The 72,089-nt window shown below is 40.8% G+C and overlaps 2 protein-coding genes across 6 annotated transcripts in view; both read left to right on the top strand.

Moving 5' to 3' along the window:
* Positions 1 to 37,140: 37,140 nt before the first annotated feature.
* nr4a3 (nuclear receptor subfamily 4, group A, member 3) lies at positions 37,141 to 65,065 on the top strand. Of its 4 annotated transcripts, XM_088013632.1 has the most exons (9): positions 37,141 to 38,077; positions 40,839 to 41,009; positions 41,648 to 41,729; positions 45,650 to 46,485; positions 52,758 to 52,887; positions 54,161 to 54,324; positions 54,423 to 54,622; positions 59,385 to 59,563; positions 62,734 to 65,065. In XM_088013632.1, exons 3-9 carry the CDS (start codon positions 41,666 to 41,668, stop codon positions 62,994 to 62,996), a joined length of 1,836 nt encoding a protein of 611 aa, XP_087869758.1. In that variant the 5' UTR covers positions 37,141 to 38,077; positions 40,839 to 41,009; positions 41,648 to 41,665; the 3' UTR covers positions 62,997 to 65,065. The 4 variants fall into 4 exon arrangements, with proteins under 4 accessions (XP_087869758.1, XP_014851534.1, XP_014851532.2 ...); XM_014996048.2 differs by lacking the exons at positions 37,141 to 38,077; positions 41,648 to 41,729 and adding an exon at positions 39,971 to 40,143; XM_014996047.2 differs by lacking the exon at positions 37,141 to 38,077 and having other exon boundaries at positions 40,828 to 41,009.
* A 6,566-nt stretch (positions 65,066 to 71,631) lies between these two features.
* The window catches only part of stx17 (syntaxin 17), a 15,542-nt gene continuing 15,084 nt past the window's right edge, over positions 71,632 to 72,089 (top strand). For both annotated transcript variants that reach the window (XM_014996045.2, XM_088013559.1), the window contains exon 1: positions 71,632 to 71,811. The gene's annotated coding sequence lies outside the window, so the exon portion shown is untranslated. The remainder of the gene's footprint in view (positions 71,812 to 72,089) is intronic.

Here is a 72,089-nt window from a genome sequence, read left to right as displayed (position 1 = left end):
TCCTGGTCCTCAGGAAAGACTGACCTACATATTTCAGGAGTTTCTTTGACTCCACACTTTAATAAATGGGTGATTAACAGTCTTCTGCAGCACTTCATGTCATGCTGAGGAGGTCATCCAGGTGTGCTGGAGCAGAGAAATATCTGAAACGTGAAGGACAGCGGGTCCGAGGACCAGGGTTGAAAACCGCTGCCTTGAATGAAGAGGAATCCAAAATGTTTCTGTCACAACTTTAACGATTCCCAAAGTGAAATAAATTCAAACATTAAATTCAGAAATACTTCATTGATCTGAAAGGGAAACTAAATAAAGTGCTGTGAAGTAGTAGAACAATGTGCTTGTCATTTTCTGACAAATACTCAAGTTCCTTAAAACAAACTACTTTAGACATAAAAATGATTAGTATATCTTCCAAGTAATAGTGTGATTTAAATGTCAAGGTTTCTTTATGTACCGTTCTCCTGATCAGAAGAGTCAAGTTATAGCAGCTGGACTGTTAACTGCTGCTAACAATAAATAACAAAGGAGCTAAGACCGAAATACCGAATGCATTGAGGCACAAATCAGGGGGGAAACGAGGAACGAGGAGGAGAGAAAACATGATGAAAAAGAACAAAAATAGACAGATGGAGCTGTGAAGACAGAAACGGTGAAGTGGACAGTGGAGCTTCACTCTGGTCTGAGTGCTTCAATGAGGCTCGCTGCGCCGAGAGTCATTATTGTTCTATGACACAGATGAATAGTACATTAGCATAAAGGAGGGCCTGACATGACACATGACAGACACAACTAACTCCCCCTTCGCTCAATCACCTTTTCATGAGCTTCCTCTCACCAAAGCCTTTTCTTTCCTTTTTTTTTTTTTTTTTTGTCTGTTTGCATGAAGTATGCATGTGAGTGTGTGACTTTTGCATGGCAGCGCGGTTCGTCACACCAGGAGAGGATCGGCCATTGTGCTGCTACAGTGAGCAGTGGGTGAGTGTGTGTTTGTGTGCAGAGGAGAGGATAAAGGAGAACCTAACAGCGCTGCAGAGCGTCGCTGCACGGCCGCGCGTAAGAGCCTCTGAACGGACTTGTGGCCTCGTTTGGAGTGCGCCTCGTTCTGGGTTGTTGTTTAATGAAGAGCCTCTCATGAAAGACACACATACACACTCACTCGCCCACCACAAATCATATCAATGCTCTTCTAGCACTTTAAAAACGAGTGCTTGCTCCGAGCCTAATACGCAGCAGCCCAAGGTCATCCAACCTTGTTTTGTTTTTTTTGTTTTGTTTTGTTTTATTTTGTTTTGTTTTTTTAATTCCTCTCGATGATTTCCATTCGTCTGCGCTTGTCTTGGACCGTTCCTGGCTTGTCATTGTGGGGGCAGGGGGGGAAGAAATCTCCAACTCCAGCTGAGCTCTGGTATTTCTGTTCAATCTCTGCAACTCTGCTGACTGAGCGGAAGTCACCTCGTGGCTTCTTCCTCTTCTTTTGTTGACTCACTGCACGACTGGCATGTACGTCTGTGAAAATAGCAGGGGGAATCCTTTGTGCGTATGTGGTGTCCTCCTGATGCGGTGGCACAGTGCCATTTAAGCACCTCTGAGCTGGGAAGCACAGGGATTGCCCAGCCAATCCATCCGGTGATAATTGGATCAACGTGCATCTGAGGAGGCCTGAGCCAGGCAGCCACTAACTACTGTCCTAATTGGATTAGAGATTGTGGTAGTGTGTGCGTGTGTGTGTGTGTGAGGGAGGGAAGGAGAGGGTTTCCCTGGATTACAGTGACCCAGGTGTGAACAGTAAAGCTGCCGGAGTTGGACGTATTTGTGACGTCACTCTCGGAGACAGTCCTCTGCTCGTCATTGTGAGCTGATGACTGGTATTTTCCTTCTCGCACAGCAGCATGGAGCAGAGGATTCCATCAGCAACACACACACACGCACACACGCACACACACACACACGACATCACTGCATGCCTGGAGCAAAGACACAGGGAAGCAAGTGCTGCTGGTTTAATGCAGCTTACGCTGCAAAAACATAAGACAAAACTAACCTAAAAGGATTATTTGACTTATGACAAGATATTTTCCCAAGTTATAAGTGAAATAATCTGCCAGTTTAACCAGTAATTTTTCATCAAAATTCAAGGGTTATTGACTTAAATCAAGCTCCTGTATCCTGCTAAAAAGTTACTTGTAAGTTAGTTTTGTCTTAACTCTAGTGCACTAGAAATTAGACAAAAAATACTGGGTAAGATTTTGTGTTTTTGCAGTTTATGAACAGAGTAATACTCGATCCTGAACTCTGATTTTTTTCTGAAAGAACTCCTACTTTCAGAGTTACGACTTTGGGAGCCATCTTTGTTGTTGCTTTTACGCATTGGAATAGATGATCCGATTTATCTCCAACTGAAGAAAATGTATCATCAGGTTCGTTTTGTTACAGCACAGACTTGCAAACTACAAGCCAAAAGTACAACAAAGTATCTTCCATGGCTGTGGATACATTTTGGCAAACATATTTTATATTTTAATTGAGTGACGTTGCTAGATTAAGACTAAGCCGCAGCATCTTCAATCAGATCCAAACTTTGACTAGGTCACTCAGCAACTTTCATTTGCTTGCTTTGTGTTATTTTTAGTTATTCAGAGGTGAACTTCCTGGAGTCATTGTCCTGCTGCAGAACTTAAAGGTCATACACTGAAGGCCGGATTTTGTCTTTCAGGATTTTGAGAGCAAGATTTAAGGGTACATCACTATTCTACAGCAGGTTGTACCACGTTCATGTTTGACTTTATGTTAAATTTTGTGTAATTTAACATAAACTGCTGCTTTTTGAACTGCATTAGCCTGGTTTGTTTATTTGATAGGTCTGTCAGTAATGAGAACTTTCTGTGGGAACCAAACTGAACTAAAAAGGATTGTTAATCACACTTCATGTAAGATTTAACAGCAGGGTCAATTGTACTTTCCGCTAAGGCTTGCTTCGTTTGGATCGCATTATTTTTTTCAGGAAAATATAAATTTATTCAAGTTATCTACTTTAAGCAATTGTCTGTTGATCTGAAAACTTCAAGAGAAACAAGGGAAACAGAGTAAATTAATGAGAGCAAATATGTTTTTACAGTTTCATTCTGTTGCGCAGTTGTTGTTTGTCTTAGCAGCAAAGCCTACAGTTTATCGTGAGAACTACATTGGTTTTATGAATAAATAATTACAAACCGCAAACATTTTCTGTTGCCATCATGGTGGAACAAATATTTGATTCTCCGTTCAGGAAAAAGATTTTGCTGGTATAAATTTAAAACCCAAAGCCGTGTGGGTAAAAAGAAAAAGTAGCTCAACGTACAGAAATAGAAAAACATGCAAATAGACAACAATGCTATGAGCTAAAAAAACCCCTTTGAGTTATAAAAAGGTGTCATAAATTTAACACATGGAGTAAAAATACCCAAAAAAGATGCAAATAGTTGTTTGCTCAGCAACACACGTGAAAACAGAGACCGTGTTTGTGTGTCTCCAGGAACATAAACAGCCACGTTCCTGTTGTTTTCACATTTGACTTTTTCCAACAATTGTGTCCGGAAACACTTTTGCTTTTATCTGTGCCATCTTTCGGCTTTTGCATAAGTTGTGTATTTATATTCCACATGTTTTCAAACTCGTGAGCAGGTTTTCTCTGCAGGCCTGCGTAACTGAGAGTAATTTTATGAGCATGTTGAGGTTCTGCTTTTCATCGTCCTTCAGGTTATTGTCTGAAACTCACGCAGATCTCAAGATCTTCTCCAACCGAATCAAACGAGAAAAACTAGAACTAATTAAACATGCGTGAAGTGAAAAGCAGGACTTTAGAAAATTTAGAAGAACCCAGTAAATATTAAGTTCTTCTTATTAAGAAATAATCAGCTCTTCCTTTCTCACTGTGGCGATCAGTCTCACTTCAACAGTCAGGAGCACAGCAAAGAAAATGTCTGAGGTTTAAATGCTGCAAACCTCCTCAAAAACGCTGAGTAAGGATCATCTCCTTGTCTGCACCGGATGTGAAACACCTCAGTGCAATTTCATGTGTGAAGGAATGTGGGTGAGTCTTAATTTATTATAAATATGACCTGCTTTACAAAAAGTTTCAATCTTACAAAAAGTTTCAGAACTTGTTCATTCATTTATATTGTCGAAATGAATTTCTCCAAAAACCTACATCATGTGATGAAGCACAGCGATAATTGGTTTTATGCATTTAATCCACAAACTGTTTTTCTCATGTGCATCTGAAGCCCCTTAAAGCGCATTTTTATTCAGCTCACAGGAAACTTGACGTTTTCAGACATAAAAGTGTCCAGTGTGAAATTCTGCACTTATTCTGCACAATAAATTACAAGCATTTAATGGCAGAAATTTTTAAAACCCATAAAACTTTGCATAGAAGATGGTTTTAAAAGTGTCTCCTGCCCAAAGCGGTGCCAATATTTAAATACTAACGATTAATGTGTTTTATGGTTCTGTGTGTGCTCTGAGGTGAAAGAACACAAGACGTTGCTGTTAACATTAGGATTTTTTCTTAATTGCTTTTACATTTTTTTTAAAAGTAAAAGGCCTCTTTTCTGTCATCTGACTACGAAACAAAAAAGTCTGGATCTACAGTACTTTGTTCCTGCGTTTGCATGTGTGGGCGAGAGAGTGGGGAGGGGGGGTTAGAGCCGCTGAATGTGCTGATCCATAAGCCCCATCGACAGAAAAACTTCTGTTCCTCAACCGGAAAGAGCAGTGGAGGAGAAGCACTCAAACTGGATGTCCTCAGCGCGGTTCAAACACACAAATTCAGATTCCCGTAAACACACAAGCGCGCGGAGAGGCTGGACGAAGACATCAATACTGAAATTCAGCAAAAGAAAGGAGTGAACCCAGCGGGAAACAAAACTAGAGGGTTTATTTGAAAAGATTATGAAACTATAGTTTGTTTGATTTAATTATTAAATTTAGGAAATAAAGCAGTTTTAAATGGGTTTTGGGTAGGATCAGTTGTTCTGAAAGTGTGCGTGTTTATGTCGTTTAGAAAGCATGTTGCTCGTCACCACAGACCATAGATGTCAGTCTAATAAAACTATAAAACGGTGAGGATGATGCCAAAATATTTCAGCTGTTACCTTTTATTGGTCTCATTTGATGGGAGCTTCACCACCACTTCTAAAATACTCAGCCTGTAATATCTGAGAGGCCCCAGGTTTTCACACGTTAACCTCAGCCCGTCTCGACCACCGCCACAAACATCCCCAGGTAAGAGATGCACAACGCAAAACCTCTGCTCAGCCTTAAGCGAGTTACAGTGAAAACGTATTTATTTCCCTAACAGATTTCCTCTTTTTATCCTTTTTTGTCACAGAATTCAAACAAATTGTAATATCAGACAAATCTAATCTGACAATGTACAAAAATCAGAATTAAAATTATATCTTTTATCGGGAGAAAAAAAAAACAATTCAGATCAACCTCGGATCAACCAAAGTAATGCTGCCTTATTATTTGTGCCTTTCTTGAGCATCTTCAATAACTGACTGTTTCACATTGCTTCACTCTGCTTCAACTCAGTCACATTTAGGCGACTTTGAGCACGAACCTTCCTGTTCAAAGTCACATCACAATGTCTTAATCAGATCCTTCAGAATATTCTGCTAGAGAGAAAAACTCACTGTTGCTCTGGTTGAGTCAAGTTTCCAGATTCTGAATTACTTCCTTCACCATGTTTGACTGTTGATATTCTACTTTTGTTTCACCATCTGCAGCATATTTTAGTCTTAAGGATCACCAAGCCATTTTTTGCAAACTTCAGATTCAGTTCTTGTCCTCTCTTCCATTCAGTCATGAGCACTGACCTTCACTGAACCCTGCAGTGCTTTGTTGATTTCTCAGGATTTCTTTAGATTAGAGATTTACATGTTGCTTTTTCAGATCTCTTTGCCTCCTTCGTGTTGTATTTAAGTTATTTCTTGGTTATAATAACATGGATATGGAAACTGAACCAAAACTGTGTAAATTTAAATTCACAATTCAATAAGGAGGCCAGTTATAATTTCACATAAGGCAAGGTTAGTTTGGAACAAACCACTGAAAAAGTAAATTAGCTTTTTAAAAGTGCATTTTGTTTTTAGACTGGCCGTATACAAGATTTGTGACAAAATCTTTTTTTTTGTTTGTTTGTTTTAACCCAAAAAAAAATTAAATATTGCATTTTGGGTTTGCCATCAAAAATGGCCTCATGTCTTTGCTGGAAAATATTTTGTACTGTAGTAATTTTTATTCTCACTTTCAAGTTAGAGATAAATGCATCTCTTTTTGGGGGGTACAAATCAAGAAAGCAAAATTTGCTTAAAAGAAAATCTCATAAAAATACAAAAACCGAGAAAGAGTCCTGAAGGAGGGTTGATGTTTAGGAAAGGTTTAACTTTTCCAGCTCAAAACTATCTTTAATAAACAAAATGTTTAAACTTAAAAAAAAAAAAAAATAATTCGTTAAAATTTGTAAAAGTAAAACAAAGTTTGTTCTCTAATGTCTTCTTAGTTATTTAGATGGAGATATCAGTTCCCTTCTCACAAAAAGCATTGCACTGACAGCTGCGACACCTCTTCAGTCACACTCTGAAATATAAATTTGTCCTTTATGGCGTGGGCTGTGCTGACATCATTTGGAAAAAGAAAAAAAAAACAGAACGAAGATTGCCTCTCTCTTGGAAACAGGATGTTTTTATCAGTTATCACTAAAAAGGAAGCCCACAGAGACCCCTCAACACTCTGGCCCACATGCGCATACGCAGGCACAACTAAAAAACACACACTCTCTCAACCTCAAAACCGTTGCCATTGAGAGGAGAGGCTCAGCCAATCAGCGGACGGAGAGTAAACGAAGAGGAAGTTGGTGTGGTCACACTGTATGTGTTCATCATCAGAGCTGACAGAAATAGCTTTGTCAGAGAGTAAACACGGCCCATTCATAAAAAAAAAAGAGCAGCAAACGCCCACTCTCCTGCAGCGTAACATGAAGAGAAGCAATAGATGAGGAGCGATAGCAGAAGGAGAGCAGACATGTGCAAAGACACACAGGGACAAACACAAAGACGGACGGAAACATGAAAACAGACAAAAGGAAAGTGAGTAAAATAAAAGAAATAAAAAAGCATCTTGAAACATGAGGTTGATTTAGAAAGAAAGCCTGATAATGACATCACATCCTCGTCACTGCTGGTTCCACTTCCTTGGTTTGGAAAACACCAGAGACTTGCGTCACGTGGTGAGGCATCTCTTTCCAACTCTCACTCTTTCTCTGTAACTCGCACACACATTGACACACACACGCACGCACGCGCGCACACACACACGCATCTATGCCTGAGCAGAGTACGACAGGACGGACGTACAGTAAGCCTCATCGCTGCACTTAATGAAGCCATGTGCGTTAACTAGAGTCGCCAGCTGTTTCCCAGCCCACACGTTGTACCATTACATTAAGCCGCTTTCCACACACACACACAGATACAGATACACACATACACCTAGAACATGCTTGCCACATCAAGCCAGATAAGGAAATTGTTCAACCTTGTGTGTGTGCATGTATGATGTATCAGAAAAAGGAAGTGATGCAAACTGCAGACTATTCTTAGCAAACAGCAGAAGTGCCTCACTTCTCTTTCCAGGATTAGTACACTGACAACATTCACACACATGCACACCAGAGGAGCCAGTGAAAGTGCACACTTCCTTGCCACAAGCGCCCACGCCGTCTTCCAGTTGTGGATGTGATGCAACGCGCAAACGAAGCTCAAGACGACTCTTTGCGGATCTCGAAAAAACGCGGCGAGGGCTGCAGCCGACGAGCTTCCACTGGTTTCCACTCTTGTGGTGGAACGACAAATTTTGGTTCCGGTAGACAAGCGAGTGTGACAACATCATCGCTCTGACTTTATCTGCACACGCACGCTCCCACACCAACTTTCAAAAAAAAAAAAAAAACACACACACACACACCAGCTCCCGCCTCAATCAGCCCATCTGACTGCGGTGTGAAATGCCCAGCAGGACTGCACAGGTGATAATAACGCTTTGTCATTGCAAAACTGATGTCATATGATTGTCATGGCACTAAAGAGGTGAGTGGGTGTCCTTTTTCACTTCCATTTACATCACATGGTAGCAGGACGAAACCGGTAAGTGAGACTCAAGTGGGTGGTGTCGCTACCTTGATCAGTGGACCACAAACCCGCTGACTCTGTGACCAGAGGGTTCAGAGGAAAAAGTGGCGAGATTTGCCGTGGATCCCAGGCCTGTAGTTCTGACCTCGGTTCCCACAGGACTGTGTGAGTATCGACAGAGCTGGCCTCTTTCTTGTGAAACAAGGTGAAACACCATGCAGGTGTTGCACCCCAGTGAGTTGTCCTGCTTCGTTTTCACAGAAAACTGACTGAAATCACCACAAACCACCACTGAACAATTAAAGCTCCATGCCATATTATGAATGTGCATTTGAAAGAAGCCATGAGAAATTTCAAATTCATTTGCTCATTTCTCACCGTTGATCTATTAGCTGGAAGCCCTGCTGTGCCTCAGTCACAGCTCTTCCTTTTTTATGTTTTGTCACATTGTAACCACACACTGCATTGGGTTTTATGTGGATTTTATGTAGCAGACCAACACAAAGCAGTAGTTAGTTGTGTGAGGAAAGGGTTATGAGCATTTGTGTTCAGGCCAATAAGTTTTTTATTTTTTTTTGCTGTTATTGCAGCCGAAAGCCTCCGGGGGTAAATCTATCACAGCTTTGTACATCAAGATAATTAAAGTTTTTAAGCATTTTCTTGGCTCTGCTAAGTTGCACACAGTCAAATTGAGTAATTGAGCATTTGTGGAAATCAGTTTTGTGGATTCTCAATTGGATTTAGGTCTAGGCTTTGACTGGGCCATTCTACACTTGAGTACTTTCAGTGTGTGTTCAGAGTTGTTTTCCTGCTGGGAGTAAACATCCTCCACAGTTTTTATCTGGATTTCTTCCAGCGTTGTCGTCTGTTTAGCTGCATTCATCTTCCTATCAACTCTGACTAGCTTCCACAGTCCTGCTGTAGAAAACCATCCCCAAAGCATTATGCTGCCACCTCCATGTTTCACCACAGGAATTGTGTGTTCAGGATGATGAAATATAGCAAAACACTGCAAATACTGCATTGCATGTCAAATGATGCCAAATCTGCGCAGAACAACTTTATTATCCTTTGCTGTGGATTTGATTTAGGAGCATCTGAGTTAAGGGGGACTGAATATCAGCGTACACTGAATGCGGCGTTTCATGAAGAGCTCACATCTGTGGTGATGTATCATCTATAATGCACTGAAGCTTGTGACTGTAATGTAAAAAAAAAACATGTATGTGAATACTTTTGCAAAGCACCGTAGTCACCACAAGGTCACTGATTTTAAAATGTAGGGTTTTTTTAAAGTGAAATTTGATATATTTGTTTGTAAGAAGGGATTCTGTGTCATAAAGTATAACTATAAGCACCCATTCATTTATTTTCCACATGCCTTCGTAATCCTGGACAGGGTTGGTCTAATAAGTACTTGGATTGGGTCTCTCCTTCGGTCACTGCCAGAAGACACTCCACACCCTCTCCAGCCCTACACACTATGAGTAATACCAAAAAAATCAAAACCAGCTGAATTAGGAAACACGTTTTAAAAATAGTAAGTACGTCACACACATCGAGAGTTTTAGGCGGCAGTTTGGTTTTTCTCAAGTGACCGGAGTTCCCCACAAGCACTTCGAACGTATCAACAAATGAGGAGTTTTCCAAACAGCTCCATTTCCGAGCTGCATATCTCCATGATGATTAAACTCTGACTAAATGAAGCAGCTATCTCACTCCGACTCTGGAAAATGACTTGCTATTTTTAACAGTGCCACAAACTTAGAAGGGCTGGAAAATTGATCCATAGGTACTGTATTTTTCAGCAAAATGTTCAGTGAAAAAAGCAATGGTTACTAAATGTTTTTAGGTTTGAAGGGTCCAACAATCTGAACTATCCTGATGCATTATGGGACATGTAGTGATTCAACTAAGTGCTAAAAGTTGGATATGTAAAGGCCTTTAAATGGGAGCAGGAACTTTTCACCATGTAACTCCCAGAAATGCCATTTTCTCAAGTCTGTTTCTAGTTGTACTATTATGAGTTGTAAATTAAATTTACTTAAGAAAATTTACTTTCCTGGAGTAATTTTGTTAGGCCCACTGCTCTGTGAAACCTGCATCACTGTTTCACGTTTTCTCCTTTCTATTTGAACATACTTTGGTTAGATTTTTCTGATATTAAAATTCATGTAATAATAGGAAACGGTTAAGAGTGTCAAAAAAGCCAAAGAAATCTATAAAGGAGGCTAGTAGATTTTTTCAAGTAAGGAATGTATTTAATCTGCCTTTAATGACACATGAACCACAAACAGAAAAACAGAGTAACCAGGATTTGCAGTATTTTAAATGTGCTGAAACAGAAATATCAATTGAAAAACAAAAACTAAAACGATGAATAAACTTTTAACTCAACCTCACTACATAAAATTACAACCAGAGCTAAAAAACTTAAAACACTTTCAATAAGCAAACTGGAGACAGTCGATATCTCTCTGAGTAGCTTCAGAAAAGAAAAGGAAGAGGTTCACTGGAAGGGTTTTCTGATGTTTTGGACGCTGGAGACGAGATGGAAAGTGAGATCAGATGTTTCTTAACCAGAACTCCACCTTTCCACTAACACATGACCAAACACACTCGTAAGCAAACACACTTAGCACAAGTGCAGGGGCAAATCCCTCAGCCCCCCGCGGCACACCTCTGGGGGAGTTAATGGACGCACTCACTCATCCTGATACTTTCCTCCGCCCTGAAGCTCATCTGCCGCGGCCCCTGCCTTCCCACACCCCTCTCTTCTCCACTTCACCAGCATTTTCCACCTCAGTGGAAACAAGGAGGGCTGCACGGCAGGGCTGTTCGACAGCAGCCTGCACGTAAAAATGGGTCAGAAACAGGAGCGGAGGAGGTTCCTTCTTTCTTGACCATTAGGTTGTGGTTGTGCAGTGTGTGTGTGTGTGTGTGTGTTTGTTGTAAGAGGTGATCAGGGCGAGCTGTGAGCTGGCGGCAAGAATCCCGGAGGCTTTATCAGACGCAGACTCTTGCTGCTGGCACTTTTATTTCAACAAGGCGTGTTTTGATGTTGAGACTCAATATTTTTTAAAATACCTGCTCACGAGAAATTCATTTTTTCAGCATCTTTTTGAGATGGAAACAAGTCTTTATTCCTCTTTTCCAATGAGACAAACTTTGACAGATTTAAAAGTAGCAGCACTTCAGGACTTGTCATCTCTACCATCCATCTGTGCAAGATAAACACCCTCCTAATTTTATCTCATAAACAAGTAACTCTATTTTGACACTTGGGTTTAAAATCTGTCATATACGTCGTCGTGCGTGTGGGCGTCTGTTGTGTGTGTGGATCAGCGTATGTGTGAACGGTGCTGATGCGTAGGAGACGGTTACGTGTTTTGGCTTATAACACAGTTGTCGATGGCTGGAGTTGTCATGACGATTCTTAGTAGGACTTCTCCATGGTGACCATGACTGGACACACACGCACACGCACACACACACACACACACACAAACTAGGGAAAATTTTAATCCAGGGTAAAGAAAAATTTCCAAGTTAAGTTAGACAAATTTGACAAGTTTTATTTTTATTCATTTATTTCTTACATGAATTTAATTCTGCCTGATATTTTTTTTTTATGAAAAATGTTTTTACTGCCAACTTTTAAAACATTTCTTGTAATTTTAATTTAGGATGTTAAGCATCCTAAGAACCAAATTTAGATTCTTAAAAGAGTTTAATAAATACGTTGTTTTAGGTTTGCATAAGAATACAGTACATTTAAACTTGGACTATATCAAACTGGACTTGCAAATGGCTTTGATCGCATCATGAATCTGTTGACAGGACAACTATTAGTCATTTATGCCACAAATATGGCCTTCTATGTGAAAGGGTGACAAAAAGAAATCCACAAAAAGTCCCATTTAGAGTTTGACATGACATTTAGAAGATGGGACAATCAAGCTAGGCAGAGTACAGAGAATAATTCTGCAACATGATCACAATTGTTTTCATCAACAGGAACAGAGATGCTGGTCAAAGTTTCGGGACAGACTGATAGAGCTAAATGCAGAATAATTCTGCAACATGATCACAATTGTTTTCATCAACAGGAACAGAGATGCTGGTCAAAGTTTCGGGACATACTGATAGAGCTAAATGCAGAATAATTCTGGTAGAAAACCAGCTATGGGTTGCAAAAGAGTTGAGACTGAGTCACAGGATCATCTTCGAGCAGGACAACAACCCTGCAGCTAATGCATCAAGGCATGGTTTAGGACAGGATCTGCAACCTGCAGCTCCAACTGTCCAGGGCGGCATCTCGTCAGGGGGCGGCTTGGGACCCACCCACCTACCCGGGCCTTCGCCACTGCCAAGGATGTGATTCCCCTCGCCCCTCCGGCAGTACGTTGGAGTCATGGTGGACAGCTCTGCCCCTCTCTTCACCCAAGAGCCCAAGACATGCGGCCACAGATCAGATGAGAGGAAAACAAAGTAGAACGGTGGCCAGGATGTCCTGGTGGCACATATGAATACCCTGCTTGAACAAGATGTTCGTTATAGACAATCCCCCAGCAGAACAAGGTTCTTCACAGAAACAATGAATGCCACTCATTCACTTATTGCGGTTCACAACCTTGTAAGCGTCTCGTTTCAATAGTGACCTCTCTCTTAAGGCGTCGTCTTGTTTTAATGAATATATTTGTGTTTGTTTTATTCTTTTTAGGTAACCGGGATCAAACGAAACCTACATCTACTCAGTAACTTTCTGTAACCATTTTGTCCAGTGCAGAGTTAATGGGAGGAGCTCGCGTTGCAGTCAGGGAGCAGCAGGCGGGGTTCGACTGGAACAGGTCACCAGTCCATCAAAAACACACAACTATTCAATCACATGCTACTTTAACCTAACCTGTTTTCGTATTGGAGCACCTGCAGAAATCCTGTGCTTGTGGGGAGAAGAGAAAAGAAACTCCACATTTAACAGTCTGTTGCCTCCAGGGTTTGGATCCAGCACCTTCTTGTTCTAAGAAAGCAGCCATTAGCACGGATCCACTGAGTCAGAGTAGGCTATTATGAAGCTTCTCTGTCACCATATCATGACGGCGACAAATAGTGAAAATCTTTTTTGAGGAAATCATGCTGCCTCTTTCCTGTAAAACACTAAAGATTTGCAGAATCAGTGCCAGTGTACGCAATGTGTGGCGTACACTGGCCATATTTAAATGCAATGTTGTACTTGTTTTTCTTTTTTAATTTGTAACCTTCTTGTCAGTGTGTCACGGAAGGGTAAGAGGTCACATCTGACGACTCCGATTATGACTGTCCTCGACACAAAGAGTAACGAGGTCCTGCACAACATCACCCACATATGTGAAATGCTGCCAGACGTCAGTCAATCACACACAACAAAGCTCTGACATCCAGCGCAGTTAAGGAGAAACAGCTGCCCTGTAGTAACTTGCCACACCACAGGAGAGTGACGCAATGGCGTGAGTGTGTGTGTGTGTGTGTGTGTGCGTGTGCGTGAAAGTGTGGGAGTGTGCCTATGAGGGTCTAGGTCAGCACTGCGTCTGTGTAAGATAGACAGCAATGGTGTGGTCAGTGTGGGAGAGATGAGTCACGGGGTCAAACTGGAGTTACAGAGAGAAGGAAGAGGGAGGAAAAAAGAAAATAAAAAGAGAAAACGAGAGCAAAGAACCCAGAAATCAGATTGAGCATACAGGGAAGAGGCACACCTGATCTGATTTGGTTGCTTCCTGTTGATCAGATGTTAAACTGATGAGCCAAGATCTCATGGAGCCGCTTTTAGCCCATGGAAGTGGACACATATTTTCAGGCCCGCAGCACTGGGTGTTCAGTCTGCGTACCGATAGCTGCATGTGAATGGCCTGTTCCGCTGGGGAAAACAGGGAGTCTTGCCCAGACATTCCACGGCACAGAATCCCAAACAGTTACTACTACAAGTAAAACACACATCCGTGCACGCAAACGCATGCGGCCTCACGGGGTGCATGCCTTTCCAATGTAACATGGAAATCAAAAGCAGAACACAAGGGCTTCTGACAGCTAATCACCTATTAGAGCATTAGTGTCAAGAAGAGTGGCAGATCGGAGTTAAATCAGGCGGGCTGTTACAGAGAACAGTCACCACAGCCTGCAGTCAGCACTCAGCATGCAAATCCTCACCAGGACACTGCTCCAAACGGGACTTCCCACGATGCAAAGTAAGGACAGTCCCTGTCAGCACGCAAGAAAAAAAAAATAGATCTGCATGTTGGCATAGCCAAATGTACGAGCTGCTTCTTCTGAAAGTAAGTTTGTAAACTTCAAAGGTTTCACGCTTCATAAAGCAAAAGGAGAAATTTAAAGTTCACAGAAAAAAAATTTGAATTTTAGTGGGTTTGTGGCACATGATTTGTCACAAGATTCGATGCAAATTCTGTGCAGATCTAAAAACAAAAAACCGAAACAGTGAGTTGTGCCCTATTGTCTGTCTTCTCATAATGTGTCATGTTTTGTGGGGACAGTGTAAATATTACACAACAACCATAAACTCTCTAAAAATATAATATGGTAAAACCTTGAAAGTAAATCACACTCAGATTTTTCTCCATGCTCGCTCATAAAGTAAAAAGTGGCTTTTGTTGAATTTCCCAGCTTCGCTTCACAAAACTTAATAACTAAATCAATCCAGGTTTTATTGACCGTGTTCCTGCAAAAAAAAAAAAATATATATATATATATATATATATATATATCCTGGAAGCATTATAACTGGATTAATAAGACCACTGAGCTTCCAACACTCACACCAACTTTGTGTGATGTAATTCCAAGACCAGATGATTGGGCTGATTTTCGCTGAGGTAATCAACTGGCCGCTTCCTGAGAGGCAGAGACTGGGAACTTAAAAGATTGGTTTGTATTCGCAGAACATTTCTACTGAAAAGACCTTTTGACAGCGCTTGGCAAACCGGCTTGAGAACACAGACCAGGATTAGTGATTTATCAATTTCCTAAGCTGCACATTGTTCAGATCAATGGCTGGCGTCATAATTCGTCACTCAGGACAAAATATTCCCACAGTTTTGTTCTTTCTCGCGCTGTTCCTGTCACACTGGTTCGAGAAGTAAATTGAACAAAACACATTGAGGATAGTCAAGTTTTTACACGCTTTGAACACTGTGATGCAGCCAGTATATACGGTGGGTTTCAAACAGCTGGACTGCTGCCTGGCGAAGAGGACGGCTCAAGCTCAAGAGCGAATTTGCTTCAAGATGAAAGCAACGCCTAAAGAGACCCTGAGGAAGTGTGTGTGTGTGGGGGGGTGTGTGTGCGTGTGTGTGTGCGTGTGTGTGTGTGTGTGAGGCTCTTCGATCCCAACACTGAAGAAGATGAGTTTAGTGGTTTTAATGTGCAGGAGGAAGGTAAAGATAGCAAACAATGACTTTTACTGGTAGGCACTTTTCAGAAAAGCATTTATGTTACATGTTCATGTATGTTACCAGTATCAGTATATAATTCATTTTAAAAAATTTAAAAAAAGAAATCTTTATTTGGAAATATCTGGACACCATATTTTTATTTCTTTTCGAAGTTAGTGGATGCAGCTTATATTTAGGTGCTCTCAATAGTCCAGAAATTACAGTAACAATGTAAAATGTCTTGATGCAATGTTTACAGAAATGGTTGCAGCCGTCTGTGGATCTATTTTAAATGCATTCATCAATGGGAGCTGACACGCACAAGACTGTAACAACATAAAGGAAGTAAATAAAAAAATAAAATAGAATAAAATAAAAAAAAAACACAACACCGACTGCCTTTTTGGAGCATCGACTGCAACTTCTGCGGAGAAGTCTGTTTGGATTGTGATGAGCTTGACTGACACAAACTTCTTTCTTGATTTCATCATTTTCAGCCTTTGTTTATGTCCGGATTTTCTGCCTGGTTTCTTCTGATGCAGAATTACGATGCATGTCTTGCGTCATTGACATAAATCAGATAAAATGCGACGTGATCGTTCAGACTGCGGAGGCTTGGAAAACAATTGGATGTGTGTCCGCACACATCCGCACTGTGTGTTCAGTACCGCAAATGGAAGTGGCACAAATCGGATTTTTTGGGGGGAGTGAAAAGATCTGAACTGGGTCGTTCAGAAGGTTTATTATATGGCTCACTTATGGGCAAAAAACAAAAAGAAAAATCTGATTAGCGTCGCATTCGTCAGCTGTGTGAATGTAGCCTCTGTAAAGTGGTGTGACTTCATAGCAAGAGGCAAGTCCGCCACATTTGGTTTAGCAACTCGAGTGACGAGAGTTTAAAACGTGAATCACTCTCATGTTTTCCTCATCAAAACTTTAAAGCTGGGAAGAAAATTGCAAGTACTGGTTTCTTGTGATGCTGGTTGGTATCCAGGTTGTAGGAAAATTATTCACAACCACACATCAAATTCAATTTCTTCAATCTTCAGTGTTTTGGTATTTGGATTGAGGATCTTCTTGCATCTTCATGAACCTAATTGATTGGAATCATGTACTGGACTTTTTTTTCTTTCATTTTTGGTCGCTCTAAAGATATTTTTGGAAACTAGTCCAACTGTTTCTGTGAAAGCGTCGCGCGAGAGGCCTTGCTTGTGCATCTCAACAATCTTGCCAGGTTTAAAGGTAGAAAACATGAAAAAATGACAGGAAAGACAAATTTCTGTACAGATTCAGAACCATAAGGCTACGGCCTTAAAGTTTTGCCCGGCTGTTCAACAGCTCGCCTGATTTTAAATGCAGTTTTCAACAATTTGCATACTTTATTTCCCACTCGCTCTTGTTTCTTCTTTCTGCATTTTGAAGCTCTGCCTAGTAATTGTGATCCATCAGCACCAAAAAATGAACATTTTGACCAGGAAAGCATACGTTCAACTAAAGGGAGTAGAAAGAACAGCTTGCATTAAGATTAAGCAATCCCACTTTCTGCTTTTTTTTTTTTTTTTTTGCTCTTTTTTTTCAGTTAAACCGTTTGGGCCCTCCACCCAAACACTCATTTACGCAGGGTCTCCACCGCTATCCCCACTGTGTGGAGTGGGCCAGCGAAGCATTTCCACAGCTGCGGCCAGGAGCGCTCCCAAGTTTTCACGGAGACACATAAAACTCCTCAAGACTTCCAGATACACAGACACACACACAAAAAAAGGAGGAGAGGAAGGACTCTGCAAGGATTGTGTAAGTTCCAGGCATACCTCATGAAAAGCCTGAGTCCGTTTCCTGGAAAAAAAGAACATCTTTGGCCCTTCACGGAGGCTCCCACAGCCACACACACAATAGTAGGTTGCTGGTCAAGATCTTTGTTGAGGTAATGGTATTGCTTACGCCACTGTGGTTACCTCATGTAGTCTGTGTCTATTTCTATCTGCTTTGAATATGATGACTCGTGCTGTGTTTCCTGAGAGTGTGTGCGAGTGTATTCAAGCGTGTGACTGAGCTCCAGCCTACGTGTGTTGTCTGTCCATTACGGCTGATAGGTGGCCAATTATAGCTGCCGTCTTTCAGGAGCAGATGAGAGGAAGAGTCGGACCGATGTGCACATTTGCTTTCCGTGTTGGAGACACTTATATGGACCGTCGAATGTGGGTGCCTGACTGTAAGAAATGATCATTTTAGATGTATTTGGAAATTACGTTTAAAAATAGACGTGCTGCGCTGTGGAAAGGTTTTAGGTAAATTAACACCACTATTGGCAGTTAGAAAAAAATCTCATGCAAGCTGAAAAATGCAGCATACATCGCTAGAAACTTTACTTAAAGGAACGATATTACGTTTTCCAGCCACATAGTATTGGTTTATAGCACAATCAAGTAATTGTGCTACCTTCAGTTTAGTTGTTATAAAAATGCTATAAATGTAAAACATGACTGAAAAGAAATTTGACTTTGTAATTTCGACACTCTTTTCAACATTAATCTATCAAGCGTTCACAAACATTCGTCAGGGCACTGGACTGAGAAATAGCTCGTATAATGAGCTCAGCAGATGCGCAGTTCCACCAGCTGTTTGCTAACTGCTGCTGCCGCTAGTCTGAAGGAGCTGAGTGGGGGAGTTGCAGGGAAGAGGGGCTCGGCTTGGAAAATGGAGCTCCGAGGTGGAGCTGTGTCCTCAAAGGCAGCGCTTGGTTCACTCAAGCGTTTTATAAATCCAAAGAACCAAAGCAACACTCCAGGTATGTTCTTGAATAACATTACAACATGATGTAAAGCCAAAAAAAAAAAAACCATATTACATAATACTGCCCCTTTAAAAAGAAAAATATCCTTTTACTTTGGCTATTTCTGAAGAGACATCCCGTCCCGGTCATATAATGTGGCTGTTTTTCCACAGTGAAAGCCTGTTCCTGGGTAAAAGCTAGAATGGAAGTTCCCCTCTCATGGAGCGAAGGAGCGTGAAGAGGGAAAGAGAGAGCAAGGGAAGATATGAGCGGGGGAGTTTGAAGAGAGGGCAGCAGAGGGAGAGGATAATTTACCAGTGACATCAAGGCAGCATGAGAAGAATGAAGAGTAAAGAGTGGAACAGAAACCGTGATGTGGGGGGGGGGAGGCTCCAAACATCGGCTAAGTGGGTTAGTGTAAGCCCATCGTCCCTCGCTAAACAAAGCCTGCTCAGAAAGCCTCTCTGCATCAGTGGGACACATGAAGTACACAGAGAAAACGGCAAACTGGCAAACTTACTGTTGCCTCAGTACTGGTCACTATTAAGGCTTCACTTCCTGTTTGGTTTGAATATCATTTTTCAGCAAAACACATAAAATATTGGCTAAAACATTCTGAAGAGAATCAGCCACATTCAACCCTTACAGCCAGTCACAACCTGATAAAAGACAATAACTTTACTTGGGTTATTTTAAAGCTTCATGAGACATGTGTCCTAACATTTTCAATTATTATCATGTAACTTTTCCAAACCATATCAGGTCATGAACAGTTTGTTTTTTAAAAAAAAAGGCGCGTCAACGACCTGAACGAGAGCATAAGGAAAACAACGTGAATCAAACGCGTCAAAGGCTGAAATATGTCAGAGTTGAGGCCTTATCAGTTTTTCTCAATGTTCAAACGTTACCAGTTCTGATGAAATTAGCATGTTGTGTCAGCGAACTTCAATGCAATCCACTCAATGTGTCTTAAAAGTATGAAAAAATATGTGCAAAATTCTCCGAACTGCAGTGATTTTTACTTCTGAAATTCGAGCCGCATCTTCAGTCAGTGTTTAAACACAATAAAATCACTTTCACTTTAGGCATCAATGTGTGAATATTTCTAAAGAGTTACTCATTTTTTCTCGTCTGTAAAATTGAAGTAAAATTTAAAGAACACTGAAATATTTCACTAATGATGAGTCCTGTGATACTGTTGCAGTACTTTCATATGAATCAACTCAAAAGGAAACAATTCTGTAGAGCCAAAATTATTTATTCATTTATTTCAACTAATCACTCCAACTTAAAAAATTTAGTAGACAAGTCCTGAGATGCATAAAACGAACCACAACAAATTAGCCAGAAGTCTAGTTTGAGCTGTTTGACCTCAAAAGTCATAAACTTCCCCGGCCAACGTATTTCTGCTCACATTCAGCGAGGACGGCACAGAAGGCTGAAACTCAGAAGAAGTTATTTATCCAGCAGGCACAGAACTTTCCAAACACTACACAACGTTATCAAGCAAACATTTAGACAACACAGCGCTCTTCCAACAGAGCGAGATAGGTGAATCACATCCGGTGAGTAAGAAGATTATTCAGCTGGGAAGGGAGGGAAGGAGTGCTGTCTTCGTCGGCCCAGTGACAGAGCCAAAGCTGCTCTAATTTTCACTCCCACTATCACCACAGGATCAATAGCGTACAATCATGAGCGCTGAAACTTCACAAGTACACATGGAAGCAATGGGGAGCAGCAAGGTGCAGCTCCCTGAAGCACTGCTGCTGCTGCTTTAAAAGGAGTTTAGCCATAAATAACGGTGTGGCGGAACAGCTTGTGTCTAAAATATCAAGGGAATACAGGCAAGTGTTTATCAAGAAAGGATAAAGTTAAAAAAGAGGAACCTATACATGTCTAAATCAGGTATAAAATATTTTTATCTCAACAGATTTCACAAAGCCCTTTACGTGGACACAGTCACAAAAACGTCGCATCTAGTTGGTGATTAATAAAAATAATCCTCGAGAATAAGACTTGGCTAATAATTGTGTACTAATTGTTAGATACAGGTAGATATGAAAACATCTGGGTATTGTGAAAAAGTTTAATATTTTTTGTCACTCGTTTCAGAAATTGAAACTCATAGATTTATAACAAATAAAATGAAATTCATTCTATTTTTTAATGTTACGGCTGAGAGATAATGAAAACCCAAAATAACGGCAATCAAATAATATGAATTTTTAATCTAAAATTGTTATCTACTGGACATATTACTGGCATAATGTGACTACTAACTTGACAGATTTTCAGGAAATACTCATTGACATCCTCCTAGTGAGCAGCAAGCCAGAAAAGGTAGCTGGTAGTTCATAGAAAGTTGAGTGGATGGAAGAAGTGCAAATAATGATAAACAATTGTTAAAATGCAAATGTTGCCTTTTTGGTACGACTGTCAACTAAATGTTTACTACTCCATTCGTTATAATTTTGTTTTGATCTTTACATTTGATCAAAAATCAATTTGACATTGGTTGCAGTAGAGTGCAGCCTCTTTACCATAGTCTGAAGATACAGTCGGCTATTACAGTGAAGAAATGAAAGACTGGCACAAGTACAGAGGCAGGTATTTCTTGTTCAGTATAAAATCAAAAGGTGGTTGATTCATTTTCCGCACATGCGTATTGGAAACTGCTGACTTGCTGAGTAAATTTAGGAAAAAATAGACAAATCACGGTAAATTAATTTGTAAAACAAAATTAAAACAAAAATGTACATCAAGTAACTCATAAATACGTTTCTTATACATAGCAACAATAAAAAGAAAGAAAATAAGTTAAAACCTTCGTCTGATAAACAGAAATCACAGTTGTATTAATTAATATGTGGAAATCATAAAATCCTAAAGATGTTAAACTGATAATCTGCTGAGTTATCAAGCACCTAAATGTAACAAGTTGGACATGTAGCATGAAAAATCTAAATTTCTCAAAAGATCACTGCAGAAAATCACATCTAATACAACAAACTATCGAAACAGGTCTATATTAGCGTTTGTTTGCACGTCAGAAAGAACAGAGCTAACTGTGTTAGCATTAGTTAGCTCCTTTTGCTTTTTTCTAAATCCAAAAATATAATTGAGCTTCTTCTTTAAATGTTTCCAGGGATAATCACCTTATTTATCTTCTCTCCCCCCCCCCTTCAGACATTGCCATGAAGCTCAGAAAGCTGAAGTGCAGCTGGTGCTCTGTAATGTGGTTATTTTCAAGCGTCTGTGGGAGGACAGAAAAAAAACACACACACTCAACAAACACAGCATGCTTGGTTTGATACCTTTTTTGTAACAATCCAAGCCACCGTGCCCAACAAACACACACACACAAAAAAAAAAAAAAAAACGTAAAAACGCACTCTGATTTGCAACCTTCGAGAAGATAATGCGTGACTCAGTGACACCCTTTGGACGTCTTACATCAGCGCCGAGTTGTGTCAACACTTCCAGGCTTCTTTCTCACTCACCAAGTCAGCAATTCCAGTTACGAGGAACAGCAAGCGCACATACTTGCTCCTCCGCTATGCAGCTCAGTGAACGTCACAAGAGGTGTCCCAACGTTTCTCTTTCACTGCAGGAAATCTTTCATGTAAAAATTGATGGGAGTGCCTCACACCGCACCACAGAGCGGGCCGCTGCAGAGCATAACAATGGCTGAACTGGCACCTACATAGCAGCCGTAGCGTGCCGTGATGCAGATATTCCCGCACCTTTGTTTTTGTGTAACACCAGGTGTCAAATGTGAGGAGATGAAGTTTGAATGCGGTGAATCATAAACGGTTAACAGCCCTGTAAAAAAAAAAAATAATAATAATAATAATGAAAAGAAGAAGAAGAAAAACTAGGCTAACTAGAGGGCGATACAAGAACTGGATTTTCCACTACAGCTGCAAAAACACAAAATCTTACCACTGTTTATCTAGTTTCTGATGAAAATACCTTAGTGCATTTGAAATAATACAAAACTAACTCTCAAGTAATTCTGTAATATTGATGGAAAAAGTCCTAGTTCCACTGGTAGATGATCAATCAATCAATTAAGCATATTTCAGCGATAAGGCAGTTCAAAGTGCTTTATCGTGAAACACAAATATAAAGAAAATATTTAAAATCACCAATTGAGAAACAAGTAATCAATAGATCATCGAAATCACCAATTCATATAAAATATGTTCCAACTATTTATGGTTCAAACCAAACCTGTGTTTAATGAAACTGTGAAACTTAAACAACAGGAAAAACCTAAAATATATGCCAGTGGAACGAGCACTTTTTCATTAATATTAAGGAATAATTTATTTAAAACAACTGCATATCTTGCTGAAAAGTTACTTGTAAGTTAGTTTTGTCTTACTCCAACTGTACTAGAAACTAGACCAAAAAAACCCACATATTCATTATTCATAAGAAAGATATTTCTCCAGCAATTAGGTCTTTCTGGAAATGAAATGTGCAAAGCAATAGCGAGATTGTCCAAAAAGAGAAGCAACTTTTGGTTCCCCAAATCCTGTTTTCTTCCAACGAATTGCTTCTTTTTTTTCCCCACCATGCGTGAACCCTCTTGCAGATTCCCTCACAGTCGGCAGCAGATTGTTTCAGATTTAGCAGAGCATTTTTCTTGCACAGTTTCAGGCAATGTTTGACGTTGACCCATTCCCCACTAATGGGGCATGAAGACTGTCAAGCAAAATTAAAAAGTGCATGTAGTTCTTGCTATTAAAATTCATTCAAATGTTTAATTTTTACTTTGCTGTCATGGCCCTTGTGAGTGTGAGCCGCCCTCTAACCCGCACTGCATCAATAAGTTATTGGAATCTACACAGACGTTTCTAAAAAATATTTAAAAAAAAAAAAAAAATTTTGTTAGTTTGAAACAGTCAAACCTTTTGGCATCAAGTTTGACAGAAGGAAAAAGTCAGTCAGCTGTTCTGTAAAACAGACTTGAAAGTGCCTCTTTTATATCAGAGGGAAGTGTGATTCTGACCTGTAATGAGTCAACTTACAAATAAAATGAATCTACATGTAAAAATAAAAAGCATCCACATACAGACTACAGTATGAGTGTGTGTAATTATAGACGGCCACATGCCGACTCGTGATCAGACGTTTCTTTCCAAAACCTTATTTGCTGTTCCTCCTCTGTAAGATAAACTGTGATGCTGATGCAATATAGACATACTGTGCATCGCTTAGACAAAGTGCTGCCTACAGTCAAACATGTCATCCTTATGATTGTATACGTAACTGAGCCAGAAATACGATAAATTTGAACAATATCTGCTGCTTTGGGGTTGGATCTACTTGAATGTTGCCGTCAGTAAAACTGACAATTCTTAGATTTAGATGAAACGAACTACAATTGTTTCAATCTTCTGATTAATATTGTGGTGGTTCCATTAGTACATCTGAAACTTTATCTGCATCGTAAATCACCAGAGTGAATGATTCACAAAATAAAACAATTTTCGAAAAATTGCATATGTCAAACGTTTTTGCAGTTTCAACATGCATTGTCTAATGTTTTTGTTATTCTTATACACTGAGCTTCTTTCTCAGGTTGACTTGATTCCCAGTAAATCCTAATTTGAAGACGTCTTTGCTAATCTGATGAAAATTTGTTTTAATTCTGCAACCTTTCACAGGGGATTTTTTTTTTTTTTTCACCAAGCTGGTTTCATTGCTGGTTTCATTGCTAAACCGATACTAGCAATACCAGTTCTTTATGTTTAACCTCCAAAGTACCGAGTCACTGCTGGGCCAGAGGAAAGAACTGCCTAGTTCAAGAGGCGAGAATGAAGAATTAAAATGTTAAGAAATACATGCTGTTTTTCTTTCAAAACCTGAGTTAGTTTCACCTTTAAAATGGCAAATTTCAGACAAAACTATGCTTATATAATATGAAGCGTTGTGTGATATTTCAGTTTTGATCCGCATACTTGCAGTTCAGAAACCAGAAATGCAGGTTGAGATAAGAGAAAGCAGTTTTTATATAATCACCTAGCACAATGGGAAACTTCTGTTGTATTTAAAGTGCATTTATGAATAAACTTTGAATAGGATTTGCAGAAAAAGACATTAACAATGTGATTTGTGTTGGAGAACTGCCCTCAGCTTTGCTGGAAAAACCCAAAGAAGATTCTTTACCAGCTTGCACTAAATACCACTCTATTATGCAGCATGCAAATTACGTTTCACATGTATAGAACTGCCATTAACTCTATAATCCCAGATGTAAAACAAATGTAAATCAGCAAAAGTAACCCGAGTACAGTAGCTCTTTTGCCTGATAAAATTATCCAACTTTGTCTCTTGATGATGTTTTGAAGACTCTGCAGACTTCCTTGTTGGCTCCTGCTACATTATAAATTAGCAAACGTGCGGTTTTCTGTGAGCAGGACTGAAAACTGTAGTTTGTATCAGAAATGTGCCATACAGAAGGAAAGAAAAACTGCTTTAAATGCAGTTTCTTCACAAAAACAGCCACAGTCTGAGCTATCTGATGTAAACAGCCGAAGCTAAGCAGTGCATGAAGTCGTCTCTGTATGCAAAGTGAACTAGCTCATAGATTTATCTCATCAAGAACTAAATATGTAAGCATTCTCAATTTCAAGTAACCTTTGCAATGATGATCTAGTTCATTTTCTCATCCTTTCAGCAAAATGCCAAACTTTCACCTAATCCAAAATGACATTATAAAATGCTAATTTTAGTCAGCAAAATCCAGAAGAAAAAGTCATTTAAAAGTGTAAACATGCTCTCAACTACTACTGTTTCAGCCAAAATAACTACATTTGAATTTCCTTTTGCTCCACAAATTAAGCTAAGCGATTGTAAAACAGAAGACTAAGTCTTATTAGATACAAAGCACACAGTTACACATCTTATTAGTGGTATTTCTTTCTGCTGTGTATTTGTACAAATGGCTCACAACTACGGAGAACTTCAATAGTAAAATTATTTTTATTTCTGGAGTCTGCTCCAGCATTAATTATAAAAAGAGGATACCAGAATGAATAAATAAATGCTAACAGACTTCTTCTGCAACACAAACAGATGTAAGGATTTTAGTTCAGTTTGTTTACTTTTAACTAATAGTTTAAATCAGGCAGCTGCATACACTCAAGATGGATAGGAATGCTATTCTGTCTTTAGAGTTTATTTGGTTTATTTGACCAATTGTTGTTCTAGGTTGTAATTATTTTACAAAAGCAGTGTGATGAAAAAGTAAAAGTACTTCCTCAAATATAAACAAGCACATTTTCACATTTAAACCAGCCAAATTGTATTAAATTATTGATAGTATCTCAATCTTTTATTTTCTTTCTACCAACATAAAAAAAACAAGGTTCAGCTTGTTTGACCAATGATCAGAAGATCAGAAATTCAAAGTACAGTAGCTCTTCAAATTATTTAAGTTAGGAAAACCTTTTAGAGCCGTTTTTAGCAACTGCTGTTTCCAAGATTTTCAGCTCAAATAAAGTAAAGTTTATCACATCTCCTTAAAGCCTCTGAACATTTTTTTATAAGACTATTTGGGGTTGGTGAGTTATTTACTTGGAGTGTATCAAGTTCTAATTGTTCTAAATCTCAAGATCATGAAACATTACGATGTTTTTTTGTTTAGGTTGCTGCTATCTCGCAAAAGCTAGCCACTTCCTGTCATCACGGCTTCCCCTGGTGAAGAGGTAATAGAAGACGCCCCGTCTACTCTTCCATTTTTTTCTTGGGCAGCATTTTGTGTTTCCAGTAGTAATAATAAATGGCAGTGGAGTGACAAACAAGGCATGAAGAATATCTAATCGCTGCAAGTTGTCCGGACATCACAAACACAGTGCATGCTGTTAACAGCAACTGGGAAATGTTAAGTATTGAACTGCAGACCGTGCACAGTCACAAATTGAGCTTTTTGACTTCAACAGTTTGGAGGAGTTGAGGTGTAAATTTTAACCCCTGAGATCTGAAGAATGCTGCACCGTGAAGCATTGTGGTTTGGCTGCTGATATAAACTGGTAAATGAATGAAAATTTGACACAATCTGGAGTTAATGCTGGAGAATTTACCTTAGAAATTTGTGCAAGGCTACAAAAAGCATGAGCCTGAGGTGTATTAAAAAAAAATAAATATTCTGATTCATACACCAAAGTATTGAAATGCAAATGTCATTGCAGACGGGAAAAATGTTCCTAATGAATCACATAAAGGCTCAAATTAATAAAAACTAATTTCTTTAATTACTGTTGGTAAAACTGCACATGTATTTTCTCCAGACAGTGCTGCACCGTTCAGAACACGGACATAGAAATAGCTACACAGCATTTATCTTAAGTTGCATCCTTTTTAGTGCGCTTATATATATATATATACATGTACAGTCTGCTGTTATTCTCGATCAGCTCAAGATGAAGCAGCAGAGCTGACATAGGACCAAAAACACATGACACACTCAATAAAAGTATCAAAAGTGTCAGCAGGGGGATTAGCCCAAACAAGGAAACTTTCCACCTCTGCCCACGACTGCTGTGACTCATGCAGAAATGCAACCACTTGTTTATCTCTGCTGTGTGCGAGACTGTGTGTTTGCCCGCATACAAGCCCACGTGGTCAGTGTGTGACCTAGATTGACATTGGTCTGAGTGATGAGAGCAAGCGAAGCACCAATTGGCCACTACATAGTTTTATGCTGAGACAGAAGAAAAACACAAAGCGGATACCTGGGCTGATGGAGAGGGTGTTGAGAGAGAGAGAGAGAGAGAGAGAGAGAGAGGTGAAACAAACACAGGTGTGCAAGAGCGTTTGGATGGATGGATGATTTGAAGAGCCAGTGATTCTCACAAGAACAAATATGCAACCAAAGCTGCACACAGTTCAAAAAGCCACCAGCAGGAATTGTCTACTGACTTCAAGCAAGCGACTTCTCCTTAGTCACTGTCTTCACTGCTGTCTGCTTTCAGGTGGACAAGGACTGTGTCTGAGACAGACGGGGATTCTGTCAGCCACTTTATCTGATCTGCAAATCTAAAAAAATCCCTCAGAGGGGGAGTCCTGCAGCGTTTCAACTCTAATGACGAAACCACATCACACGAGCCGTGCTAGTCGAATACATATATAGATACAAATGTATGTTCCTGTTTCTGCAAATCTTCAAGAAAATGTCTTTTTAAATAACTGCCTACGCCAGTTGACTCATACGCCCAATGTTCACATATTTCCAGACTCTATCTTACAAATTACTCCCACGCACCCTAAAAATCGCCACCGTCAGGTTGTACACTTAATAACAACAGCAATGATGTTTGTTTTTTTGTCATTTTGGTACATGGCACAGGAACACAGCAATTGTCTGACTGGTGGTTGAACAAGTCCAGATCAACAGGAAGTGACTGGTCATGTTTTGGTTTGAAACACAGATTATATCAGTGGGCTGAACCAGAACAGAAAAGCTTATTTAATAATAAAACTATGAGCATCGATAAGCCAAACGTTTCATACCATCAGGCGTCATTTATCTATGTTTTTGTTTCAAGATCTCTGAAACATCAAAGCTTTCAATTCTATATTACTGAGTATTTGGTTTTCAAAGATTATTTCTGCGGGGTTTTCGTACATTTTTTGTCACGTATCTTTCAGATCACCAAACAAATTTTCATACCAGACAGAGATAATCTGCCCTAAATGCAAAAAGATGTTTTCAAATTATTATTTCATTTATCAGGGGAAAAACAACTATCCAGATTAAAGGGTGAGTATGAGAAAAATAATTGCCCTCCTTATTGAATCATAAATTAACTGTATTTAAGTACATTTTTCTAATCATTACCAGACATGTCAAATCATTCAAATATAACCCATTTGATAACTTGAAGAAGGTTGAAAAATCTCAAAAACTAACACACCTCAATCTAGAGAAATTAACAAGCAGATTAGAAAAAGTCACCGATATTGATCAGTCAGCAAAGAGTTACAAAGTCCTTTCTAATACTTTATTAATCCAGCAAACCACAGAGAAAGCCATTATTCACAAATGAAAAAGCACGAGACAGTGGTGAACAACACCAGAAATGAATCAAATTGCTCCAACGGATCATCAACGACTCATCCAAGAGGTCACACAAGAGGTCGCACAAGAAGCCACTACCCCCAGTTAAGGTCAGAATTCAACTTCAATGGACTGGACAAAAATGACAACCATTAATAGTATTCCTCTCACTTTGAAACACATGTTTGCTGGCTTCAGGGTAGGATCTTCCAAGTCAAATTGACTTTGGATGAAGACCCAATTGAGGGAAATCCAGGGATCTTGATGGAGGAAGACCACAGGGTAAAAGTGAGTCTTATTAGAGAGACTGGGATATCTTCCTAAAGCAAGGCCTGGGGGGAGCTCCCAGGCCTGGGACTGGGGAGTACTGGGGTTGAACGGCATTAGATCAATATAAAACTGGGATCGAATGCTTGACTGTCACTGTGACATCAAATGATGACCAGTATTTCCCCCATCATTCTTTTTCTTGCACAGTTTCATAATTTCTGACGTAAAGACATAAACAATGTGTGCGCAAAAGGAAGAGCATGATACGGCAGTCTGTATTTGCAAGCTCAATATTGTGTCAAAGCAATTGTTTTCGATTGTGCGATTGAACACACTGATGTTGCATTGACAATACAGATCTATTTACTCACTTCGCCTTCAAGGAGCCAAACATTCTTGTATTACCACATGTAGTTTTTAAAGGCAATCTTTGGATCTTAGCTGCTTTTTTTTCCCCTGATTTTCTGCTCGCCAGTGAAGTTTGTGTTTAAGATAGTGAAGAAATTGTTGACAAAATAAAAGGTGTCAGGCCTAAGAGACAGGTTTAAGCTGATCATCTGCAGTGTGACTACTTCTCTTGGACTCACATGACAATGCACGTTCAGACTGGATACTACTCTGATATTCTGGTAAGATTGCCCAGGTTTGAAGGAAGTAATCAAATTATAAATGATGTTACTGTTGGGCTATGCTGAACAACAGTTCCAAGGATGCATCTAAAGGTAGCAGAACTAAATGGTACTTTTTTATATCCCTCACCTTATTTTACTTCAAAAATTTAGGCACATATGTGTCTTAAAGCCAAGCACAAGATTCTGCATCAGCATTATAGATATAAGTGGCAGTTTGAGCGGTTTTGATACAAAATACATCCCCACGTGTCACGGCACGCTAGATCCTGCCTGATACCTGCCTGCTACTCATCAGCGCCTGTGTAATAAGTGTGTGATCCATCAACATGGCGTTTAAAGGAAGCCTGTGTGCTTGAGGAGAGACATCAGAACTGATTTGAAGGGATAATCTGGTCGAGCCTCGTCACGGACCCTTTGAAATCCCACCACTGTCGGGTCAAGTCCCCACTTCCTCTCATGCTACCACCGCGGTAATTTTGCTGTCAGTCGGTATTTACAGTCATCCCACTGAATCTGTTTGCTCGGATTTTACAGTGACAGAATGCACATAAATGCTCAAAAAAAATGTCCCAGCTGCAGACATTCAAGTAAACAAACTCAAATTAATTCAAAGCAAGAAAAAAATTTAAAAAAAATAAAATAAACACACAGAGAGTTGCATTTTCACTTCCTACTCAGAGTCTTTTAGCGACCTCCTTCGCTACACTCGCCTCTCCTGTCTTTGGGCACTGGTGTGATAAGGTAGTGATGGGTCGTATTACTCCTGGGGGGAATCCCCTGGCGAAGCTTTGTGTATCTGTGTGTACGAGTGTGCACGTCGCCACAGAAGAAAAAAGGAAGAATGCCACCATTGAAGCGCCTTGCCATTGCGCCAGCAAGCCTCTCCCCCGCACCCACACCTCCTCCCCATCCGCGCTTGCACTCTGACGTACAGTTGGAGCAGATTTGGTGACACAAAGATAAAAGCCTTCCACTGTTTCTGTGCTTCCTCTTTCTCCAGTGTCACCAGAGTGCTTTAGTGCCGGTGCCTCGGCCGCAGACATAGAGGCCTCATTCAAACTGACACAATCACTTTTTGCTGCTGCTTGGGGACAAGACAAGAGTTCACAGTGTCTCGGTGCAACATTTCCACCAGAAGCTCTGCATGTGAGTCCGCGCCTTGCAAAACATGTTCGGAGCTCTTCCGACTTCTTTACATTTTGTCACGTCACAACCACAGACAGACGTTTTCTGATAGAGCAACGCAAAGTAACGCGTGATCTCAAAGTAGATGGAAAATGATGTGTTGGTTTCAAAATGTTTGCCCAATTATTTGAAAAGTTGTAGAATCACCATTTACTGCAATTTGCATTGCAAGACTTTTCACCATTTTGTATGTCTAGAGACTATTTTGTGGAATTCCTGAGGCTCATTCTGACTGCATGGGAAGCATTTTCTCTGGATATCAATATTCATGTCTTGACAGAACTCTCACCTCTCATCCTGCAGTACATTTGGCTACACGTTTCAGGTCACCATGATGCTGGAAGGCCCCAATCCCAACTACCTCACAGCCTGAACCACAGTTACGCCAACTCTAGTCCTCAATAACTGCTATTCTGCAATTTTTATATGCATACCTTTTCCAAGACACCAAAATCAAATGATTGGGAGGGCGTCGTGTAGAAGTGGTCAGAGTGAGCGCCCCCTGCACAGAGGATATAAACCTCAAACAGGCTGAGTTTGACTCTCATCCTCAGCTTCTTTGTCGCATGACTTTCCCCAATTCCTGTTAGATTGCTGTGAACTAAACTCCATTTATGCCAAAAAAAATCTTTTTAAAAAAATAATTGACTGCAGAATTTTTTTTTTGAAAAAATGGTAAATTAGAGATTTGATCGAGCAGGGAGCATGTAAAGGTTGTAGGGCGAAAGCTATCAAGAACTGGAGTTGTAATCTCTCTTCTAACAGATTCTTCTTCCTTCAACTCTCAGCAGCTTTCCTGTCAAAGAGCCACCACAGCATGATGCTACCATCACCATGTTTTACTGTGAGAATGGTGTTTCCACCGCACAATGCAAGTTGCACGTAGGAGCACTAAGGGAAATTTATGCTTCATCTGACCGAAGCACCTTCTTGTTTGCTTCGTCTTTTTGACATCTCTCACCTGAACTATGAACTCTGCAGCTCCTCCAGAAACCCAATCGATATCTGCCTCTGATAAATCCCCCTTTTGCCCGGCCTGCCGGTTTGGGTGGGCAGGCACGCTTTGGTAGCTTTGCAGTTGTGCAATTCTCTTTTCATTCAGAGATGACAGATTGAGAAATGTATAACTCTGAGCATATTGTTTTGTTTTATAGGCTAACTCAATCCCCATCTATGTACATCTATAGATGCTGTGCTTTATTTGTAAAACATCTCACACTCCATATATTATTTTCCCTCCTCTTCAAAACTGTGCTCTATTTTGTGTTGGTACTTTTGCAAGGAACTGTAGAGGTGAATTACTGCAGATAAACAAACAAGTTTAACATGCACCACCTGAGGCAGGCTTTGAACAAAAGATCAACTTCCTCTGTCATTAATCAGACAACAATGACAAGCCTGCATATATTAAACAGTTCTCCACAGAAGCTGCAGGATTTCATAGCAGGACCGTCTGACACACAGATACAAAGAGAAGATGATCCAGAAAGCAGAATGGGAATACCGCGGCACAAAGTGCATTGAGTGAGTACAAAAGCTGCAAATAAAAGCAATATTTTTCCACCGTGAAATCAAGATTTTCTTGCTCCGATCTAAATTGTAGTGATGAGGGAGCAGAGATGTGATTCCAGGAAAAAGTGAGATTTTTAAATAAATAAGTCCTCATGAAAAAGACACTGATTTGCATCAGAGTGCGAGAGCTTTTCCACGACAACAGATGAGTTTTAAGGCTTATATTTCCTCTTTTTTTTTTTTTTTTTGTTCAGATAATCAGAAAACAAAGCCCAGCTTCTCCAGAGTAAACATTTCTATTGTAAGTTCATAACTTTGGACTTAGCTCCAGTTAATCTTGTGGATAAGCCCGCATTATTTTAAGTTTCAGAGTGTGCTGACTTTTCAGGGAATTAATGCAAATCAATGCCTCGTCCTCCAGATCAGGCCGAAATAAAGTGGCTGTTTGTGTGAAAAGGGAGAGTTGTGCGAGTGAGTCAGCCGACACGTGATGCCTGCGGACGCAGCTGATTACCAACACATCAGATTCTAATAAAAGCGACGCGGTCATAATCTGTAATCACTTCCATGTCTGGCGGAATAAGAGAGCAGGTTAATCTGGATTACACGTCACCGTGGTGAAGTCACAAACCGGCCATCTGACCGGTCAGAGGGGCAGGAAGAAGCCAGGTGAAAACAAACCGAAACATGGAGGGGATGACGAGGAAACGGACGATAAGCCCAATAAAGGCCTCTGCGAGATGAATTGTCTGTTTGCAAACTCTTAGATCATGACAAGATAAGAAAAAACGGGAACTACCATTCAAAAGCAGGAATGCAACAAATGAAGGACTCTTTTGTAAATAATCCAGAGTTCACCTTTTGATGACCCAAGCATCAGTTTATAATTCTGGGAGGTCAGAGGGTGGACATGCAGAGGAACTTGTGATCTATGCCTATAGGATATGTTCTGCTCTATAAATCATGCTGATGAAATTAGGTCAATGTATAATTTACTGAAGACTTTAGTGATAAAGACTGCACCAAGATAAACACCAGAGCTTGAAAACATAGATCCACCACAGGGGCAACACTACCCCCAAACCAGAGGAGACATTTCTGCAAACTGAGGTGAAATCAAGTTTAGAGTAACGGGGGAGGCAGCGAAGGGGGTTAAACTTTAATCATAACTGAACGAGCCCTCGGGATACCTGACGTCTGGCTGCATGTGATCTGCACGCCCAGCGGCTAATTATGGCACAATGGGGACGAATGGCTGTTGTTGACCAGCGTATTTAATCCCTGCACCCTGTGACCGTATCACAAACAAACTTGGCTAAAGAAGAGGAATGTAGGATTTCCTTGCACGTTTCATGGCAGCCGTGGCACTAAGCAGGTGGAGGAATCTGGGTCAGTGTGGGTGCTTAGGTGCTTGTGTGGAGTATTTGTTTCTGCTAATTTTTGGTTGGGTTGTTTAAAGTGTAACATACCATGCATCAGTAGTGGTTTTTGACCTGGGGCATATGAGCAGTTATCCAATTGTTCCTGAAGCAAGTTTTCAATTGCTTTTTATACAGTCAATTGAGAGTTGGAGACATCTGATTGAGAAAAGACAGACCCAGCTAAGGACAACTATACATCGTTTCCTACATTTTTTCCAAAAAAAAATAAATAAATAAAATAAAAACTGTTGCATAAATACACACCTGTTCCTTTACTAATAAACCATTAAGTAAAACAAACTGTAACTTTTACCTGTGAGGTTCAAAAACAGTGATGGTGGCATTATGCTGTGGGACTGCCCATCATTATTTATCTACTGGTCTCCGAAAAAGGAATAATAAAATGTTAAGGTGAGGTGAGAAAAACTAAAAGCATAGATATTCATTTGCAAGAATATTGTATTCACAAGCAGAACAAGGCAGTACAAGAGGGTTAGCCAACAGGCAGTGCGTGTTTTTCTATCTGCTACAGATAGAGCCAGTGGAGATTTTTAAAATGATCCATTTTCATGGAGATAATGAATACTTTGTCTTTTTACTGAAGTGAAGGAACATCTTTAAAATGGAAATAAAAGTGAAGTCGTTAACATCTCAGATATCAGAGCTGTGACTAAGACTTAGAAACATGTTTTAAGGAACATCAGAAGACGGGGAGGGAAAAAAAAACTATTTGGTAAAGTGTGTTAAAGTCTGTTAGAGCAAGCAGCTTCTCCTGCAGCAGCGGTGCAGCGTGGCTACTTCAACCGCCTGGCAGTGTGGAGAAGCAGCGGTGCTATGCGAAGCTGCAAGCCGTCACATTTACAAACCTGTTGACTGTGTCTGTGTGAAGACTTGCCGGCTATTTATCTTCGGATCTACGCTCTTTTCCACCGTTTTCCCCCGGAGTGAGGGGAAACCTGTGTGGTAACTGGGATTTACCCCTGTCAGCTCCTCTCCCACCCCCTCTCTCTCTCTCTCTGGGGTATGGCTGCTATCAGCTGACTGTAAAACTATCCAGCCGAAAAACAACTTTACACTTTCAGAGCCGCGGCTCATTTCAGACGCTACAATATACGCCGCGCTTTGCCAGATGAGAAAACGGGGACACACTCTGTGCCTAAAAATACCTGTCTACGACTATATTTGGCTTGGCAGGATCACAATCGCGGCGTTAAAATAGTTGGTCCCGCCCCGGTACAATGAATGGGCTCTCAGCAGTCTCACCCTGCCTCCGTCGGACAAGCAGCAGCTAAAATTAGCAACTAGGCCTGCGTCAATCAGGAACCTCAGTGCGTCAAGGACCGCCCCGCCCCTGGGGGCTCATCATTGGTCAGAATAAGGACGTTGACCCGAGAATACGCGCCTCGTGATTGGCGATTGGAAATTACAGTTGAGATACTCCGGAGGACTGTTTTAATTTTGTGGTTGTTGAGCACGCTGTCTGACAATGCCTCTCTTCATATCGGCCATCAAATTTGTGGCAACTTCTGAACATGTGGCCCAGCCGTAGAATCTTAAACATATTTAAGCAATTAAAAACAATTAAAATCAGTGTCAAAAAACGATTAAGATGGAAATGTAATAGCGATAATTATGTATTCAAACATATAAGTGAAACCAAAGTCACAAATCAACTTTAAAAATGCATTTAGAATATCATAAAACAGTTCAGAAACTGAAATGAAAGTAATGCCATGAATCTGTTTAAAAACACATTTATTCCAAAAAATTGAGTAAAAATAAAACGATTGTTTTTTAAAAGTAATAAATTTAACTCATGAATAAGATTTTAAAACCAATTAAAAAATTGAAATATATTACAAAATTATTTTTTTTTTGAATTAAGTAAAAAAAAGTCATATATTTATTTAAATCAATTTCAAAAAGTAATGTTTTTGAAATGTAATCCCAACTAAGGTCATTTTCACCGAGTTAAAATTAGCCTGGTCCTCTTTTTGATGTCTTGGCACTCAGACCAGGTAACCAGCATCCAAAGAGTATTAGAAAGGGATTAAACTTGTGAGAATTTAATAAATGCTATATTTAAATCATGAGAAATGTCAGGGCTGAGCCATCATCCGATTTAAACGTCAGCGTTTCTAAAATCAACTTTAGATAATCCCTTTTACTCCGAAAGCTGTTTCATAATTTTAAGAATTTTAATTTGGCACGTGCTTTGGCAGAGTGAGGTTGTGTACGCTGCAGCCTGATTCCAGAAGATTATCCTATTGTGAGGAGTTTTATAGCAGAAAAGAAAGTGAGATCATCTATTTGGATCATTTCGTGTCTTGAAAAAAGCTTTACAAAGTGACGTGTTAACACAATTGTGATCAAACCGAATCTAAATGTTAAATATTTAAAGATTCAAGATGCTGAGATAAGGCAGTCAGCAACGTTTAAATGCAGAAATTCTTTTCCAAACAGCTACATATGTTGTGTACTTTATATTACGTTACTTTATGGATGGCAACATTTATACCAACAAGTCAGTAATATTTATCAGATAAAAAAATGACACTGACCCATTGCTGCAGACTAAAATACTGCCTCTTACACACATTTAATTACACAAAGTTGCAGAAATTTGCAACAATAGAAAAGGAAACTCGTAGAAAGACGACAAGTGACGACACCAAAACGTTAAAGCTGTAGAACTGTGAACTGCCCCAATAATAAGCACAAAACAAAGAGAATGGTACCTGCCTGGTTTGCGGTTGCGTTGAGTCTCTTTCAGTTTGTCTGTCTCGTTCCTCTGTGGGCGGGGGGCCCCTGTGCACGTCTGTGCCGATGGGGGCCCGTTGTTTCACATCTGTGATCTAAATGCTTCTTCCACCACTGATGTTCCTTTACTCAACAGATTGCAAAACAAACAAAAAGAAAGATCAAAAAGAAAGTTCTGCGCTTTATCTTGATTAAAATCCCCTTTGCTGTGTGAACCTTTGTGTTTGTGTGGTTGCTTTGTGTAGAGAGCTGCCCAACGTCCTTAATTCAACATCTAATTCTATTATTTAGTTATTAGAATACAGTTTAGTAAGTGATTAAGCCAAAACCACATTTACTTACTGTAAAATTTCAGTTCAGTTTGACTCATCTGCATTGGTGGTGTGACACTGGGTGGCCAAAAACATATGCAAACGTTATTTATGCAATGTCCCAGTTGTTTCAATACATCTCTACCGTTTGTTACGTTAAAACAATATCATTACACCTCAAACGTTATTTATCTCTGTCATATGCTACAGAGATAGCATATGACAGTGTGGTTTGAGTTTAATAACTCAAACCACACTTTGAGTTATTACATAGACCAGATGGTCCATTGCTTGCCTTGATTTTCCGAAGAAAAATGAAAGATCTTAGCTGAAAAGCTATCATGATGAATCAACACATGACCCTCTTTTTTGATAGTATTCATGAGTAGCCGCATATTTGAGATATCTCTGATCCCTTTGAGCCTCGTTTTTGTGGGTTTAGTAACTTTTCTTCATTCATTCTGGTTTGTAAACTTTTTAAATAATGAACTTTTGAACATTTTTGAACGTTTTACTTTATGTTAATTTACTTAACCGTTTTAAATGCTTTCATTTAAAATGAAAGTAGTTATTTTATATGTGAAGTTGCTCATACAGCCAGGGGTCTCACTGGTTTCCACAGATAGTCCCAGTCTGAGCTGACCTCTCTTAACCTCTCTTATGTGGCAAAAGGGAAACATGAGCAACCATCTTAAAGTGTAACAGTATAATTAGCTGAAAGTCATGGTTGTTTGGAAGATTCAAGGTGACCTTTCAACACATTTTTTTATATATATATATTTCAAAAAAGAGCAACAAAAAAAACAGTGTTTATATATTTAAAAGAGCGTGGTGGAAGCAGCACAGTGCTGAGACACCAGCTCACCCAGCGGATCCCCCTCAGTTTCCTGTCCTCTAACCATCAAACCAACAGCGCCTCTGTGTCGCTCTCTCTCTGTCTGACTGATCCTCTCTCCACCCTCTCTCTCTTCTCTCTCGCTTTCTCTCTCTCTCTCTCTCTCTGGCACACGCGCTCGGGGCTTATGTGTCTCGTACAGTACGGAGAGCGCGAGAGGGAGTGACGTCACCTCTCCGATGGCGTCACATTGACGTAGCGCATACCAGGAGCTCTAATGTGGAGGCAGAGCGCTCATAAATGCAGTATTTGACTTTCTCCCCTCAGACGGCGCACATAAACAAAGCCGCGTTACAACTCCGAAAAGCACCCAGCAGCTCTGACAACACTCAGCTGCCGGGAGCGGACGCAAGAGTTTGAGCTTTTATTTATTTATTTTTTTGTATTGATTCTGCGGGCTTTTTTATTATTATTATTATTATTTTTGTATTTTTTATTTTTATTTTTTTAGAACAAACTTCTTTTGCGTGCTTCAGAAAATTGAGACGATCGCGAAAGTTCACCTCCGATGACTTCGCGCCTCTTCTGAATTTTTTTTTTTTTTACCCTATTTTTCCCCTCTTTATTATAACAATTACTTGTGATTATTCTGGATGGGAGCGGGGATACTTCATGCGAGGTTATAACCACATGTAAAGACGGAACCGCTACAGCAAACCAGTAAGTAAACTCTGAATGAATGAATCAATGAATCGCTCGTATTCTGACTTCTATGGACTATTAGGCTGACAGATAACAAACCCCCATCAGCTGTGCGTGTTTGCGTTCGCATTAACTCAACCACATGCCATGCTAAACTTAAACCCCGGCATCCTGTTGTGCTTTTTCTCAACTTTTTGCGTGTGTGTATATGACCTGTTGCTATATGAACGTGCTCCACTGCCAGCCAGGCTCTTTCTTTGTGTGTTGTTTCCAAGTGAGGCTGAATTCGATTTTAATTTGCGCCGGGAAGGTATCATATCCTTTCTGGTTGTCATGGAAATGAGATGCCTCTCACTCACTGGCACAATGAAGAGGGGAGTCAGACGCACAAATGGGTCTGAGTGGAGAATAGTCCAGCCTACATTCATGCAGGGTCTGGGAGAGTAGACTTAATACTCTTTGGTTTCCATTTTTATATTAGGCTCTTAGGATTTTATGAAGGAAATGTGTCGCTAATGGTGTTTTGTTATTTATTTATTTATTTATTTATTTTTTATTAATCTGGCAATAGTGTGATTGGATGCGATTGTTTGCTGGTTTCTTATGGAAAATACTAGGACCGTATTAGTTTTTCCATTAATTTAAAACATCCCTTTTATCTATGTACATGGAAAAACATTAAGACTTTCTAATTAGGTCAAATGATTAAAGTAGTGGTCAGTCACATTATTATGGTCTAAGAGTAAAAAAAAAGAAAACAACAAAAACATGGCCACTGGTATTTCCACATTTCTTGCACCTAAAGTAATCTCCCTTGAAAACATGTGTTGACAGCACGTTGTAATCTATATCTTTTGCGCTTTGGGCCATTTCTGGGGAAAACTCACCAAGCTTGATCACACTTTACGCACAGAGGCAGCCACTTCTGACAGCCTCTCCTCTCAGAGCTGATTTACAGTACTCATATATTTCTCTTCTCTCTCTCTTTCGCCTTTATATTCCCTCTGTTTGCTGGAAGCCTTCTCTTGCCCCCTGTCTGTCCGGGGTTATTGGTGTGCGGGGCTACCGGGGCCTATACCGGCGCTCCGGGGCGCGTGTTTTGCGGCTCTTGTGTCGTTCTCTTGGTTACTGGTGGGTGAGCGCGTTATTGGGGCCAGATCCCCTCCTTCGGGGTGTTCTTTTGAGGACGAAGCACAAGCGAGTGGAGACTAGTTTGTGAAACAGACCCTGTCTTAGTTTCGAGGTGGAAAATGTGCTAATAAACATTTAAAAGCTGAGATAAGAGCGCAATTACGCACGTTTCCATTTTTACCTCGAGAAGTTATGTAAGAACAGCAGCATCTTTTTCCTGCTATGCTCTTATCAAACATGAATGTTTTCCTCTCGTTTTTCCCCAAAGCCCACTCAAATGACTATACGCCTAATTGAATAATGACTTAATTGTTCCAAATTAGCTCTAATCAAATAAATGTTATACAACTATTTTTGTTTGTTTCTGTATAATTTGATATGATGCATCAGGTTTCTAGACTATGAAAAGAACATCTTGACCAATAGAAGCACAAAAATAGCTGCAAAGTTGTAATGTTTTCTCTAAAAACTGGGATTAGTTTGGGAGAAAGTGCTAATTTAAAAATAAAATGAACGGCTGTCGCGGAGATTATTAATATTGTTGACACTAATACCCAAATGATGGTCATGATTGTTGTGACTTGCGCAAATAAACCTGATGGAGGACAGTTAGTGGTCTTACAACTTAAACCGTATCACTGATTTTCTCTGCTTGTAAAGAGAGGGAGGAGGGGGAGGAGAGAGAGAGAGAGAATGAGAAACAGTGTTTGACAGAAAGGGGGCGCTCTGGGTCTTGAAATCCGGCAGCATCTGAGCGTCCTCTTGCAGTTGACAGGGAGCTGGAGGCGCACAGCACACAGGAGCCCCGCTGGTTGAAAGGTTTCAGGTCCGACTCTCCCAGCACTTCCAGTTCATTAAGTCTGCCGCTCTGGATGAACCTGGTACGGCCGTGATCAGAGGCAGGAGAACTGATGGCCCGGACGCGCTGTTTTTAAAAATATTCACCTTTATAGGTGTGTAGATATTTCTTTTACAACTTGTTCTTGTTGAATTAATTATTTGGTGCGCGCAATCTGGTTATCTTATAATAACTCTTCAGGGCTTTCTTTTTTCTTCTTCTTTTTTTTGCGTTAGAATGAAACCTGTCGCCCACGTAAGTGCAACTTCTGAAATGAGCCGATAGACCTTAGTTGTGGTTCCTAATATTTACTTTGCAGCATAGATTTTAGTCTTAAAATCAATCAGGGTTTGATAATGGGATGTGAATATTTGTCTGCCATGATATCCAAGGAGATTTGCGTGGATTCAGATTGTAATTTATTGTTTTATTACCTACATCTCCTTTCATGCTCTATTGTGTCTCTTCGCATCGTTTTAGGTGATTTGTTGCACTTTATCTGTTGGAATTGATTTTTCATAAATAATTTCATATTCAAGGATTAACTGAGTTGATTGTATTTTATCATTATTATTGATATGCAGATTTTCCTAGTTTACATTGTAAGAGTGTTAGTTGTGTTTTTCTACTCTTGGAATTTGCTAATCAGAGTTTTGCAAGTTTACAAAAATTGTGTCAATAATAATATCAAAACTTGCTCCTTGTTTTGTGCGTGTGTGTGGATTTTGACGATCGCTGCTTGCACAGGGGAGTCATCACCCACCTTTTCTTTCAGTTCCCTTCTTCTAACCCACACATGTGGTTCTGCAGGCACAGGTTCGGAAGAGCGCGCCCAGCCGAGCTCGGAGCCCCGGCGATCGGATCCCTCCTGTGCCACGTCCGCCGAGTCCTCCCCGCTCCAGGAGCCCTGCCCCGGCCGCAGCCACGACACCCCTAAACCCCGGACACCCAGCACCATTCAGCGCGAAGCTCTTTCACCAGGTACACAACTGAGACTTGTCTTTCTTTCTATTTCTCTCTTTATCTTTCTTCCTTTCTTCCTTCCTTTCTTTCTTTCTTTCTTTCTTTCTCTTTCTTTTTCTTTCTTTCTCTCAGTTGATGCTTTCTGCAGTGACAGCTCTCTCTCTCTCTCTCTGCGCCCTTTTTTGCGGTGTGTTTGATGGCAGGTAGTGAATTTCATGTCAGAAGCTACATCATAATTTAAATCTGAATTTAATCAAGCGTGAGTAATTTCTCCAGGTTTTTTCCCGTTCAAATAAAAGAATTAAGAGTTGTATGATTTGTGGGTATGTGTGTGCGCGTAGGAGTGTTGGTGTCAGTGACATTTCAGTCATTAAGATAAGAGATTGGTGCTGGGTGGGGTGTTTCAGTATTCTTTTGAGAACCTCACACACTTTCGTTTCAGTTCTTCACAATGAGCCCCTCAAACTGAAGGCTTTGTCATGTAAATGCATCTGTCTGCTTTTTGTGCATTTTCACAACATATCTGTAACTTTATTCTTCATGTGTGTAAAGAGGCCTCTGAATTTTAATTTTTTTTTTTTTTTTTTTGACAGTATTAAGAAAGAAAAAAAATGCTTTCTAATTGATGTGTGCAACTTCATGTTTTTATTTGTTAGATCTATGGCATTCTGACAATGAACAGGCGCGCTCAGTTATTGGAACAGCTGCAGTTTGTCCAGTTGAAATGCACATCTCGAGGTTAGAGACTGTTTCCCTTTGCCTCACTGTACGCTGCACCCCTCTTTTGTCTGACTCTGCTTGGGTTGTCTGTCCTTTTGCTTGCATACACACACGCACACACACATACACACACACACGGTTGTATTTTATGAAGTGTAGGGAGATTTTAATGTTGGTGCTGGAGTCTACGGAAAACCAAAATTTCACCTGTGAAAAAATCTTGCATGTCTGGAGGACGATCTGAATCTGTGAAGCTGGGTGTGTGTTGGTGAGGGTTGAGACTTGACAAGAAGTGGTTCTACAGGTTCTCCTCAGGATGAGGGCACATGTTATTAGCACAATGAGCTCACACAGATACTTGTTGACATCCCAGACATCAATGGTGGAGAGTAACAAAAAAAAATGTGTGTGCATGCTTTTATTTAAAAAAAAAATAATAATAATTGCTCCTCAAAAGCATTTGCTACTAATCTGACTCACAGAGACCAACGTGAAAATGTTTCATCTTTAATATTTCTCACTTCTTCTTGAGCTCACCTGAGGCAAAGTCAGCCTCGACAAACCTTTAAACTTAAACTCTCCTGACAGCCTAATGAGCTGCTGCGAGGTGTGTCAGGACATGGCAGGTGCTGGGAGTCTTTTACACACACTTGCACTCACACTAATACTTAACTGGGGTTTGACCTACTGACACAGCACAGCCTCAAACTTTACCGCCGCACTCTCCTCTCATCCTCTTCCTCTGATGCAGTAGAAAGAAATAAAACTATTTAGGTTTTGCACTGAAAGGCCCCATGACGCCCTTATTGCTCCATGCGTGTTTTTCCACGTGGGTTGTGGAGATGGTCACTCGTAGCGTAGAAAAAAAAAAAAAAAAGATGACGTCAAGGACACGTAGGCATAGAGCTTGACTCATATCCTGAATATATGTTTAAAAAAAAAAGCCTGTTTTATTGGTTTATAGGCTTGCCTTAGCGCTTTGTGTGTAGATACCTCAATGACTTAAGATAAGAACTGTTTTAAAAAGAAATGTAAAATAATGCTAAATATTCGAATTCTTATTTTTAATATAAAATGTTAAGTAAATAAATACATTTGTAGATTATTCTTGATTAATCGGCAGAACCCGTGGTAACGCTCCAGGTATATTTTAATTGCGCCAGAGCTTCTCAATGTGTCACTGTCTGCCGTCAGCAGTTTATATGAGCATTTACGACCGCAAATTTAAACACGCCGGCTGCTTTCAGAGTGTCTTATTATACTTTCTGTGACCGCACCTGATAAGAAGAAACAGTGTTTTTAATGAAGTTACCGGACTTTCAGTTTTGCTGCAAATAAAGTTAATTGGCTTTAATTCCCTCAGACCGAGTCGAAGTAAGGATACCGCTTGGATAGACTGGCAAAGGGGGTTTGGTTAGCGCCCTCAGACCTGCATGTCCCGTGCCTAACTGGGTGAAAGTGTGACGCGCAGGGAACCGTGGTGATTACGGCAGAAGTGCGTGCATGCTGGGCGTCAATTGGGAGCAGCCGACGTGTTGACAAAGGAGCAAACGCAACAAGCCTCCGGCTGAGTTGGCATTGAGTACTGACAAGACGGAAAATGAACACTGAAAACTACGTCTTTTGATTTGAAAAAAAAAAAAAAAAGGTTGCTGGGCCATAGGCATCCTTGCAGAGCGTTCAGTTGAAATCAAAAGCAAATAGAAATTACTTCTTAAGTTTTACACTATTTATGGATACAAGACATTGCGATTTGTCAAACTGTCCTGAATTATTCAGCGTGTGAGCAGTGGAATTGAATAATTGACATTGATTTGATGGCGGCGCCTTTATTAAAGCCACAAGAACAGATTCCACATTCCGTGACTGAAAGCAATGCTGCGCTGTGGGACCTGGAAATGACGTCACTCCGGGGCTGAGCGCGTCCTAGTGTCGCGTTCCATTTGTTTTAAGATTTGAGAATGACGTCACGTCAGAGTTGAACTACAAAACACGCAGGGTTTGCTTACAGTTTCTGTGCCAGCTGGGATTAGCAGTACAAGACAACCGCAACTAAAGAAACGTGTTTACAAATGGATGCTTTAAGGTAGCCTGCTAATGTGTGCCACTGGTTTAAGAACGTCCAAACAATCATAAGAGTTAATTAAAAAAAAAAAGACTACATTTCATAAGTGTGGCAGCCATATTGGATGGGTTCCCTTACAACCTCCAACTTTGCCAGCAGGAATTTCACACCAAAGCTCCAAATCAGAAAGTCAGCAGCAACTTTTTTGGTGCCAACTAGCATTAGCAATATCAGACAACAACAAGTGTTTTTCTCCAGATCTGTTCAAAAGCAAAAGGAACATGTTCACAAGAATGTTTCTCAGCACTCCTTGTGCCACTGGTTGAATGAGATACAAGGTGTACACTTTACATTTTATACGCAGTCTGTGAGCTCTGAGGTTTCCCAGTTGGGTAAATTAGAGGGATTTTGAGTTCTTTCTGTACTTCCAACTAGAATCGTGGAAAATTTGACTTGAGCGTTCAAAAACTACTAATTTGAATAACGAGCTGAACTTGATGCACTGTTTGATACCTAGAATAAGTTGGATTATGTGATTTAATTGAAATAACTTTTTTTTTTTTTTGGATAACATTGGTTATGAAATAAACTGAATTGAATTGGGGAATAAAAATACCATCAGGGATTGACAAACATCTTTGGCCAGCTATCACACTGATTTATGAAAAAATTATTTGAATCAAACTTAATACCTTTAATTTTTTTTAACAAGTTTTTTTTTTATTGGCTATTTTCTTGTATAAAAAATTGAACATTTAACATGATACTTTTTACATTTCAGAGTTTGTTTCCCAGTTTCCCAAACTGAACAGTGCAACATGCGTGCTATTCAATTTAATTCAATTCAAAAATCCTTTGTTGATCTGAAAGGGAAATAAAATGTTCAAATTCTTCAAAGAGTTATTGTAGATAGTGATGGCAGTAACTCTAATATCAATAGATATGAATATCAACAGAATCACATGGCGCCCTGTAGAGTGGCAGTGATAAATGTGATGACCAACCCAGGTTTAAAAGGTGGTCTGTTTTTGTGACAGCAGCTGAATTAAATCAGAGGATAACTCAAGACACACCGGCTGGCGTCTGCCTCAGTTAGGGGAAATATCAGAGTATGTTTTTGTCTGTGTTTATCACTGTATCTATGTGTGTGAATGTGTGTGTGGGAAGTCTCCAACACCACCATAGGGTTCCATTATTATTTAATGTTATCTCATCTGCTTTGCCATCTGACTAACCAGAGTGCGCTCACCCAACCCACACACACACACACACACACACACACACACACACACACACACACACACACACACACACGCACACACACACACGCACACACACACACGTACACACACACACGTACACACACAGGACAAACACAAATAACTGGATCTGAATCTTGCTGCTTCTTCCCCCTTCCTTACCTGACTAACTGCGCGGACCAAATCACTTAGGTTTGAAGTTGCGCCTGTTGGGGCTTCACATATTCCTGCTGAGTAATTGTTCATCACAAGTGCAAGGAGTGTAAAAGCATGACACAAAGTGAATGGCACTGCGTGGCAGAAATTAGGGACGGAAAATGGTGCAACCAGTTAAAAACTGCCTGTTCCAATAGAGCTGTGCAGAAGTTTTTAGTCACATTTTGATTGGTAGGCTGATGTGCACGAGCCTCTAATAGATTCTGCTTTTTCCTCTAGATTTATCGTAGCATCTGTCTCAAAATCCCACCCTTGTGTTGCATATCTATTTAACAATTGTTGCTATAGGCTTCTACTGTACTCCACTAACACAATAATATGCTTTTTGAATAAAAATCCCGTGACTGAGTTGTGTCGTGTAGCTCTGACCCGTCTGTATGCCCTTTGCCCCCCCGCAGACATGCCCTGTGTGCAGGCTCAGTACGGGCCGGCCCCTCCAGGCTCCGCTTACTCCGGCCAGTCCTTCGGCTACCAGGGTGACAGCTACGGCTCTGACCTTATGACCCCGGACTACACCAAGCTGGACCTGGGTGGGGGTGAGATCTCTGCCGCTGCCACCACCTCCCTCCCGAGCTTCAACGTCTTTGTGGAGGGCAGCTACGAGCCCAAGTCCTCCTGCCTGTACCAGATGCCCCCCCACAGGCCTACCATCAAGAAGGAGGAGGAGAGTTACCCAACTGCCCCACCCATGGAGGCCATGACCTCCACCACCATGTACTTTAAGCAGTCCCCTCCATCCACCCCCACCACCCCGTCCATGACACAGCAGCCTGGGACCTCCTTCATGTGGGACGAACACTCCTTGGGCCCCCAGTCTCACCCTCACTCCATGGGCTCGGGCCTCGAGTCGGGACCCCTCAAGTCCCCTCGCTTTTCGCACTTTTACCAGCACTCCCCGCCTCACAGCGGCGGCAGCGTTGGCGGCTATGAGAGCCTCGGAGGGGGGCTAGTTCGCACCTCGTCCTCTTCATCCTCATCTTCTTCGTCAGTGTCCCACCCGCACGGCCAGCACCTGGAGCAGCCCATGTACCAGCTGCACCGCGGGGCCGGGGGCAGCAGCCTCGCCTTCCGCTCCCTGGCTCTGGGACCGTGTGGCCCCCTGCTAGGGGACAGCCTGCCCTCGCCGCCCCCTCGGGGCCCACAGGGAGAGGGGACCTGCGCGGTGTGTGGGGACAACGCAGCATGCCAGCACTACGGCGTACGCACCTGCGAGGGCTGCAAGGGCTTCTTCAAGGTAAAAACTCTCTAAAGTTTTAAAATAAAGCCTGTAGGTCAGCAATGTGCGACAGTATGTCATGGATGTGAGAAGGCATCGCTGCTTGGTTTATTTATGAAGAACATTTAAAAACAGCCAAAGTGAGTCACTGCCGTGATAAAACAGGTAAATAACAAAACAATAAGGCCAAATTAAAAGCTTTGATAAAGATACATGAAAGTCTCATTCTCAGATGGAACTAAAAGCCAATATAAAAACCAGAGTTTCGAGTATAAAATTAAGATTCTACATGAGTTGATGATATAAACATATATGTCTCAGCATGACTGGCACCATGCAGGAACAAGTTAGTTAGTTTAGTTATGTATTTCAAACATATTCACATTACAATGACATATATTTAGATAACTATTTGTGTGAAATGGAGGTAAGAAAAGTATGAACTTATTTGACCTTGCTTTGTTTCTTTTATGTCTTTTTTTTTTTACACATTTTACACAAAACTAACTAAATCCACTGATTTACCTTCCTAAAAGCCATTGGTGGAGCTGCTTTAATTGTTATTGCACTAATTGTTTTTATAAATTGGATATTTTTTCAAAGAAATTAATTTCTTGACGGGTTTTTTTTTTTGTTTGTTTTTTTTTAAGAAAAGCAAAAGTGCAGCAGCTGTCTTGCAGCCAGCTGACAGGCAGTGTGTAACAACAGCAGGGGAGGAGGCAGCATGTATAAAAAATATTACTTTAAATGAAAGGATAATATGACAGAAAATCTGTAATCCACTTAGCTTTTCTGTGTTTTGAATTGTTCTCTTTCTCATTATCCTCTCCTGTTGCCAACGTCTTTGACCCGATCCCACCAAACGCGCGCAGTCACCTCCTCCAAACTTACATCAAACTGACGTGTTTCTCTTGAAACTATTTTCTTGCTCTTGCCTTGCTCCCACTCTTACACCTTCCTCTCCGCTCTCTAAATCATCCTCACAGTCATAGTGAAAGCTCAGCACACCCACGGGGGGTCATCTCTCCCAGCAACCAAGTGGGCAAAGTGTCTGCATTTACCCAGGAGTGTGTGTTGGCTTGTCTTATTTGAGAACACAGGCTGATAACAGCCCTTATTCTCTGTCTGAAACACAGCGCAGCGAGTGTGCAGCGGAAAAAGGTCTCCTCCTTGAAATCAAAGTTTCCTTTCTGCTTGTTAGTATTGCAGCAGTGAAATTGACCACATTTCACTGACACAATACCACGTCCAACATGAGTCAGGTTGAAATTCGGGCTCCGCAAATGATTCAGTCGTGCGCTTTTCATTCTGGCTGCCACACATCACATATCACCGCACACGTGCTAATGCCAGATACGGTTTCAAGTCCAACGCGCAAGTCATAAAAATGCAACAGACTTTACATTTTTCTACTGAGTGCAAAATGTTTTTTTGTTATTTTTTTTAAATAAGTGAGTAGCACAAGAACTCCAAGTAGAAAGACATTACATTCAGGTAGTGTAATTCTCTTGCACTATTCGTAATTTTAATTTATATATCTCTCCATTAAAAAAAAAAATCCCAGCACACTTTGTTAGGGCTTTCTGCAGGAGCAAAAATGAAGTGGCAGCAAGTCAGAGGGTGCAGAGGTAATTGAATAATGCCTCTGGTAGGTGGAAATGAATTATCCTTCTTTTCAATTAGGTTGACAATTTGTTTTTATTTAGTAATTAATGAAAACAGTGTCTGATGGCAGCAGGCTGCAGGCTTTGTGTCAGTGTCTGTGTGTGTGCTTGTTACAGAATTCAGCAGCCACAGAGTCTGTGCTTCCTCTACACACACACATGCAGATGCAAACATGCGCAAGCGACACATGCATGCAACCACATTTAAAGAAAAACATATATGTTAAAATTCCTTTGTTCACTTTGTAGATTGTAGCACAAATAAGGAAAACCACCTGTTTTTCTTCACATGCAAGAAAAACAGGAGGTTTTCATATACAGTATATATACACTGTATATAAATATATATATGTATTTTTTTTTTACATATTTTTATGCACATTACCTCCATTATCGTGATGGTTTTATTGTCCCCTGAAATACTTCCCTGATTATATTTAATTATATCCGAGTAGTTATGACACATTAATCCACAGAACAGGGTAGCTGTAAATTATTGCTAGTTTATTAATGCAATTTGAAGCACATTTCCTCATGAATTAATTTCAGATGTTAAACAACTTTTTCTGTCCCTCGTTCTATTATTTTTGGCTGAATAATGTGTGCCATTCACTATGTGTGTGTGTGTGTGTGTGTGTGTGTGTGTGTGTGTGTGTGTGTGTGTGCGTGTGTGCGTGTGTGTGTGTGTGTGTTGTTTTTTTCAGTAATGAAGTGAATCTATTCAGCTTGTATTTTAAAAATTTGACTCCATCTCACCTGTTTTTATAATGCATTTTGTTGCACGGAGCAGAGCATTAAAAATATGTGTTTTTATGCACACCAGTGCTGCTCTGCTCATCAGCTGAGCTTGGTGCACAGAAATGTTATGTTCCATCTTTTGGAAAGCAAGTTAGTCATACCTACTTATGTGGCAGAATTGTGACAAAGCAGCTGTGAAAAGTGTATTTTTAAATGCATAAATGGGAAATACAAGTTAGTCAAAATGCACAGGAATAGGCTGCTGTTGTGTAAGCTTAGATCAACATTGTTTGTTCGTCCACAAAGAAATTGACGAGAATTTAAGTTGAGAGGGGCACAAAAAAAAGCCCCTGCAGGGGCTTTAATTTAAACCAAATATGTTACATGTCAAGAATCTGCCTCTGCTTGCTCCATCAAGGCCCCACAACACCCGCAGTGTGCCTTTTTTTGACATTTGTGCTCATTTGAGAGGTTGATTTTTCACCTGAACCCTTTTCAGCTTGAAGCGGGTTTAGTTTCCAGAGACATTTTGATTCAGTCTGTGAATTCACCAGAACTTAGTTGGAATTTGAGTTAAACATGGCAGATTGAAGTTAAACTACAGTATACATCGTATAAATGAAAAACAGAGTCATGGTCAACCCTAGCTTGAATGAGGCTCTGAGCAGAATTTGATTTGTGAGCCCAGATAAGAGCCCCCACAGATTCACCCTCTTTGTTTTCATGCACACTCTGCATTGAAAGTTAACTAGAGAGCTAACAAGTACTTTCTTACATTGACAGTTTGTCACTCACCATAGAGAGTATTTATTGAATAAATCTAAAGATAGAAGCTGTAAATTGGTTAAATTGTAGAAGTTCTCTAAAATTAGGACTTTTTTCTCCTCTTTTCTTCTTTATTTGTGCAGCACTTTAATGCAGACTAAGTAGAGTCTGTACTGGCAGGCACGTTTAATTAGTTGTGCTTGGGTTTACATGGGTTTTTTTTTCAGGTACTTGTAGAGACTTATTGTCTGACACCTGCAGTGTGCATAAATTGTGACTCAAGCGACATGCAATATGAAACTAAAGCGGCAGCATAAATTACGTCCCACCTAACGTTGCTGTTAATCCGGTCACAGGTTGTGAACTTGTCCCAGGAATTTAAATGTTAAATAATTTAACTAAATAGTTGTTGTTTTTTCCCTGCTCTGTTGAAAACTATGGAAGAAATTTAAAAGTTTGTTCATTCTTGATAAAGTTGAAAACAAACAGCAAAACAAATTCTGCAATTTAGAGGTTATCGGCTCTTGAGGGCCCCCTACTGGCCTGGTGGGCATTAACCTGCAGTTTATATCACTAAAGCATGGATTATAGGAAACAAGAAAAAAACATTGCAGCCTTATATATACTGATCTCTTAATGAATTAACACCTGTGTTACAAGATGTTAATTCATTGAGATTTTACTTGATCACTGAAAACTCAAGATTTTCTTGGAAGTAGCGGTAAATTAAACATAGCAGACTATTGTCAAAGAGCCAGACTTAACTCAGCCTTTACAAACCTCTTTAAATCTGTAGCTTTCAATCCACTGCAGGGAAACAAATCAAATCCACACATATCTTAAGTCTAGCAGCACTGGATCTCAGTAATGTGATTTCCTGTAGAGAGCAGCGACAGCAGTAATACTATGAGTGCATCCCACAGCCTTTCTCCTCGGTGTTCAGGAGGTTTCAGTGAGTGACAGATATGAATCAAAATACGCTGATGTCACACCATCTTACCAGAGGTCAAGTAACAGGAAAGTAGTTAATAGTTACTGGAAGGCTGAACATTCAGTACTTTTTTATTATTATTATTATTTTTAACAGAAACAAAACAACTCAAAACTTATGTTCCAAGGCAAGAGTACCAAAAATAATAAATATGTATGCAATAAAAATATGCATGACACTCTCAAGCCCCACCTCCAGCCCCGTTTCGGTGGCGCCACTGTTTTTCTCGCTGACCCTGCGGTAGACCTGTTAAAGGTGTGAACCCATGTTGACATGTCTGCGTCACCCCGGCCGCTCTTCCTCTTCTGACTAAGCGGATGCTGATTTCCCTATAAACTCTGTTAATAGCCATAACTACCTTATCCCCGGCGCGCACGGGTCAGCGGCCATTGAGGCGCAGGGAACGTAATCCGCCGTGGTGCCATGGCGACCGCTCTCATCCGGCCCTGGCGCCTCCTTTGATGCGTCGGCTCCGCAGCCGCGCGCAGCCCGCAGTGTAATTGGTGTGTGATTGGTCTCTCTGGGGACGCGGGCATGTGTGGCGCGAGGGTCTCCTAATTGGATTTATTTGTTTTGATACATTCTAGAGGCGTTTAAAAGAAGAATGAGAGGCGGCGGCACTTTCCGTGTGTTCCGTTTGTTTAATTTACGGCTTGTTCTAGAGGCACAGCTTGACGACGTGTAAAATGTAAACAGTCTGCAAATAAAAGCATTTACACTTAACAAGCGCCTCTGCGATCATGTGAAGTCAGGAATTACCACAGGGGATGTTTTGAGTGTCTTTGGTAATTGCTTGATGCCTGTACTAAACACATGTGTGCGTTTAACATCAAAATGAAGAAAAGAGTTAAGCTCTCGGTAGAAATGAGGGCTGTTCTTCATAGGCAGGTATGCTGATGATCGGGGCTGGTCTGATCCTGCCCTCTTTTTTTTTCCCCTCAATGGAACCTCTTTGCTCTATCATATCTGCACCTTAGGCCAAAGAAAAAAGAAAGGAAAGAAAAAAAAACTCAAAAGGGGTTTAATGAGTTTTAATCCCATGTGTCAAAGACTTCTGTAAAGATCCCCCCCTGAAGGTTTTACTGAAAGTTAACAATCTCATGTTGCTTTGTGGCTTGTTTGCACCAACAAATAATTACTGAGCACTTTAAACACTTTAAACAAAAGTGCTTCAAATTGTCACTCTGCTCTGTAAAAATCTAAATGGAAAAACAGTCAGTAAACTTGGCTTTCTCACTCCACCTCCACCATCCTTTGTTTGAGGTAATAATAAAAAAAAGGACTGAATGTCCAACCTTCCAGCTACTATTAACTACTTTGCTATTACTTGCACCTCTGCTAAGAGGGTGTGACATCAGCCTACCCATCAGTGTAAGTATTGCTGCAAAGTCTTCAATAACTATTACCAAACTGTGAAAACTTACGGCGCTTACACCGGACATGAAATAAGCCTCAGAAAGCTGCCGCTCTGTAAAATAAAAGCGCCCTGGGCGGGGAGCCACATACCTAATATCAGAAACGACCACCTGTCCCGCTGGCGCATGTTGGATGTCTTCTCAGATATTATAAATGGCCTTTGATTCATGAAAACTCCGGGTTCATTCGGTCCTCCCATGTGGCTGTTTTTGGTTTTCATTTTAATAAGGTCAGCAATAGCAGCGCGGGACACGCAGCAAAGGAGAAAACAGCACCCACGGGGCCCACTGAGAAAAGCGCGAAGCTATGCGCGTGGCTCCGAAAAGGTGCCACGAGCTGACCCGGGAGCCTTCACAGACAATCTGATCACGCAGGCTCCCCCCCGCGCGCACCCTCCCAACCTCATCTCGCGGGACCTGGATCCTTAGCGCCACGCGCTCCGGCCCTCCATTGTCAGCTCCGGCTGTAATAAAATTATCCCTGCTGCAGGCGAGGCTTGTTGGAAAATTAATTTTATCTAATTATACTGATGTCACCGTCGCCTTTCAGCGCGTAATTAAAATCTGACCTGCGAGCTTCTGCTTCCTGCTCTTCGATAGGGGAGGAAAAATTGAATTAAACAAATCGAATATTAGGTGCTGATTGTGTTTGGAGGCTGATCATCGGCATGTCTTGTTTTGTTTTATTTATTTATTTATTTTTTATTGTTATTCCAGCGCACCGTGCAGAAAAACGCCAAGTATGTGTGTCTGGCCAGCAAGAACTGTCCTGTGGACAAAAGGAGACGCAACCGCTGCCAGTACTGCCGCTTTCAGAAGTGCCTAAGCGTGGGCATGGTGAAAGAAGGTAAGGAGCATCCCACATGAAAGAAAGTGCTTACATAAAACATTATCCTGGTTTCTAAAGTATTCACAGCTTTCTTTTCCCCAGTTTTCAGTGGGTTTTAATGGGATTTTATGTGGTAGACCAACAAAGTGGTGCATGATTGTAAGATGGATACGTGGTTTTGAGATTAATTCCTGTTTAAAATCTGAAAAGTGTGGCATGCATTTGCATTTACCCCTGCTGAGTTGGTGCTTTGTAGCTGCTAGTTTTTTCAGGATATTGGACAGAAAGCATCTGTGAGCATACATTTTTAGTCTTTTCCCAGATTTTCAATTGGATTTGGGTCTGCACTTTGTCTAGGCCATTCTCACAAGAATAGGCTTTGATTATATCAACTTCCCTTACCCTGTGCAAGAAAAGTATCCCTGCTAGGGTAAGGATAACATTCTGCTTCATGGTTCACCGTGAGGATGGGGATGTGTTTTGCATGTTGCCCAAAAAGTACATTTCTGGTCAGGAGTGCATTCTTCCGCATCCTTGACAAATAGCATCAAGTAAACTTTCTCATAGTTTTCTTCTTTACCACGAAGTCCAGATTTAACTGGTCCACTGATAGTTGTCGTGGCGACAGATTCTCCATCCTGAGCTGTGGATGTGATTCTGTTTGTTCACTAAACCTTTGAGGCCTTCGCAAAAGATCTGAATTAATTGAGTTGCTTTGTCACATAAAATCCCAAGAAAATGTATTAAAGTTTGTGTTTAAATTGTCACAAAATGTGAAAAATGTTCAACATATGTAACGATTTTTGCAATTTTTCTGATTGTTCCCTCCTGCTGGTGTTCAGGAGGCCAGTAATGACCCAAACCACACATATTCATGCTGTGGACAAAATGCAACCGTACAAAAAAAAAAAACCACAACAGCGTTAAGGCTGGCCATCAGAATCACACATCCTTTCTGTTTTTCTTTGCGCTGCGTTTTTCTCATGTGAAAAATCGGTGTGACACTCATACTGTCCTCGTTCCCCTGAGGTTTCTCACCTGTCTCACACGTCCTGTAATACCCCCACCCACATACACACAGCACATCGATGCAAATACACCCAGAGCGCTCATATTCCCCTGCCACGCTAATGCATGTGCCAGCAGAGCAGCTCCACTGCCACCTGCTGGCCTGCTGCGTGGGAAAGGTGGGAACGCTGGACAGCTCCTGACGAGATCGGGTCACTAAGTTGGAGGGGGAGAAAAAAAAAAAAAAAATCTAATTTGCTGCTCATCTTTCTCTGCTTCACAGTGGTCCGTACTGACAGCTTGAAGGGCCGCAGAGGACGGCTGCCCTCCAAACCAAAGAGCCCCCTGCAGACAGAGGCGTCCCCGCCGTCGCCCCCGCTCAGCCTGCTCTCTGCTCTGCTCAGGGCTTACTCCCACTGCACACCGCGAGACCTTGACTACAGCCAGGTGCCCCCTCCCAGCCGCCCCCGTCGATCGGAAAAGCTCAGTCTGGTTTGCGCCGGCTCTTGTTTTACAACTTCTTTCCTCTCTCTGCATCCGAACAGTTCAGCGCCGCCGACCCTCCGTCCTCCACCTCAGACGTGGAGCACATCCAGCTCTTCTACAGGCTGCTCACCATCTCCATGGAGACCACCAGGTGCTGGGCCGAGCGGCTGCCGGGCTTCACCGAACTCCAGCGCGACGATCAGAACCTGCTCATAGACTCGGCCTTTTTGGAGCTGTTTGTCCTGCGACTCGCATACAGGTAAGACAGATGTATGTGTTTTTCGTTTTGTGTTTCTTTTTTCAATCTTACATCATTTCATGAACATAATGGATTGCAGTGTGTAAATGTGCTTGCAAAGCCGGTGCGCCGCTGTGTTGGTGTATCTCCAGAGTAGGAGGAGTGCAGCTGAGTAGTCACCATATGAAGCGAATTATGAATGGACACTTTAGCTATGACAGCGGCTACACCCACAGAGTTCCTCTCCGCTCGTCTGATATCTGACGCACAGAGAGCCCTATGTGTGTGTGTGTGTTCTGCAGGCTAAAACTGTAAGCGCTATGAACTAACAGCATTGATTCCATCGAAACGCTGGTCAGCTGAGAGGCTGGAGAGGGTTGCTGTGGGAGGAAATGCGTGTTGAGATCAGCTGACTGAAAGGAAAGAGCTGGATCACACAGCGTCTTTTAAAACCGCTCAGACTGCTGGAATCTTTTATCACCATTGGTAACATTATAACCAAAAACGTCAATGAGTTTTTGGAGGATTGTATGCTGTAGATCAACACAAAGCGGCACATTAGCACAGGTAACTGGAGGAGCTGTACAGATCCGCAGCTCAGGTGGGAGGACCTGTTGACAAGATAATTATAGGGGGGATCCAAACATCTGGCCTTTGTTGAAGAATAAAGAAAGGTTCTTGTTGAAATAAAAAAGGCACATGACGTCCCCCCTGTTTGCGACAAACTGTGTAGACAAAATAGCAAACTAGTATTTTCATCTTGTTTCTTGTTTAAATAAATCACTGCACTCGAAATGAGACAAAACTAACCTACAAGTTATTTCTGAGCAAGACATAGGAGCTTGTTTTAGGTCAATAATTCCTTAATATTGATGAAAAAGTGCTAGTCCCACCTTATTTCACTTTAGTACTTCTGCATCCATATTAAGGAATTATTGACTTAAACAAGCCCCTATTTCTCACTGAAAAAACACTTTTGAGTTAATTTTGTTTTATTTCAAATGCACTAAGATAGTTTAACTGGAAACTAGAAACACATACTTGGTGTTTTTTCAGAGTGGGGAAGAAAGTGATTTGGTCAGAAGAGACCAAAATTGACCCGTAAGCAGAACATTGAGTGTGAAGGAAGTCTACCACTTCCATCCTCACCTTTAAAATCTGCGATGGCAGCATCATGATGGAGGGATGCTTTTCTAGATCCACCTTCCAACTAAAAAACTGTGTTAAACATACAACCAGAGATACGATAGATCAGGACAGTCAAACTAATTTTCATTTTGGGTCAAATTAAGATCATGAATGTCCTCAAAGGACTTTTTGTGTCAGAAAACTCTGATAAAACTTCCCATTAATCTATTAGTATATGAATAAATAACCACCTCTGCAATTGATGAGTACTTCTTGTACAAGTGTCTTTTCACATTGAGTTAATTTTGCAGTGTATAAATAAAAACAGATCTGATTTGATCAATAGAATAACATTCAAGTACACAACTCTTATCTTGAAGGTTGTTTTTATGTGGCCCTCTAGAGCCATGAGGGCCACATAAAAAGCTACGGTGTGACTTGAGTTTGAAACATGTGGCTTAGATCAAACAATGTTCATCTGTTAGAATGGCCCAGTCAAAGCCCAGTCCTAAATCCAAGTCAGATTATGTGGCAGATTTTGGAACAGTCACAGATGCTTTTCATCCAGTTTGAAGAAGAAAATGCTAAAGTTTTAGTTTCTGGTTCCTTATAGAGAAATACCCGAAACAATTTGAAGCTGTACTTGCAGTGAAAGTTGGTTCTACTTTGCGACAGGAGGGAAAAATACAAGTGCAGCCAAATCTCATGAAATCAAAAAAAAAAAAAAAAAAACTCTGAAATTTGTGATTGTAACGTCAAAAAAATGTGTAAAAGAAAAAAAAAAGGTACCAGGCGTGTGAATACCTTTGCAAAGTCAGAGTACGCGCAGAAGCTGGCCCGACCCGTCTCGGCCTCAGCGTTATCCTGGGTTACCGGTCCGCTCCTGCAAGGCATGCTGCTGGTTAAATTTATGGGCGGGAGGAGGAGGAGGGGAGATGGCGCTACAAGCTCGTCCTTTTGTCTGAGCTGTCGTCTAGGGCAGAGGACCAACACAGTCAGGCAACACAGGCGCGCTTACTCAGACTCTGTGACGATGTCGAAGTTTCTCTCCTCCCGGTGGAGGTCCAGGTGCAGGGTGGGAAGAGGATGGGTGGTGGCATCACAGTCCCAGCAGGAGGGGTGACTCTGAGTCACGTCACAGGGCGGACACACGCGCACACATGCACACACACACACGCATGCGCTTCTCATGTTCCTATCAGCCTAACTCCCACAACATAGAGGAAACCACACACAAATCTGGCCTTGTCTTACTTTCTGTGCTACACTGAGATCCCATCGCTTCAGCTCTGCTTGACCCCGTGCTGAACCAAAACGCTTTCCTGCACTGCGGCCCTCTACTCACAAGCGTGTGTCTGAACCCTGACTGCATGTGTGTGCGTGTGTGTGTGTGTTCAGCGTGCACAGAGCAAATTTGCTTCGCTCTTGTGGGATCCACATCGCTGTGATCCCCTCCGTCACCAAACAGTTTCTGTGGTTATTGGCTGATAACCATGGTGACAGCGTAGTCAGGGGGGAGTGGAATGTGTGGCAGACATCCAGCTGCATGTGTGCGTGTACGCAAGTGCGTGTGTGTGTGTGTGTGTGTGTGTGTGTGTGTGTAGGCGTGAGTGTGAGTGTGCATCTGCCCGGCTGCTTGTCTGCCAGCCCGTCGGTGTAGTGCTGATCATGTGCTACTACCAGACGGAGGCCAAGCGGTGTTATGAAATGAAGCTGAGCATTTAGCTACGGGGCATCAACTTAATAATCAGATCAAAAAGAAAGACAGGCTTCATTTTTTTATTATTATTATTATTCTTAGCTTGTTTCCATTTGTCACTTGCTTGTCTGGTTTTAAAATGTTTTGGGAGTTTTTGGGGAAAAAAGAGCAAAAATACAGAATAATTACATATCCAGTTTAGTTTTAGAAATCTTATTGTGCAGGATATTTTATCTTTTATGGGCTGCAGGGACTTAGAGGCAGCAGGTGTTGCAATTACATCATTGATCATCCCTGATCTTTAACAGCTTGGTCTCCAAGATCTGCACTAGCTGTGGACATAAAAGACAGCCTGGGATATAGAGTTTGAATGCATAGAAGTTAAAATGTAATCCCAGCATCCAGTCAGTTCTTTTGCAACTGTGATGTTGCACATAATGGTATTGCAATGCCAGTTGCGATCTAGTACATTTTGAATAACACAAGATTTTAACAAGCGGTGGTTATTTTGTCTGTTTATTTGTTGGCCAAATTTGTCTGTCTTGTAAGTGAGGAAAGGTGTAGTTGCCAACTTTGCTGACCAGCAGTGTGCAGCAACAATTTGGAAAGGGGGAGAAGCAGGTCACTTTGTGCTCAATGCAGTGAACGCAAAGTGAAACTTCGCTTTCTCCGGGATCACTTTTAAAATGCGATTTTGAAAGCGGCAACTTTTATAAAACATCAGCTTAACTTGATAACTGGCCGACACTTAATTATGATCCAGACACGATAAAAGCAAAGAATGCAGGCGTTAGTCTTTCTGAGCACTCTGTATCTCAGAAACCACCAGGAGGAATGAAAGCTACAAAACGCTTTTCAAAGGTTCCTCTCAAGGTTTCTAATTGAAGTTTCCTGTTGAGAACTTTCATCTAGACTAGATGGTGTGAAGGGATGCAGTCAAAAACAAGCTCAAAGCTCCTCGTGTGGCATCTCTTGATACCTGTATTTATTTGTTGCTTGGCGACTTGCAACTTTCTGTAGAAAATGCACGCTGTTTAAAAAAAAAAATGTAGAAAGAATATTATCACAGTGAGTGTAGGGAAAGGGGTAAAAGTGCCACGCTAACACAAATAAGCAATGTTTGGTAAAAACGTGAACGGTTTTTCACATGCTGTTTTTGAATCCATACATCCATGCTTTGCAAAGCTTGCATAGTGAGAAAATGTTTTTTTTTAATGCCCGTTTTAAATGTCTGGATTATGTGCATTGGGCTAAAACTTTGAGGGGGTAAAATCTTTTAATCTGTAGTGAGGATAATTAGACACAAATGTTGCTGCTTCTTAGTCTCATAACTTTTAAACCAATGTTTGCATAGACTGTAATTAGTGGCTTCCAGGTCTTTTCCTTAATCCTCATTTTTTTTCTTTCTATCTGCACAATTATTTGTTTTCCTCTCGCTCTTTTTTTTTCTCCTCCAACCTTCCATCTGTCCTATGCGTCATTCATTGTTTGCTCCCCCCCTTTTCCCTGCTCTGCTGGATAGTTAAAAAAAAAAAAAAGCGGGATGTTGTGTGCCGTGAGTAAGTGATGGTTAAATGCATCCGAGAGGCCTTTTCATTTCCTCATTAAAGCTTTGTGTTTCCACTGCACTCCACAGCCTGGGAGCATTAAAGCTGTAACAGTTTACCTATCTGCACATTCACACACACACGCGCGCACACACACACAGAGCAAGCAGGCCTCTGCCCTAACCCTTCACCCCACCCTGCCACAAGGAAATGCAAGAGTGGTTTTAAATGCTGTAATTTAAAAAACACACAAGCTTAATCAGCTTCATGCCTCCGTTTGATGTGTGTCTTGTTTCTGGCTTGCTGGTGTAATTGTTTCCTTCTCTGTATGTCTGAATGCATCAGGGGAAAATGCAGCATTTTTATGAAAAATGTCATTTTTTTATTTTTTTATTTTTCTGTCTCTCAGGTCTATGCTGTCAGAGGACAAGCTGGTGTTCTGCAACGGCTTGGTGCTGCACAGGTTCCAGTGCCTTCGCGGGTTTGGAGAGTGGCTGGACTCCATCCGGGATTTCTCTACCCACCTTCAGACCCTCAACCTCGATGCGTCTGCCTTCGCCTGCCTGTCTGCCCTCGTTCTGCTCACAGGTAACCAAAACCCCCGAGTCATCTGCAGGAAAAAATACATTAACAGTTACCTGACCCACACGACTTCCTGTCAGTCGCTCAGGATCTCGAAGTTTACGTTTAGTGATGTAACAAGTAAGGCCTTTAGAAATCATTTTTTAATAGTCTCTCACCTTAAATGTGGTTTATATCTTGAACTCATCTGGACGTAAATCTGTAATAAAAGGTGTGATAAAACATCTATATTCGCCATATGTCTGCAGTAAAAAGTAGGAGTTAGAGAGAGGAAAGTTTTTTGGGGGGTTTTCTTGAAGAAACAAAATAAACCTCATTCCCATTTTCATGACTGGTGGTGGCAACATCATACTCTCGGGCTACTTTTCTTCAGAACTGGACTTTTTCTCTTGGTGGATGAAATTAAAATGAAGACGAATAATAGATGGGGATTACATTTTTCTACATCACAGCGAGTCCAAGCACACATCCGAGTCGAAAACAAACCAGACTTGATGGAAAACCTGTGGGTTCAGCTGACGAAGGCTGTGGGCAAAATCTGATTGATATGGAGAACTTTACCAAAGTGATATTAGCAAGTTAAGAAGTGGGATGTTGATAGATTTCCAAAAACATAAACTTTTATGTGGAAATTTTATCACAAAGTTCTTTAATTAATTATTTTACACATATAAATACAGTTTATTATACCTTTTAATTGTACATCCATTGTGCTAACAGATTTGTGCTTTTCAGTTAAACTGAAATATATACGGTATATATATATATATGTGTGTGTGTTTGTGTGTGTTTATATATATATATATTTTTCCAATTTGTTAGAAGCTTTGGTTGTGGGTTTTTTGGGGGGTTTTTTTACATCCGCTGACGTCACACAAACGCTCGGAGACACACATGTCAGCGCGTTTTGTCACACATCTCTGCCTGAAACAAGAACCCGATACCCAGAAGCGCCTGCTGCACCTGCCACACACCTGGCCCCTTTAATCAGTGTCCACGGCTGAAAAATCGACACTTTATCCACGGACGGACCTCAGGAAGATGCAACAGTCGTGCCGTCTGTAGAGTGCATCAGAGACGCAGCTTCTTTCAACAAAGGATGCAGCAAAATTATATGTTGAGTTTTTATTCTTTAAAGCTCAATTTTGCAGGGAGGCATTAATGTGCAGCGGGTAAAATCCCCCCTCACCCTGCCCCCCCCCCCCCCTCCACCTCCACCTTACAACCCTGTGCTCCCTCACTCCTTCTCTCTCTCTCTGGGGGAGCACTTAACTCTGTTCTCCATCGACCAGCCCACCGTGGGGCACGGCTCTGGAACGGCGTCCACGGCGCTCGCAGTGGCACTCCGCCACCTCGGCAAAGCACACAGCGCGCGGCCGCGGCAGAGCCACCAGGGCCACCAGCCGATCGACCGCTTCGGAGTGGCCTGTGCAGAAAGGGCCCTCATCGATTTCTCCCCAGGAAGTGCCGCACAGAGAGAAACAAGGAGTGGGGGAAAGAGAGCAGGGAGAAAAGCAGAGAGGCAAAATAAAGAAGGAAAAAAGGAGTGCAAGAGGTCTGAAAGGCGCAGTGGAAGGAGGGCTGGAGTAACTCTGCAGCCGCAAACACTGCAAACAAAAGGGTCACATAAACAAACAATAAATACACTTCCAATAATGGATACCTCAAAGTGAGACTGGTCTCAGAGGCAGCCTCCCCGCAGCACACACTAGCGTGTGTGCGTGCGTGTGTGTGGGGGGGAGGGGGGTAAGGCATAGGGAGCGGGGGTGGACACCCTGTTCTCAGCAGAATGAGTTAGTGTCACATTAAGTCTGATACAAGTGCCACTGGAGTTGCTATGGGCAGCAGTCTGCAGCTTGTGTGTGTGTGTGTGTGTGTGTGGGGGTGTGTGTGTGTGTGTGTGTGTGTGTGTGTGTGTGTGTGTGTGTGTGTGTTTGTGTGTATTCCTAATTGAATTTGGCTGCTCACAAGGCCAAATAATCAGCTAATTGTTGAGCACTGTTGTGTCTTAAATTCTCCAAACTGCAGGGACTATTTGAGCATCTGTGTGCGTTCATTTAAAGTATTTATGAGCGGTAAATGCGCAGCATGCGTTTATTTCCATGTTTGCGCTATATGTCTATGCCATGTCACCGTGTGTGTGTGTGTGTGTGCGTGTGTGTGTGTGTCTACACAATGTGGAGGAGGCTTATTAGGTTAGACGACGTATTGATCTGCAGCGAATGAGACAACGTAAGGCTGTTAAGAACATGAGCCATACGGGCTAATGAGGTGCAATTCAATATAAAACAAGATGAGGCTAATGCTGTTTTACCTGAATGAGCTCTGATGTACACATATATGTGTGGGTTTTGTTTTCCGCTGGCTTAATTTTTGTCATTTAAAATACCGTTTCTTTGTACCACATTAACTCTTTTACAGAAACAAAAGTGACTTTAGGGACAAAAATGGCCGCTTGTGATGGACCATCACAGAGTAGTTCAAAATTATAGAGAGGAAAAAATATATAAATGCTTTTCAGCATTCATCTACAGATAAAAATCTGAAAAGTGTGGCACGGGAGGACGCGGCAAACATGTGGAAAATTAGACCAAAACTGAACTTTTTGACATACATGGGATACATTAAAACCAGTTGAAAACCAACAGTGAGCAAACTGCCTCCACATTGAAGCACGGCAGTGGCAGCATCATAATGTGGGGATACTTACATTTCCCATCTGCAGAAGCTACTTGATGGGAAACGGAGGGGGTGACAGACATGGCAACCCTGTAGGTGTTAAAGGCTGAATGTAGAGGCTCGTTGTGGTTCCACCAGGGTAAAAAAAACAAACAAAACAGCGATGCTCAAGGGAATGGATACTTTTGCGAGACTCTGCGGTTTATCTCTTCTGTGAAAGCCGGTAATGACCTGAGCGAAACAAATCTGCAGTACAAAACAGCTTCAAAGTTTCCAAATGAGATTAACTTTCTGTGTATCATGTGTTCTGTATCTCTATGTCATGCTTTTATTAGTGTGTAGATTATTATTTCCCCCCCAAAAAAACATGCATCACAACAACGTATCTTCATGAAAATTCAAATAAAAATATATGCAAGTTGCATGCAAAGAAAAAAAAAAAGTTTGCTTCTGCAGTGTAAATTGCAGCTCTAATGTTTTCTGTTTTCTCTCTGCAGATCAAGTCCCGGGTCTGAAGGACTCGAAGCGCGTGGAGGAGCTGCAGAATAAAGTCATCTGCTGTCTCAGGGACCACCTGGGCTGCGGGGCGTCCTCCTCCTCCACCAAGGCCACGCCTCCTCTGAGCCGTGTGCTGGGCCTGAGGGCAGAGCTCCGCTCGCAGAGGACCCAGGGCCTGCAGCGGATCTTCTACCTGAAGCTGGAGGACCTCGTACCACCGCCGCCGTCAATCGACAGATTCCTGGACACCCTGCCCTATTGAGGACTCGGGCTGAGCGCGGTGAAAGAAACCCACGTCAACGTCCTGTTCAGGCCTTTTAACCCCCCCACCCCCCAGCTCCCCAAAAGGGGAGAGAGAGAGAGAAAGAGAGAAAGAAAGACTCTCCGTTCTGGCCGACGCAGAGCTGAGAGAGCAAATTGAAAGCATCTCGCTCAGTGGGGGGCGGGGGGAACCAAACGGACAACCAACGAAAACGCTTTTCATCTGTAAAAATAAGAAAAGAAAAAAAAAAGAAAGACAAATAGACAATAACTCAAAAACGCTTTGCAACCTTTTATTTGATCCTCCACTCTGTCTTGTGGGGGAGGATGATGAAGCTGAGTTGCACAGCAGAATGACTTGTTCCTGTCCTTTCTCCATCTGGGTGGCAGCTCACTTTTGCAAAAAACAAAAAGAGAGAGAAGGGTTTATGAGTACTGTTTTGATCTGTGTTTTGGCCTCGCTCATTCTGTCCAAGGACTTCTTCTTTTCAGAAAAGGTCAAGTCTCTGTGGGGCAGAAGGTTTGCTGAGCTGTTCGTGCCCCTGTGAGACTCAAGTTTGCTCCTGCTGATAAGAGGAAGGGGGGTGTTTTCATGCCGAAGTGTGGAGAAATGTCAGAGGTCAGACATGAAGGGCAGAGACACGTACAAATATTTCATACACACGTGGAAGTGGCTAACGAGACGGGCTCTTAATTACAAAGTGCAATTTCACCACAAAAAGGAAGACACGGAGGAGGGAAGGTCTAATTTCAAACTCTAAATTATTTTAATACAAAGACTTTGTTTCTGCGTGGGGCTTTTTACGCAGCAAAGGACAAACTGTGCACTAAACGATCCATGACTGAGTCACCCAGACTTGAACTTGCTCTTCTGTGTCGTTTTTTTTTGTTTGTTTGTTTGTTTGTTTTTGTTTGTTTTTGTTTTTGTTTTTTTCAGTTTTCTTGTTTTCTATTATTATCTCATTTTAAAAATCACAGGTTGGGGTTGAACATGTGGAGGAGCGCACATGGTCACAGATTGGCTTGTAAAGCACTTACAGAGAAGGAAGGGCTACGAGTGCAGACACACGCCCTGGCCTCTCGGGCCGCGGGGCGTTCGACAGATCCAGGAGGGAGGGAGGAGTTTTGGGGGAGGGGGATCGGGTTAAACATTCCACGTTTGTGCTCTATTTTTTTTTTTTTTCTTTGCATTTCTGTCGTGGATGCTGCGCAGGAGTCCCTGAGCCTGAGAGAGGTCAGGATTGTGGTGCAAGCTGCCGAGAGCTGCCATCGCATTTAAAAAAAAAAAAAAAAAAAAAAACGGCTCTGGCTGCGTTTGCTGCGCGGGGATCTCCCCAGGCCTCCACCGCCCACTCGCACCCTCACAGCAGCAGTTTTAAAAGGAACGAAGCAAATTATAGATATATAAATATAATATAAATATATATATATATATAAATATATATAAATAAAAACTAATATTTTGAAGTGTTTTTAGCTTTTTCAAATATTGTGGTACAACTTGTGCATTTTCTTTATTCTTAAAAAGAAGAAGAGAAATGAAAAAGAAAACAACTTGCTGTTTTTTCAATGTACTTCTTTGGTTTGAGTTTCCTGTTCGATATATATATATATATATATTTTTTTTTCCCTCTCTTTTATTCACTGGATTTTCTGTTCAGCACTTTGAAATCATAAACTAGTTCTGATTATTCTGACCCGTTGCGTCCTGTGTTGTGATTCTTTGTTATTAACTTCTCATGAAATACAAAAACATTTTAACATTTCCATTTCAAGGCACAAATACAAAATTGTTTTCTTGTCAAAGAATTTATACCCCTTGAACTGTTTCTCTCTTTGTCGTTTAGTAACACTTTGTTGTGTTTTTAATGGCGCAACCCAGAGATCTGTCTTCCAGGTGAGACCAGAACCCAATCTGTAAAAAGATTTAATGCCCAATGATGCAGTGCAAAATACAAACTAGTTTGGGAACAGAGAGGCAGTCTTGACCATCACAAAGGAAAAGGCTGCATGTTTTCCTCAATTTATCAAAAATAAAATCTGAAAACTGTGGCATGCAGTTGTAACCAGCCGCCTGAGACAATAATTTTTAAAAGTCGTTTCTTCCAGGATCATCCTGCATTCAGTTCCAACTGGCTTCTCTTCCTTTGTTGAGGGAGAAGAACTCCACAGCATCATGCTGCCACCTCCATGTTTCACCGTTGGGATGGTTTATTCAGACTGTCCGTCTTATGGCGTTTTGCAGATTGGTCAAAAGTTTTTGGTCCTATTTGACCACAGTAACTTCCTCCCCTGCAGACTTTATTGGCTTTCATTCAATAACAGATTTCTTTTCACCACTTTTACATTTTTACACTGAATGGCTGTCCTGTCAACAAATTGTCCAACGTTAATTGTAAATCTGTGCAGCTCCTCCAAAGTTACCATGGGTCTCTTGTAATGCCCCCCTTGCATTAACGTTGAAGGCTGTTTCTCGTTAGATTGAAGTTTAGGGATGTTAGCGAAAAAAAGAAAATGGAACTATAATTTATGAAGCGCATTTCAAGACACAAATTACATAAATCTGTGCCGTACAGAACAAAAATACAGCATCAAGCATCAGTGAGTGCTCTGATAAATCAGCCAGCCAATAAATCAGCCCCGATTTCCTTAATTATTGGAAATCAGCGATGGGCTGATTCTTAAATGTGAAGCGGATCTTATTCACTGATCTTATCTACCTCAGCAAATGTCTAGAAATTAACCACTGTCTTCTGCTGCTCTGCCTTGAGAGAGGCTGGCAGACCCTCCAGGTCATGTCTGCATGTTTGAAGTTAACAATAGTTACCCCACTGTTGCCATCTCATTGACTTTCTTCCTATATTTTGTAAGATTAAAAAAAAAAAAAAAAAAAAATTGGTATCGACTTAAATCAGAATCGGCAGATCAGGCTTTCTAAAGATCAGCCAGAAAACTTCAGCCAGTGCAGCCATGATCAGTATCGAGACAGCAGTTCCAGAGTCCTGATGCTACTCAAAACTTTGTCGCCTTTCTTTTCAGCGTTTTTCACAGCAAACCTTTGGTTTTAAAACTTTGGACTACCACATAAAATCCCTATAAAATACATTGAATTGAAGTTTTTCTTTTTAAAAATGTGAAAAACTTCCAGGGGTGTGAATACTTTTTGCAAGGCACTGCATATGTGTGTGCGTGTGTGGGTGTGTGTGTGTGTGTGTGTGTGTGTACGAGTGTGTGTCTCTTGTCACAGCCAAACCCTCTTGACAGGTAACAGGCCTCACCTCTACCCCCCCTCCCCCCCAGAGACCCTCGGATGCTCACAGAGAGTAGAGGGGGGATTAAGACAGAGAAGAGGGGAAGGAAGAGTGAGAAGAGGAGAGCTTTATGTTAGCATGAGGTCCAGATCAGCCTCTAGCCTCGTTAAACAACATCGATCGGCACTGTGACATTTCACAGCACACGCCGTCTATACTGTCACTGCCATCACTCACTGGCAGCACCGAGAGCACCTACACAGACGAAGCCGCGCTGCCTCTTCCTCTCTCTCTCGCTCTCTCCTCAAACGGCGCAGTGATGGATACCAACTGGTAATGAAATAGCGAGCAGATCCTTCAGTGAGTGTGTCTCAGTTAGAAGGGGTACAAGTTAAAGAGTCCTCTGTGTTTGTGCAAAAATATAAAATGAATGATCAGAAATCACAACCTGTGCACTTGTAGTTTAATGCCTTTTATAGAGAAGGTAGATATATTAGGTGGCTTTTAATAATAGGAAGTATAATATTTATAGTCATTTTTATTCTCTGTGGCTGTATTTTATAAAATAATATGTGCAACGTTTTAACAGTCCCACTGAGACTGGGAGTCTCATCAATATGCAGAAAAACAGCAATAACACCAAGATTATTTTTGTGATGTCTTGCAAAAAGCTGACAATCCCCCACGTTTTGAAATAATATTACTAAAGTTTACTGCACTGAAATTTGCAAGGCGCACACACACACACACACACACACACACACACACACACACGCACACACACACGCACGCACGCACACACGCACAGAAAGAGAGCTGCCGGTCTTCCACCCAATCGATCTGCACTGACAGGTAGCAGATACCCAGAGTCTTAATTAGAGGGCCTCTCAGATATACATAATAATTATGCATGCACACTCACATTCAGAGGAGGGTTATTGAAGCTGTGAGTCTATAATTTGTAATCTTATCATTAATATAAAACTTTTTGGACAAAAGGTGTAGATCAATTTGCTTCAGAAAGCTACATTACATCCCAGAAAAGACAAGTACCTGCAGTGCCAGTCACACTTTTTATATATATATATATAGTTTTTTTGTATTTATTTATTTATTTATTTATTTATTGCTGAAGGATAATTATTGAAAATAATTATTTCACAGTACGCCTCCCAATAATAATTCAAAAAAACTTTACCTAGAGTGTAAATGTGTCGAAAACTTACATAATGCAATAATGCAATAAATAAATAAATAAATAAATAAATAATCTACATCAGCAAAGCAAAAAGAACCATAAATGGGTGGGGAAAGTTGCAAAGATTTGGTTCACAGAGGGAATATGTAAATAAATAAATACATATTCCAGATACTGTGCACTTAAAGATTATCACCTGGAAGTAAAACTGAATCTCAAAAATCTTTACTTAATGCGTGTTGATTTTTTTTCCTAAAAAGTTCTACCGTTCTTTCAACTTTTAAAAATCTAACATAGTTAATCCCTTTATATGAAACTGTTTAATGCACAATGTTCAACAGATTTAAAAGAGGACAATAAAAAAACAATGACAAAAGACAGAAGGAATCCTAAGAAGATATGTGCGTTTAAGCCAAAATCACAAATAATATGAGCATAAAATACACCTGAATAAAACTAAATTATTCCCAACAATAAAATGAATTGAAGAAGAAAATTAATTGATTTGAAATAAACCTGAAGTAAAGTAATCACCTTTAAATAAGGTCAAGTTAGTGATTAAAACTAGGTTAAAACCTAAGACTACCATTCTTTAACAAGACATTTTTCAGACAACCTGAGAGATAAAACCTATAAATCTGTAAATAAGTATGACTTTTAGAGACTTTTTATTGTTTAGAAATTTTCTAGAGACTTTTATAGTTTAAAAAGTCTCTAAAAACATCCTAAAAATATTTCTACAGCATATAGATTGATTATACAGCTGATTTTTTTTTTTTTTTTTTTTTTTTTTTTTTTGACTAACTAGCTGTAAAAGAGCTACATTCTTTCTGGACGTTGCACACAAAAAAAAAAAAAAACACCATTAAAGCCTCTGCATTGGTCCAAGAGAACAACATAATGGATGCTGCTGATTCAGGTCCCTGGTGCTGCAGGCTTATTTAGACACAAGAGCACCTGTGTATTAAGCATGCTTCTCTAATTTTATTAGTAACACCTGTGTTTTCTCTACTACGACATGTCAATGCGTCTGCTGTGAAAAAGGCGCGCTTCCTGTGAGGCGTCAGGGTGTGTTAATCGCACCTTTCTATAAAAACAGAGATTCAAGAGGAACTAAGTGAGCAGAGCTCCCTGCTGGCTTCCTCTCCTGCTGATAAACCTCCCGGATTAGACTGCAGCAAAACACACCTGAGTCCTTGTGGGCCTAATGCAGGCACACACACTTATACACACACACATATGCACATAACCTGGCAAAAATATTCACAAACCCATCACTTTTTTTTTTTTTTTTTTTTTTTTTTTTTTTACATTTAGTCACGCCACAATCTTTAATTTATTGGAGTTTACTGTGGTAAAGCAACAGAAAGGAATGTGTAACTGTGAAGGGAAGAAAGAAGCTTCTCAACATTTATTTCCCAAAAAATCTGAAAAGTATACGCTTTCATTTATATTCAACCCTTTCAACTCTGATACTCTTCAGAGTATCCTGTGTCACATCCTGTGTCTCAGAAAGGTTTAAAGTAGAGTTGGGGTAATAAATGACATCCTAATGACACCACTCAATTCAACATCTGGGAAGCTGCAGTGCAGAGGGGAAAATCTGCTTTTACAGAAAAGCAGAAAGAAGAAAAGCCAAGCAGTCTCCTTTAAAGTTCGACTAAAGTCATGAAGGAAACACATGTGAAGTAATGAGGCTCTGGTCAACACTTACGAACAGCTATGTGTTTTTGAATATTATAATATACGACCACCCCTGAACACACCACGCTGCCACAATAAAGCAGTGGTGTATTCTAAAGTTGCCGCAATAAAGGTGGCAGCATCATGCTGTGGGGTCGTTTTTCATCAGCAGAAACAGATCAGCTCTTGATGACGAGACATATGGCATTAAAAGTGACGAAATCCAGGAAAAGACTTTAAATAAAGTTAAAAAAAAGTCCCGATTGCAGGCTTTAACAAACTAAACGTCCCGGAATAATGCACAATGTTGATTTATCCGAACACATTCAATATGACATAACAACCACTAAGCTACCCTGGTAAACATTTGTAAAACCAGTTTCTTTTCAAACAACTATTATATAATTGTAATTTGTCAAAACTGAAAATGAAGACATGAATAAAATGACAAAAACAAAAATTTTGCTAAAAATAATAATAATTAAAACGTCATGAACTAAATTTAAAGGAAATCTATTTTTTATTACCATGACTGCATTCGTATATTATTGGATAAGAGTTGGACCAGTTCATCTTTTAAAGTGACGGTAGAACATAGCATAGCAATAAATGATTTGTTACATATTTTTCCAGATAATATAGAGCAAAAATATTAAATTGTTGTATATATGTTTTGTTGAATAGAAAATTAAAAAACAATAATTCATGTACAGAAGGAGGAAGGGGTAGCTCTTTGCAGCTGTTTAACATTTCTTGCTGTAGGTGGGTGGCGTTTGGCTCGAGATCTTGAGACGTTGCAACCACAGAATTTCCACTCTTGATCTGTGTGGTCATACATGTAAAATGTTGGACACATGACAGGGTGATAAAAATTCAGTTCCGTTCATATTTATCAGCACAAACAATCTCACATAAAAGTCCAAACCCAATATAATTCGGCGCTGAAAGTCATATTTACATGACATTTCCGTTTTTGTCATGCTGTCTCAACCTACTGTGTGTATAAACAGCATAGATCTTGTGGAAAGTGACATTAAGTGTGAGATTTTTGTTTGTGTTGTGTTTTGAAGACAGTCAGAGAGAAGGGCTGGGGTTCCCCCTCCTCTACTCTGAGATCAGTCTGCGTGAGTGGGTCTATTGCATGTTTCCATTCTTCAGCACCTTTTACCTTTGACATTTAGGCCAACCCCCACACACACACACTCTTCCCTCAGCGGATGCTCCATGCGAGGGGCCGCAGTGAAGCACGCCGTCCCCAGCTGCAGGGGATTTCCCCTGGTGTTGTACCCATCTGCTGCAGTTGTTGTGTGCGTGTGTCTGTCTGTCTGTGAGTGCGATTTGTCCACTTTCTGGGGGACTCCCAGACTTGCAGACTGAGAGGGCGGATCAAAACTGACAGTGAAAGTTTAAATAGCAAATCATCAGAAATGGTTAACCTCTTGGTTGTGCAATACTGTGTACTGACTTAGAGGGGGCAGGACGTATTTGTTGTTGCGGATTTGGTGCTGTTTGTCTAGAAGCTCGTGGGGATTTGGATTTATCTTCTTCTTTTGATACAAAACAAATCGTGAAAATAAAGGGGGAAATGTGGTTGTCAGCAAGCACAAATTTAAGTGTATTTTAGTAGGATTTTGATGTACATAAATTTAAAGTGGAAGAAAAATAATGGATGGTTGAAAATTAAAATTTGAAGTGCATAGAGTTCATTTGCCTGAGTCAAGTCTTTGTAGAGCCACATTTTGCTGTACAGCTGCAGGTCTTTTAGGGTAAGTCTCTACCTTATCTGTAGACTGACGTTTTTGCTCAAACTCAGGCAGACGGTTTGGGAAACCTCTATGAAATTTTATTTCCAACGCTATTTTAGGTTTGGTCTTGGAGAGGACTTTGAACATTACTTCTTATGACTTTTGATAAACATTTCTTCAAGTCACTGTTTCATAAAAGCCAACTAATAGTTGTACTGTCAACAAATTCTTCCACATGTGCTCTGGATTTCTGCAGCTCCTCCAGAGCACATGTGGACAATTTTTTTGACAGATCATTGATGCAATTTCTCCATAACTTTACCCCTTGTCTGTTATATTCTTTGGTCTTGATGGTGTTGCTTGCTTGCTTCACAGAACAGCTACATTTTATACTAACATCAGTGAACACAAAGAGAACTACTGAGGGCATTTGGCTACTCTTGATTTTATTTCAAGATATACAAGTGAAAGGAGCTGAATACATTAACATATTTTCCTTCAGTTGTACATTTATGTAGATATTTGCGTTGTAATTTCACAGAAAGTCACGGTAAAATACATGGAGCTTTATGTTTGTCATGTGACAAAATGAGAAGAATTCAAAAATATTACTATTTTTGCAGTTCTCTATATGTGATTTAATATGACGGTCACACAATTATATATGTAAGTAAATAAATAAATAATTAAAATCTGAGCTTTAAGAGCAAAAATGCTAGAAAATAGATTAGGAACTAACTGGCTGTGGGCGCCGTTTGAGGTCGGTAACTCTTTAGTGCCGCACCGGGAAGAGAATTGTTTACATACAACTTGCTGATTTGGGGCGAAATAGTTTCTTGATCAATCCAATTGTATGTGAAAGTTAATTTTCTGGTCAGTATGAAGGCTCACATCGAGCTTCGGTTGTATAAGTCACATTAATTGTCTTTATTCCGACAGGTAAGTGGCGCATTTTGTCCTTTAACTTTGATGTTTACAATCTGTCTGTCTCCAGGACAATTTGGGTTAATTAACGCCTGTTTGTCTCTCTTAAAGAAGCTAGTTAAATATTTCAGGGAGCTTGCCTCAAACTGATATGGCCCTTTAGTTTAAGCTTACACTCTGAGCTGTCAGCGAATATAATTTAATTTCACTTTCTGTTTAAACCTTTTTGCGACAGACAGGCTAATGAAATGTGACCTGATTTAGCTTTAGGAAATAAAAACTGAAAAAAATAA

Source organism: Poecilia mexicana, unplaced genomic scaffold (genome assembly GCF_051168715.1).
Source record: "Poecilia mexicana isolate PSO_F unplaced genomic scaffold, ASM5116871v1 scaffold_16, whole genome shotgun sequence".
Lineage (NCBI taxonomy): Eukaryota > Metazoa > Chordata > Actinopteri > Cyprinodontiformes > Poeciliidae > Poecilia > Poecilia mexicana.
Note: the sequence above shows the minus strand (reverse complement) of the source record. Positions and strands in the feature narration are given on the sequence as shown.

Excerpts from the sequence above, each read along its gene's own strand:
- nr4a3 (XM_014996046.2), top strand. The coding sequence starts at position 40,607 with ATGCAGATTTTCCTAGTTTACATTGTAAGAGTGTTAGTTGTGTTTTTC. Across the intron at positions 41,010-45,649 it reads GCGCGAAGCTCTTTCACCAG|ACATGCCCTGTGTGCAGGCT; the intron begins GTACACAACTGA and ends GCCCCCCCGCAG. Across the intron at positions 54,623-59,384 it reads GTCCTGCGACTCGCATACAG|GTCTATGCTGTCAGAGGACA; the intron begins GTAAGACAGATG and ends TCTGTCTCTCAG.